The sequence below is a fragment of the Carettochelys insculpta genome, chromosome 19 (genome assembly GCF_033958435.1).
Source record: "Carettochelys insculpta isolate YL-2023 chromosome 19, ASM3395843v1, whole genome shotgun sequence".
Lineage (NCBI taxonomy): Eukaryota > Metazoa > Chordata > Testudines > Carettochelyidae > Carettochelys > Carettochelys insculpta.
The window spans coordinates 14,487,014-14,547,961 of NC_134155.1; the positions used below are offsets into that span (position 1 = coordinate 14,487,014).

The following is a 60,948-nucleotide window of genomic DNA, read 5'->3' on the forward strand; positions in this document are numbered from 1 at the left end:
CTAATGCATGTGACTACACAGAACAACATGGGCAGGGACAGCCAGGGAGAAGAGGAAATGAGTTTGGACATCCTTTAGATTTCATATTGCAATGGCTTGCTAATTTGGGGACAGACTTGCTTGTGAGCTAAACCACTAGAGGGTGACCTGGGGCCTTGAGGGCTGAGGGAAGGGGAAGAACACTTCTTAACATTCAGTTCATGGAGTTTCCCCTCAAGCCATTACATAGGAAAGAAGGATGGTCTGTGGCTAAAGCACTGGAATGCAGCAACACTGCATATTTGAGTTCAGTCCCAGCTCTGCTTGTACTGCCAATGAGACCTTAGCAGCCCTACAGCTGCATGGATAAATGAACTGTTGGTGAGGCATTTGGGTGCTACAGTGATTAGGGGGTCTGAAGCACAGATGTCCTTAGACAGGTGAGGTGAAGTAGAGGGGTCGGTAGAGGTTGTTTCCCAGTCGGCAGAGGTTATACTCCAAATCCCTTTGATCTTGAGGGATGTTTGGGGTTCTGTTTGTGTTCAGCCTTGGCGCTGGCTGGATAGTCACCTTGGATGCAGGTAGGTCTGCTGCTCTTCCTTATTCCTGCTTAGTGGCTTTCCCTGCACCAAAAGGGCTGTAGAAAACTTCATGGAGCATCAATCTTCAATGCAGAGGCTGTGAGGGAGAGTCCCACATCTGAAGCATTCTCTTTAGGTAACAGATCTGAAGATCTGGCCCAGACTGAAATGTCAGTGCAAACACCCATGGGCAGGCTTGAATGTGAGACCTCAGTGCAGGAGCCTCTACAATTTGAGCTAAAGCCATTCGTTCTTTCTGTGCGAGTGGTCTGTGTGCCTCTATGTGGGACAGTGAACTACATCCAGGAGACGTGCGGGTTACATCAGCAGAGGAGGTTTTGGAACAAACTGATAAATTAAATTGTACATAAATTAAATTTACATATCTGGCACCTCATTTGCATATTCTTCTTTCAAAAGAAGAAAAGCAGTGTAGATGCAGCTCTTTCAAAAATAAACCCCATATTTGAAAGAACCCTTCTTCCCTGTTTTCTTCCAAAAGAAGAATAGGCAAATCCAGTGCCAGATATGTAAATCTGCACCTCATTTACATTTTCAATTTCCCTCATTTGCATGCCTCTTTCAAAAGAGGAATTCAAGTGTAGACACAGCCAATATGTTGGGGGACAGTCAACATTGTGCCTGTAAAAGGAAATTGTAACTTACAATCCACTAGAATTATTTGAGGATACAAACAAACATGGCTGAGGTGACCCTGTGGACATAGTGTAGCTGGGCTTTCAGAAAGTCCTAATAAGGTTCCTCACCAAAGGCTGTTAAGCAAAGAAAGCTGCCATGGGATAAAAGGGAAGGTTCTCTCATGGATCAGTAGCTGGTTAAAACATAGGAAATAAAAGTCAGGAATAAATGGCCATTTTCACATTGAAGAGAAGTGAAAAATGGGGTCCACCCTGGATTTGTACTGGACCAATGCTGTTCCATAAATGATTCTGAAAAAGGGGTTAAACAGAGGTGGCAAAGTTTGTGGATGATACAAAATCAAGACCCGTAGGTCCAAAGCTGACTCTGTAGAGTTACAAAAGATGGTTACTGAGGAACAAAGTGGCAGATGAAATTAAGTGTGGATAAATGCAAAATACTATACATTACAAAACAATCCCAACTGTCTATATGGAATTATGGAGTTCAAATTAGCTATAGCCATTCAAGAAAGAGATCTGAGTCATTGTGGATAATTTTCTGAAAACATCTGCTCAGTGTGCAGTGGCTGTCAAAAAAGTGAAGAGAATGTAAGGAGCTATTAGGGAAGGAAGCAGTCCTGTAGCACCTTAAAACTAACAATATTATTTATTACGTGATGTGTGTTCGTGGGAAAGACCCACTTCTTCAGATCTGGAGCATTACTGGGAGAAAAATTACTCTCAGTAATACTCCAGATTTGAAGAAGTAGGTCTTTCCCACAATAGCTCATCACCTAATAAATTATATTGTTAGTTTTAAAGTACTACAGGACTGCTTTCTTTATTTTGTGAAGATACAGACTAACATGACTACCTCTCTGAGACTATTAGGGAAGGGTTAGATAATAGAGAAGAAAAGAAATAATAAAAATAAATAAAAGATCATAATGACACCATAAATCCATGTGTGCTCAAATCTTGGATATATTGTACAGTTCTGCTCTCCCCCTCTGAAAAGTACAGAGAAAAGCAACAAAAATGTCATAGATATAGAACATCCATAGGAGAAAAGATTTAAAAATTTAGACTGTCCAATGAGGAGTAAGGGAGAAACTCTCCTGTTGAGCTTCCTCAGTGAGGTCAGCCAGGTAAGGCGATTGCAGATAAGTCTATTCTAGCTATGCAATTGTCATAGCTAGAATTGCATAACTGCAATCAACTTACCTGCCCAGTCAATGGAACTCTTTACCAGGGGAAGTTGTGAAGGACAAAAGTACAACTGGGTTCAAAAAAGAACTAGACAAGTTCCTGGAGGCTAGCTCCAGTGATGACTGTTAGCCATGATGGTCAGGGACACAGACCCATGCACTGGGTTCTCTCTGCCAGAAGCTGGGACTGGGCAGCTGAAGATGGATCATTAGAAATTGCTCTGTTCTGTTAATTCCCTCTGAAGCATCTGGCCCTGGCCACTCTTGGGAACCCCAGTACTGAGCTAGGTGGTCTGATACATTGTGGCATTTCTTGCCTTCTTATGGCTTCTTTGTTTTCAGGTCATAATGCAATGACTCTGGACTATTGAACTGTATAAGCATTAATATATGACAAGGTTCTATCTATAGATGATTACACATAACCATACTCCTTCATGGGATTCTTGACCCAGCAGATACTTTTTACACAGCTTGATTTTGCTTGTGGACTTAGAAATTGGGTCTCCAGGCTTCTCAGGCTCATCTCTTCATTAGAAGATCTACCATAGAATCATAGGGCTGGAAGAAACCTCAGGAGGTCATGAAGTTCAACCTCCTGCTCAAAGCAGGACCAATCCCAAATAAATTATCTCTCTTAGGGCTTTGTCAAGCCAAAACTTTAAAACCTCAAGGGTTGGAGATTCCACCATCTCTCTAGGTAACCTGTTCCAGTGCTTTACCACCCTCCTGGTTAATTAGTTTTTTTCTTAGTGTCCAACCTATGCCTCTGCCACTCCAATTTGAGACCGTTGCTCTTCATTCTGTCATCTGTCACCACTGAGAACAGCCTCTCTCCATCCTTTTTGTAATCCCCCTTCAAGTAGTTGAAGGCTGCTTCCAAATCCTCCCTCACTCTTCTCTTCTTGGACTAAATAAGCCTAAATCCCTCAGCCTCTCATCATAAGTTAGATGAGGGAATAATGCCCCTGAAGTTAGTGGTTATACTGGAGTGAAAGAAGAACAGGACTACCTATTTGGGTCATTTTAGGATAAGGGCATGTGGGTGAGATAAATCTGGAACAAAAGCACTCTGAAATGTACCCACTCTCTCAATTACTCTAGGTTTACACAAGTGTAGCTACACTTAAAATCATGTGTGTCGTGCATGCCTAATGATGGAGTTCATTAGTCTTGCAATAACCACACTTGATGCTGTCTTGCAGCACTTATTCACATAAGCCATCTTCATGATGTTGAGAATGTCGTGAGTAGGGTGGCTACCTCTGGGATGGGCAGGGGCTCTTACAAAAATAAACCCAAATTCCGCCTAGTCTGTAAAGAGATTCTGACCACTTTAAACTCTTCTCCAGACAACAGGATTATTCCTTTCAGCTGGGTTTGTGCATTTTTGTGGTCTTAGCACTGTAACCTGTTTGATCCCTGAACACAATAGGATGAAATCCCCTGCAAGACAGAAGAAAGACATATCTCAAATGTTTCCAGGACATACACATCTGTCATTTATGTGTAGTGTCTACTGCAGAGAGGATTACAATAAATACATTCTTTGTAGATGCCATTTTGATCTTTCAAGCTAAACTTAGATCTGGGACACCTGTCTCTGTAGCAGTCTGTCTCCTGAGCTCATGAATTTTGTTCACAGCTGTCTATGCTGTATGAGGGGTTCTTTCAGCTGGCTCCATTCCCTGTGGGCTGAAAAAAGTCTTAGAGAATTTCCACTTCTGCATACTTGGATGGAAACAAGAAGATATGAAAAAAAGATTTAATGACCCAGAGTGTTTTGCGGGGAGTGGAATTGAACCGTTTATGAGCTGTTTTGTATATAGGCAGTCTCCAGGGAACTAAGTTACATATTATGATAAGTATAGAGTGCCTGATCCCCAGGGAATTTGTTTAATTATTTATGTGGCTAAAACAAAGTATATGACCAAGTAAATTACCTAGGAAGGTTTACTTTGAAATAGGACCCAGGGAAGTGGTACCAGGTGCAGAGGTGCTGGAACAATTTGTATAGAGGAGGTACTGAGAGCTATTGAATCAAACTGTAAACCCTGGATGTAATTCAAACCACCTCAAACCCCAGGGGGGCACAGCTCCCCTGGTTCTAGCACCTATGACCAGGTGGCCTGATGAGTATCTGACCTGAATTGGCAAGGGTAAAATGAGAGGATCCTATTGTCTCTAGACCAGGGATTGAAGATTCTGAAGATGCAAGAGGAGAGCTACTATGAAAATCATCCTCAGATACCTATTCTCCACTCCTTTGGGGCTACAAAATGGGGGAAAATGTGTCAGAAAAAAGGCTAACCAAAGTGCAGCTGCTAGACACCAATGAAGCTTGTGGTGTTTGGCAATGCAGTTGCCATTCAGCCCTGTCTCTGAGTTCAGAGCCCAGCATTCCAGGCTCTACCTTATTCTCTGACCCAGGTGAAGCATTGCATGCTGGGATGTGTAGTCTTTGTAGGTCATCCCTCTATATACATTTAGGTGGGCTCAGTCTACCATGTTTTGGAAAATTGGATGTAGTCCTTGGGCTCCTGGCATATTGCCAAGAATAGCTTTCTCAGAGGGCAGAAACTGGGTGTACCACTTCCTGAAGAAACCACCCAACCACAAATCATTTGTGTGAAATTTGATGACTGTCTAAATGGGACATAACAGCAAATTCTTGGCCTTCGTGGCTGTGAAGGGGGATGCATTTTCAGTAGAATTTATGCCCTTTTCCAGGTGTAGTTCTCAGTACAGAATAGCACATGCAAATCAGGTACATGGAAGTATAAAAATTCAACCATCAGTGCTTGTTTGTTCCATTAGTGGCAAAGTCCAGGAGCAGATTTGCTCACAAAGTGGGATTTTGGGGGTTTTACCCCAAGTGAAAACACACTCCCCAAATTCCCCTGGCATTCTTCACTTGTTACTTTTGAATTCAGGTCAAATTCCAGTTTGGGTTGTTTTTGCATATTCTCAGCACTTTCAGTTGACTATAGGCCTGTTGTATTGTGTCCTAAACTGATGTGCAATGTTGATGTAAACCATTAAATTTCCTTCTCAGATTTAGCAACAGTATGGTGGTGGGCAAAGCGATTCCTGTGTGTGGCAAAGATCCTCCCGAAATAAAGACACGGATGAATATAAGTCATTAGCTTCCATCTGATAAAAAAGGTTATCATAGCCAGCAATGCTATCTTTGTTTTCTTCAGAAAAAGGAAGAGGACATTCAAAGAATTTGGCTCTTTTTAGGCATTACACCTAAACTACTAGGTAATTATTTGATCAATCAACAAGCTTGTCAGATCAGGCACTAGATATGATGGCAGGCTGCCAGTTGCTGGATCACAGAGAATTTGTTTGATGTTATCAGAGCGCAATTAGGAGATGTGTCGTGCTTTGCAGTCTCGGCCAACTGCACATGAACGTGAGGAGTGCCCACTGGAAATCCCAAGACCTGCTTTCTATTGCGATAGTGGGTCTCTTGCTGCAGCAGCCAGAAGAAGAAAGGAGGGGAGTTGGTCAGAATGTATGAAGATGGTCTTCAGTCTGTGCATGTGTTTTGGTTCTTCTGCCACCTCTGTCAGCAGCAGCTGTGGCAACTAGTCGAGAGTCAGTTTCTGGAGACCTTGGGGCTTAGTGAAAGGAAAGCTCAAAGGGAATTACTGTAGAGAAGAGTAAAATACCAGGTGTAACACGCAACTAATTATGCCACTGATTTACAGGAGGGATTTTAAATGTTTCTTTCTGAAAAGCCTGAAAGGAAAAAAAAAATCAAAGGGGAAAGATTGAAAAACAAGTATGAGAAGATACAAAACAAGATTTATATCTAAATAATTTCCTCTAATTGCTGTTTGAAGACATTAATTTTCCTTTTGATGCTCTACTTTGTGCCTTAGGCTTTGCTATACCTGCCAGCATGGCATGGAGTCAGAGGATTATCTGAGCAACACTTTAGCACAAGCACTGCAAAAGATTTAGCAATAGATAAATGGATAGAGTGTGAAGGGTCTGGGTTTTTTTTTTTTAAAGAGGGGAGGATACTGATTTATATGAGCTAAATTCTGACCTCTTTTACCTGTCCTGATGACTTCACTGAGATGGAGTGGGTACAAAAGGGGTGAGAATTTGGCTAGAGAGAGATAGAGAGAGAAGAAATGCAATGCAAGTATGGAAGGCTATGGCTGATTGTAGTGGCATCAAAATCATTACTTGCAAAATTAATGCCTGTGCAAAGAGCCAGCTCAAGACATGAACACAAATCAAGTCCCTTTTCTAAGCTACCTTCTCCACCCCCACACTTCCTTGTTAAGTGTGATAGAATTGGTGCACAGAACAGGCCTTTATGTAGCACTGATTGGTCCATGTCTTTCGCTGTCTGCTTGCATAGGGGTGAATTTCACTCAAAGGGATTCCAGAGAGCTGGGTAACTTCACTTTTGCCCAACACTCTGACAAGGTACTTTTCTGTCCCTTCGTCCTGTCTAATGTGCATATGAGACACCTGCAATGGACAGTAAAGGTGTCTGGGCTGTGATTTCATTGATATGCAGATGACACAAACTTCTGTGTCTCTTTTTCTCCATGTCTCTATTCTCCCAGTTCCACTGCAGCAGTGATATTAATTGGTTTGGGAATGCAATCAGAATTTGAGGAGGGCCTTGCAGCTCTTCTCAATATTTACAGGGTTTTCTTCCTTTGTCAGGAAGGTTTTCATCTTAATTTAAGGGGACTTCACAGAATCTGCTCCCTCACAATTCTAGGTTGATTTGGTGGTTGAGGCTGAGTTTTCAAGTTGCATGATGAGGACATATGGATATAGAAGCTAGATAAAACATACATTCTCTTGCTGGAAGGCTGCAATATAGCACTATTTCATTTCTTAAAGTTCTGAATGATAACACACATGAAACCAGAAACATGGAGAGAAGCAGGCAGTGTGGTACAGCTTACCCGACCTTACTCTAGTTTGGCTGGCTGGCTGACAGCTGCAACATCCAGATTGCAGGCTTCTGTACAATAAAGCCCCTTAGCTTGCAAGCAGAGCCAAAGGAAGAAACCCTAAAATTTACAGTGACAGCTTACAATTTAATACAGTTTTCAATATGGCACAGCTAAGCGATATGGCTGTCTCTTCTGATGAAAGCCAATAGGAATGGAGCATCCAAGTCTGTTGGCAGTTTTGACTATATTAGCCAAGAAATGTGGGTTTGCCTCCTCCATTTCTTGCAGTGAGTGCTGGATGGGGTTATCTTTGAAAACTGGTTGGAAGCCTCAGACAAAGTAAAATGAAGAGTTCTTGACCGTAAAGAGCCCACTATACCAATAGCAGACTGAATCCCTCTTACTTGGCCACTGCACTCTGTCTGTTCTGTGATGCTATCCAGAATAAGAACTAGCATAACAAGGCATGAACATCAATCCTTTCTATTTCTAGTCTGCATGTAATTATATGGTGTAGCAATGGACAGTGGGTCATAGTCCTCCTGTGGTCTGTATTTGCTTTCCTTATGACTGATTAAACTGATAGAGGCATAGTGAGGCTATGTCTAGATTGCAAGCTTCTGTCGGGAGCCGGAAGGGAGCCTTCTGCCAACATCGTGGTGCTCTGCATTCCACGAGGAAGAAGGGATGTGTTGGCAGAGGGGGTTTCCCTGACATTTGGCCCTATGTGGATGAGCCAAATGTTGGGAAAGCCTATTTCGACAGAACTGTAGGCAGGAGATACGCAAATTCATTGCACAATGTGCTTATTTTTTGGTGGCAATTCTCAGCAATTTAGACATAGTCTGAGAAACGAAAGCCTCTTTTGAATCAGATGCGAAAAAATCCCAATGGATAACACTATAAGCCAAAGAAGTTAAGTGCTTATTAACTGTCCAGGTCAGTCAGTACTGTCAGATTTTTCAAAAGTTTTCAGTTAGCACCCACACCTGAGATGGATTTTTAGTGGGAGTAAATTCCCATATAGGCACCAAAATAAACAAGCAGCCTTTTCAAAAAAGGTTAATGTACTGGAGGGGCACTTTGGGTGATGAGCTCTTTTGCAAATCTAGTCCCATTAAAGCATGAGCCAACTGTCTTGCTTAATCATCTCCTGTCTGCTGTTGATTAAACAAACACTTAAGAGTCTGAGGAATATTAAAATTCTGGAGGCTCTATAAATGTCTTTGATTTCAGGCTGAATGACAAGATGTTGCAGTCAAACCCAAACCACTGCAGAACCAGCCAGCTCTCTGAATTCAGGAAAACAGTGTGAATTTCTTCAGAAACAAAAGTGGAAGTTAATAACATGAAGCATCTGACCACGAACCAGATGTTTCAAACAGATAACAAGGAGCTCAGGAAGCCCTCTAGCATTTGGCTTCGCTGAGAACTTTAAGATCTATATGTATTGCTTCAGGGATAAATTGGGTTAAACTACACTGTTTAATGTAATGCTTGTGATACAAAGTCATGGACAGCTATTCAGAGGCTTGAAAGTGAATTAACAATCAGGAATGGAATGAGAGATTTTCCTGAGAAAGGCCTGTGAAGTCATGAATGAGATTCCTATATATAGATGAAAACAAAAAGCAGTCAAGTAGCACTTTAAAGACTAGCAAACTAGGGCTACGTCTACACGTGAAGCCTACATCGAAATAGCTTATTTCTATGTAGCAACATCGAAATAGGCTATTTCGATGAATAACGTCTACACGTCCTCCAGGGCTCGCAACGTTGATGTTCAACTTCGACGTTGCGCGGCACCACATCGAAATAGGCGCTGCGAGGGAATGTCTACATGCCAAAGTAGCACACATCGAAATAAGGGTGCCAGGCACAGCTGCAGACAGGGTCACAGGGCGGACTCAACAGCAAGCCGCTCCCTTAAAGGGCCCCTCCCAGACACAGTTGCACTAAACAACACAAGATACACAGAGCTGACAACTGGTTGCAGACCCTGTGCCTGCAGCATGGATTCCCAGCTGCCGCAGCAGCAGCCAGAAGCCCTGGGCTAAGGGCTGCTGCCCACGGTGACCATAGAGCCCCGCAGGGGCTCGAGAGAGAGCATCTCTCAACCCCTCAGCTGATGGTCGCCATGGCGGACCCCGCTATTTCGAAGTTGCGGGACGCGCAACAACTACACGGTCCCTACTTCGACGTTGAACGTCGAAGTAGGGCGCTATTCCTATCCCCTCATGGGGTTAGCGACTTCAACGTCTCGCCGCCTAACGTCGAAGTTAACTTCGAAATAGCTCCCAGCGCGTGTAGCCATGACGGGCGCTATTTCGAAGTTAGTGCCACTACTTCGAAGTAGCGTGCACGTGTAGACATGGCTTAGTTTATTAGGTGAGCTTTCGTGGGATAGACCCACTTCTTCAGACCATAGCCAGACCAGAACAGACTCAATATTTAAGGCACAGAGAACCAAATGGAATTTTTAATCAGCATTCAGTTTTTGATATGCTTGATTTTCGAGTACTTTATAAATATCCACATTTGATAATCACAAGAATTGATACTAGCAATTCTAAATAAATAAATTGCAACTGCAAATAGTATGTGTTTTCTAGAAATTTTAACATGAATCTCCCCATTTATCTCCCTCATGTACTAGGTCCAATGAGCTAGGCTCTGATCTCTGTTATACCAGTGGAAATCCCGAGTTATGCCTCTGACTTCATTGGCAATGGAATGATTTACATCAGTGTAGCAGAGCAAAGATACTTACTTTATAAAAGTGTAGAAAGCCAGTGAAGTTAATAGAAGAGAAAGGAAGATTTATGGAGAATGGAGTAGTTATTTGAGGCAGGGATGAAAGACTAAATACTTTTGAGTAGACCTTCACAACACTAGTATGAATTTTTTCCTCTGAGTTGCTGACATGTGAGGGCATTTTGCTGAGGACATTCTGTTTCGCTGTTAGATATTTCATTGGACAAAACAATAGATGTGTGTTTGGAAAAGGGAGAAACAAATGAGCCCCCTGCAGAAGATAAGATCTGATTCAAAGGTATAAAAACAGAAATTAGGGGGAAATTTATGGTTGGTCAAATGGCAGCTCAGTATCATATTTGTTGTTCTTGATTCTCCTTGGACTGCATGTTTATTACACCTCATTCAATGTTGTGTCAAAAAGAAAATTAGGTCTAAAGAGCTTGAGGAATAGTTATATGTTATAAGAAACAATCCAAAGAAAGTGACAAAGTCTCAAGTAGCCTCCTAGCTGAAGTTTTACATCTGGAGAGTAAGATTTTTAAAGGCATCCAGGGGAAAAAAGGATGGTCCAAACTTTTCAGTCATTGGACTGCATTCATAGTATGTGTCATCTCTGCAGGCAACATACAGAAACAAAATGACATCCTCCATGTGGCATGACCGTGCAGATACAAGGACATGATGTAATGGGGGAGCAGAATCGTGTCCTCAGTGTCACAGGGCTCCCCCCACACTTTATGCAAATTGGTTTATGGATATGAATATGCAAAAGTGCTCATGTAACATACCCATTTTTATTACAGTCTGCTGAATCTGTACCCCATTTTTGTGCTAGTATCATTCTTGTATGTGACACTAGACTTACAAAGTGTGAATCTGGTTTTAATTCTAAACATGCTGATGAGGGCCATTAGGGATACTTCAGGAACTTAATCACTCAGTATTCAAACCAAGATCCTGTGAATAGTCATGTTTGCCCTGTAAGCCCGAACAGTGGCTGGTCCTAGAAAGACAAGTGACAAGCCACCTAGTAGTGGAATCCATCTTGAACCTTGTATTTTTCCATGGGGCTAAGGGGTACTGGATAAAGGGTTCCCACCCTATGGGAAAGTCTGTTTAAGCAATGGAAGCAATCAGTCCTTTGTCTTCAGCTAGCCTTAGAAACTGTCTGACCCACCCTAAGAGGATACCTTACAACAAAGAATTGTGAAGAAAGTTGAAGACCAGGGCCAGAGTAAAGATCAATTCTGACTTGAAGCATATTATGTGAGAGAAGTTCAACTGTTTAGGGCAAGAATTTGTACGTGACAAGTTTCTTATTATGTTAGAGTTAGGTGGGTTTTTTGTTTATTTTAACTTGGCTACATACTCTGATCTGACTGTTTTGACTTGCAGCCACTTAAATTCTACTTTCTGTAATTAACCAAAAGCTTTTGTTTATTATTAAGCCCTGTAAATAATTGTTACTGGGATGGGTGGGGGCGGGGGGAAGAAAGGGAGCAGCCACTGTGCATATCTCCCTTTCATTAACAAAGAGGGTGAACTTATAAACTTTTTCTGTCTAAAACTATTACACACATTAAGAAGGAGTTACTCGGTGTTTTGGTTCCTTTAGGTCCCTTTCGGGGGTTGGTTTCCTGTTTGCTGAGCCATTATAGCTGAAGTGTCCCAGAGCTGAACTAATTCAGCATGTGTTACTCTGCAGGGGGGCAGTAAACCCAATGCTGTGCCTTGGCTGGGGCAGACCAAAGCTTCTGGCCCAGCAGGCCAGGGTGGTGGGGAGCCCCAGAGGGCAGGTGTCAGTGGCATGGTCAGTGCACCAGGAGACAAAACCCTAAGGGGATTGCTATGATTCAACACATCACACTCAGCATACCATGACCTTGCATGCACTATACATGTGAGGTCATGTCATATGGAGGATGCCATTTTTCAAAGCAAAATGGCATGAGGACTGATGCACGTGGAGTCAGTCAGATCCAACCTGTGGGCCACCAGTTGGACAACAGCCATTACCATGCCATGTATTAGCTGCATTTTGGTAAAATGTAGAAGTCCAGATCAGAGGCCAAGACATGTACACAATAAAAAATGGTCTGGGCACCTCCTAGGTACTTATGGCTCTGTCCTTATAACACATTTTTTTGCTAGGAAGTATTATTCCCATTTTACAGAGAAATGGCATGACATGTCCACAGTCACCTAGGGACTCTGGGGCAGCATTAGGTATTAACTGCTGATTTCAGGAGACACCACCCAGTGCCTGCACCACAAGAAAATCCAATAGGAATGGGCTTCTTATGTGTAAGGGAGAAACAGAAAGTTGCCACCTGCTGCCTCAATAGAATGTATAACTAAATAGTAGGTTGTATTGCTGAACTAGATTAGACGACGGATGTTCATTTGGGATGGAAACACAAGAAGGAAGACATTAGCTGAGTTCATGTTACAAGCTTCTGGTGTCAAAAACCAACCCAAGGAAGGGAGAATTGTTATTGTTCAGCAAGTGTTCCTTTTCATTAGCTTTATTTGCTTAGTAGTCCTTTTGTAGGCAAAACTGTGTGTAGCCATTAGTGAGAGCATTGGCCACTTGAGAACTGATTTAAATCTGTTTGCCTTATTGTTCAGAATATTGTACCAATTGCTATAGTATTTGGGAGTGAGACAGAGGAACTGTTGATTATCCTGGAGGAGAATTACTTCCTCTTTCAACAGTCTGCTTTCAAGACTGCACAAACTTCCCCACTAACATTCTTTATGGGTGCTCGCTATTTCTGAAAATGAGGCCCTAGCTGCCCCACTCTGGGGATTCAGAAACGAGGCTCCTAAAATTAGTGGGCACATTTGGAAATAGGGGCCTAAGTAAGTTGCCCAATGGTACAGAATAACCTTGTATGTGGCGCCTCCAAAATTGGAACTGAAGGGAATTAGGAACACTCATCCCAGCCCAATTCTCATTGCAAGGCCAGCTCTAATTAAAGAGATTAAATGATTAAAACAAAACACTTTTGAACAAACTCGTTAAATAAGGGGCAATCCATGTGGAGTCATAAAAGACAGATTATGGGTGATTAAAATTGCATGAATTAAGTGCATTCTTCAGTTTTTAGACTAAAGCAAAAGATCTGACCTGATTTATCCTAGAATGCAGCGATAGATAAGAAATATGACCTCATCTAGACTCTTTGCATGCAAGTGAGGAATTGTATGTTGACTAGTGTTTGTCCAGCTTAGTTTTAAATGTGCCGAGAGAAGATGTTTCCACTATTTGCTTTCTTTGGAAGATTATTTCACATAATAATTGATTTCACTGTCTGGACATACTATTTTTTCCCTGCCTCTCATCCTTGTATCAAACTCCTTAGTAACGTTCTAAACAATTTGTTTCTCTTTCTTGTTTACACACCTCCAGCCTTTATAAATGGTGCTCATTTTCCTCTGGCCTGTTGCTTAACCAGACTATTGAAAGTTCAGAAAGATTTAATAGCAAACAGACTCAGCTTGTAAAAACAGGGTAAAGACTGGTTAAAACCTAGCTTTGAGATGAGAAATGATGTCACAGAGAGGAAACTCTTCAGAATAGAGAGGTGCAGCAATGGTCAATATAAGCCAACCTTTTGTTTCCATCATAAATAGAATACCCTTGAAAAAGGTGGGATTGAAATACATTTGCTAGTGAGACAAAATGGGGCATAAAATGGTGCTCATCTATGCCTACAAGAAGACAACCAAGCAGAAGTTGGCTTATGGTGAATTGAGCAGACAGGGTCATACCTTTTCTGTTTGACTTTCCCTAGCATCTGTTTTCTCGTCTGCCAGCACTCTGCTTGTGGATTTAGTGGGACAGGGGAAAAGAGAGGTGCAGTCTTCTCTGGGGATGCTGGGGGATAGTCCCTGATACATAGGGTAACGTAGAGTGATTCTAGTTTAAGGGGATGAGCAGGAGACTGGGAATCAATGCTTTGCATTTTAGTCCCAGCTCTGTAAAGGACGGTGATTTGGGAGTTGGGGGAGAGTTGGAGGTGTAATCCTGGCCCATGAAAACACCCACTGACATCACTGGAGCAGGATTTCACCTGGCTGGCTTATCAGAATGTTAGAGTGAGATTCCTTTATTGAGCAGATGGGTCCAACTCTTTCATTAAAGCAAAACACTTGGGACGCAGGGATTAGTTACTTACCAATGGGAAACTGATCAGGACAAGCTCATCAGCCACTTCTAGCACTAGACAGCCCTTCCTTTTGTATTTATAATTTTTATCTGTCTTTTCTTATATATTAGTCATTCTCCTCTCCTCCCTGTCAATGAAAGTTTAGTGTCTGGTCAAACCAGGTTTTACTATCTCTTTTGTTACTTCATCTTTTCTTTTTCTCCCAAACATGGTTACTTTGCGACTTCTTAAAGGCAGTTCTGCTGCTCCTGGATAAATGTTATGAGAACAGACTCTTACAATTCACTGCAGACCTGTCGGGCCTATTCGCACCCAGCACCAAGGAATTTTACAACCCCTCAGCTGCCACTGGCTTGTGAGGCCTTGAGCAAGTTATGTGACCTAAATTTTTCCAAAAAGCTCCCACTCTGATACTGCTGGTCTGATTTTTGGAGAGAACTCAAGTCTGTTGGGTTGCTGAGCTCTTGTGAAAAGCTGTCTGGGTTATGGGTACTCAGTACTTGTGACCTTGAGAGATGTTCCATTGGCATCATTATCAGTCAAATTGGGGCCTTAAAAGCCCTTTCTTGGTTTACCCACCTGTAAAATGGGGTAGTAAAAGGCCTACACTATCTCACAGGAGGGATTTGTGGCTTAGTTAGTATCTGTAAAGAATTTTCAGATCCCCTGATTAAAGGCCAATTTACTGTAAAACTCCATCCCTTATTATTCTGTTTGCACAGCTGACCAGTGGTGGAGTGATATAGATGCCAGAGCTACTCCACTGAAGTAGGGCAGATATATGAATGCTCGTGCCGCTCCAGAGAACAGATTGCAGTAACGTTGACTAGTGCTGCTCCAGTACTCATCTGGCAGAGACACAGACTGGGAGTGCTGCTGCATCGATCAGCTACTCGCCGCAAAGACTCTAGTGATGCTCTATTGGTCACTTGGCACCAGTGCAGATTCCAGGGGTGTTTTACAGACAAAGCAGTGATGGACCCCTTGTTCCACTGGCCATGGTACAATTGGTGTTCAGCCGCGAAAGCACTATTTACATGGGTCATTGCTCAGTCAGGGCCTAAATGATTTCCTCGGTTTCCAAAGTGTGATTTTCATTGCAGCAGCAACTATCCCACAGTGCTGCCTGGTTTATAGGACAGCCCTAGGATCAAAACCTGTTGTTCTCAATAATTACCACTGCTCCCTGCTCCTCCCTTACCCCGCTAGAGAGTGGGTAGCAATAGGAACAGCCCCTTTACTGAGTAACGCCTGTAATGCTTAGAACATGTAAGGCAGCAATTCTAGAGGGGTAGGAATATGACTTTCATGGACATCCTAGAGACTGCAAATGAATCACTTTAGTGTTTCAAGGCAGGGGTGGGGAAAAGAGTCCATCTGAAATGCTGCTGTGATTTTAATGGGGTCTTCCAAAAATACGGGTGTGTATAGCCAATGAGAGCCCATGCTAGGAGTGGGAGGCAGACCGCAGAGAGAAAAACAGTGGATACATCAACCGAGAATACAAGTTTTTGATGGCACAGGCCTGTAAGCTAGTTATATCAGCTGAACAGGTATGTGGAAGGGGTGTTAGAACGGCCACTGCATGATGTCCTGGACCCTCACAATATACCCTGAACAATCTCCCCTCTCTCTCTCCCTCTCTCTCTCTCTCATATTTACTTCTTGGCATATAGTCCAATTTGTTCTTCAAAGTCTTTTTATTAGCCCCAGGGGTAAATAATCTCTGGCAGAATGATGTAGCTGGAAACACAGAGGGTATGTAAAAGCAGGGAAAACTGTGATTTACCCCAGCTTCCCCTTCTGTCAAGATGGAAGGTTAACATGAGGCCCCCTAGGCCATCAGTATACATTGCTCATAAATACAGCTTGGGTTTACCTATTGTTCTGCAAGTGAAAGGTCACATCATATTCCATCTTAGGAGCCAGATTCATATAGAAGTAAAGTGAAACCACGTTCCTCTTGTCATTTAAATAAAAGCAGGACAATTGATAGGCTGGAACACACAGTGCTAAATGGGAATGTGCCATGTGGCTGAATCCTTACCATCATTTTATACATATGGAGATATACATATCTCATAGACCTAGAAGGGACCTCAACAGGTCGTTGAGTCCAGTCCCGTCCTCTCAGCAGGATCAAGCACCAACCCTGACAGATTTTATATATATTTTATATATATTTATAAAATATACATATATATATTTTCAGAAGAGAGAGAGAGAGAGAGAGAGAGAGAGAGAGAGAGAGAGATCGATCTATATATAGATATAATATAAATTTGCCTAAGACTCCTAAATTGGCCTCCTCTAGGATTGATCTTTACAGATAAAATCTTTTGCTGGCTTGGAAACATGATGGATGAGTCTAAAGTATACGAAGGGACACTGGCACTGAAGTCTTGGACAAACTACAGGTTGATCCTCTCTAATGTGGAACTCTTTCATCCAGCAAAATCTGTAATCTAGCGTGATTTTAGTTAGCCAGATGACCACTTATTATGGGTGTGGCCAAGTTTCCCACAGTCCCAAAAATTTGTTTCCCACCACCAGTCCTGGGTCTTAGTGTTCTGTGCTGTTATTTAACTGTGATTTACCCCTAAATGTCTTCAAAGAGCCCAATAAGCAGTGAAAGTGTTGGTAATATGCTAGATGATATTGACCTTCCATAGTCCATCAAATTCTCTCATGTGGCACAGTCAGGCCCCAAGGGTCCTGGATGAGAGAGGTTCAACATGTACAGACTAGCTGGTTAAAAGACAAATCAATTTCACAGAAGTTTTGTGGGCCCAATACAAATTAAAATACTAAATTTTTTATATGAAGCACTTACATTCATTACTAGTGTTGGGGTTTTTCTCTGTGGAAAATTTCAACAAAATCTTTTTTTTTTCCCTAGAAAGTTTCAGGTTGGGAGAAGGAATTCAAATACTGTAAAATTCTGAGGTTTGGCCAGAAATGGTAGGTTTTCATGCACAAGGTATTTTTGATGAAAAAGCTGAAATTCTATATAAAAACAGATTCTTTTCATGGATTCTATTTTCTCCCAAAATACTTTTGATGGAAAAATTGCAGCAGTTAGTGGTCACTGAATAAACAATGCGCCAAACTTCAGCTCTCAAAAGCAGGTTAAAGTAAAATTAAGCAATCTAACAGCCTCTTTCCCCCAACCCATTTTATCTTTCTCCATTATAACTACCAACACCACAAAGCATACCCTGCAATCAGAACTCTGCCCCCATCAGCCTCCTGTTCTGCACTTCACCACCATGCTCTGTCAACTGCTGTTGGTTTGTGAATGTTTAAGCCTCAGGAATGTGGTGGGGTGGACTAAACCCTGACGCCCTCTAGAGGAGGCCAGAGGCATTGCCACATCCAGTGAGGAGCAGACAAGAGGTCCTCCTTGGAGGATAGAGCGGCTGCGCCCGTGCCAGCCACTCAGGGCCTGGCAGGCCAATATAAAAGAAGCTTCTGGGCTCAGGTCAGGCAGCTCCTTGCAGGAGCTTGACCTAGGTGGGTGCTGATGTTGCCTGGGAGCCCAGCAATATTTGGACAGCCAATGTGAGCACTGAGCTTTGACCTGGGCAAGACCTGGGCAGGGTGTGTTGGATCCCGCATGCAGGACTGGGAAGACAGTGGTCAGGATCACATGGAATGCCCTTATCTGCAGAGGGACAGCTGAGAGCAAGCCAGCTCTGTTACAGGGGGGTATTTGTTACAGGTCTCCTTTTTGCCAGTTCACAGAGAGTGATGGTGTGATAGCCCCAGCAAGCAGGCAGCAATTCAAACTGTCGCAGCTCATGCTCTTTGCCCTGGCAATCCTTGTTTTAGTTTCTGGTTTGTTGGGCACAATGGCAGCTATCAGATCAGTGTGTGGAGTTTGATGGGGGCTGGGAGGGGGAGTCATGTGATAATGGGGCTCATGCATGATTGCCTTCCCTGGAGAGCTGGAGGAAACATAGGATCCAGGGACTGGTATAGGGTAGGGGTTCTCTACTTTTTTTCCTGTTCCCCTCCCCCATGTTATGAAAACTCCATGGCCCAACTGTGCTCCAATAACAACTTTTCTGCATATAAAAGCCAGGGCTGGTGATAGGGATTAGAAAAGAGGGCAACTGCCTGCAGCTCCATGCCACTGGGTCACAGCAAAGCTAAGTTGTTCAGACTTTGGCTTCAGCCCTGGCTTATGATGCTTGGGTCCCTGGGCTGCAATCTCAAGTGGCAGGCCTGCAGCTTGCTGTCCTGGACCCTAGAGATTCTAATGGCTGCTGTGCTTGGAGGACCCCCAGAAGTCTGCTTGCAGTCCTCTGATTGACAACTACTGGTATAAAAGACCCCTCCTCCAAAGAAAAGATGTTTGAGACTGGTGAAAAGGGGTCTAGGAAAAGTATTGGCCAAACATCACCGTTTTTGCAAGCAATGACCAAGCTCTCAAACTTCAACAAAAATCTAAATCTGTCAAGATGCAATAGGAGCTAGAATTGCAAGAGACTCCTGCTTTTCCCTTCAACAGATGGACTGGAGTAACCTGTATAAAGGCAAAAGACCTCAGTCATCCCTGGTGTCATTCCAGTCTCTGAAGTTCAGTTCCATTAGGGCTGGATTTAGTCTATAAAGGATAAGACTGGGATGGAATTTGGCTGCCTAATTCCCTTAATTTCCTTTATCTGGAGAGGCTCGGTTTTTGAATGCATACCTGGGCTACGTCTACACTAGCCCGAGAATTTCGAAAGGGGCATGATAATGAACCAAATTGAAATATGCTAATGAGGTGCTGCGATGACTATGCAGCACCTCATTAGCATAATGGCGGACACAGCACGTTGAAAGTGCTGCTTTCAATTGTGCATGCCTCATCTATGTGGGGTCCTTTTGAAATCCCCTTATTCCTATAACCAAATAAGAATAAGGGGATTTCAAAGTGTGCAGGGTCCTTTCGAAAAGGACCCTGTGTAGACAAGCCAAGCGCAATAGAAAGTGGCACTTTCGAAGTGCTGCAGCTGCTATTATGCTAATGAGGCACTGCATATTCATGGCAGTGCCTCATTAGCATCTTTCAATTAGATTTGTTGTTATGCCCCTTTCGAAGTGCTGGGGCTAGTGTAAACATAGCCCTGGGGTCATTTACACAGACAAAATCACAGTTAGATGCCCACTCCTGTAGAAAGTCAATAGGATTTGGAAGCTGATGCTTCCTTTGAAATACCCTTGTAAATAGAAGACCAAACAGCCAGGGTGAATGAGGATGGAACCTCTTTCCCACAACCCTGCTGTCCATATGGTTAGAACCAGGAAGTCAAAAAGAATGTGCGGGCAAGTCTAAAAAATGATCAACTGCACTTGCAGGTGTAAATAATCATCGTCAAACTGTGATCTCCACAGAGAAATATTCTCCCTGGCTTAAAACATTATTCTCACAAAGCAAATGTGACGCAGAAGCCAAACACTCAGCCTGTTACAGTCTTACATAATTCAGAACCACTTTATTTTCCCTTTTTATTAATGACTTACCTTTAAAAATGTTATGCTGATGACAGAGTCATGTAATTTAATGGAAAATGTATTATTCAGCTACTTGCTGCCTCACAGAAAGAGTTTTGTCAGATGGGCTGTGCAGCATTTGGTTTTGAGACAATAACATTTTTTTCAAATATGTTGGGGGTAGGAATCAAAGGCTTTAGAGGGGTCTTTTAACAATTCTGAAGTTCTGAGGTTTTTTCATGAAAATTTAATTAAAGATAAAATAAAACAAATGACATCACATAATTAACAAGATCAAAGTGCAGCAAAGACAAATTAATTACAGTGGCCTCAATTCAGAGAACGCATTTAAGCATATGCTTAAGTCCACCAGTTTCAGGCAAGTACTTCAGTACATGCTTATATTTAAGTTACAATGAATTCATATCTTAGCTACATACATGCTTTCCTGAATGTGTATGTACGGACTTGGGTATAGGGCTAACGGCTGGAAAGCATGTAAACATACCTTATTTGAGTTAACATCAACTGAGATCAATGGGACTTAAGCCCTTGCCTAAATTAAGCACGTGCTTAAGGGTCAAAGATAGCAAAAGAGTCTGGCTGTCAGAGGCAGTGATAATAGTGTTAGCCTATACTCACAGATGCCTAGACATGTAGCCCACACATGGACATATGTCAGTAAAAGTGGTAACCTGAATACTACTTGTGTGTTTGCTGAAATCTGGACATTATGCCTACGTCTACACTAGGGGAAAACTTCAAAATGGCCATACTAATGAGGCACTGAAATACATATTCAGCACCTCATGAGTATGCTGCTGGCTGCGGCACTTCGAAAGTGCTGCGTTTCACTCACGCGCGGCTCATCTACACAGGGCTCCTGTTCGAAAGGACTCTGCAAAGGTTGCAATCCCCTTATGCCTATCAGCTGATAGGCATAAGGGGATTTTGACATTTGCAGGGTCCTAGAATAAGGGGATTGCAACCTTTGCATAGTCCTTTTGAAAAGGAGCCCCATGTACATGAGCCATGCATGAGCAAAACATGGCACTTTAGAAATGCTGTGGCCAGCAGCATGTTAATGCGGCACTGAATATTCATTTCAGTGCCTCATTAGTATTCTCCAATTTGGCCAGTAGCATGGCCATTTTGAAGGTTTCCCCTAGTGTAGACACAGCCTATATGAAGCAAAAGGAAAAATACAAGAAACAGGAAAAAAAAAAAAGGTAATTGCAGAAACGGAAGGAAGAATTGATTCCTCCAAGCACGTAAAAACACAGAGGAAGCCGTGCTAGTCTATACACTATCAAAACAAAAAGCAGTCAAGTAGCACTTTAAAGACTAGCAAAATAGTTTATTAGGTGAGCTTTCGTGGGACACTATAGGGACAAGCGTGCATACTTGGCTCAATCTAATTCTTGACCTTCCCTCCCACCCCTCCACTCTCTGATTTGCTCACCTTGATTATCTTTTTTCTGATTTGTCCTCCTTGCTTACTGTTTTTGGTCCTCTGTGCCTTAAATATTGAGTCTGTTCTGGTCTGGTTATGGTCTGAAGAAGTGGGTCTGTCCCACATAAGCTCACCTAATAAGCTATTTTGCTAGTCTTTAAAGTGCTACTTGACTGCTTTTTGTTTTGATAAAAACACAGGAAATGCTTTTCTGTAAAACTGGAGGTTAGCCTGACTCCCACTTTTTCATGCACACTTGTTGTGCACTGTTACCCAAATGATCACATGTATGAATGAGAGGCAAAATTTATCATTCCCCAACCCATGGTTTTCACAGGAAAGTTCCCCCTCTGAACACCAGTGACTGCACACACAAGGATTGCCTGTAGTTTGTCATGTCATGTATGCTCACAAGTAATATTGTAGTGGGGGAGGGATAGCCCAGTGGTTTGAGCATTAGCCTGCTAAACCCAGGTTTGTGAGCGTAATCCTTGAGGAGGCCATTTAAGGGTTGGGGCAAATAGATGTCAGGGATAGTGCTTGGTCCTGCGAAGAGGGCAGGGGACTAGACTAGATGACCTCCCAAGGTCCCTTCCAGCTCTAAGAGATGTGTATCTCCAATTATTTGTTCACGTAGAATGCAGATTCATAGACAAACCAAGGTAAAGCAATTCCCAGTCTACAACCTCCTTTTCTTGCTGCATCCCAGTGCAGAGAAACTCAACTGCAGTGGCCCACTAGGTCCATAACAGGCACATGGAGAAACTCTGGAGAAGAGTTCTTTGTCCAATAAAGCTGCTACATTAAGGAACAGTGATGTTCTTGAGTTATGACATTGCAATTAAAAACTTTATTAAAAATCTTCTACTCCTGCAGTAGAAAGACTTAGCAAATCAGATAGCTACATGGAGGGTTTTAGACAAGTTACAAATTATTCATAACCAATTATGTAGATTCGTTTAGAGCTGTAATAATAAAGAACCTTCCAGTGAGATGTTCAAAAAAGTGGGTTGAAGTTGGTACCCCTAGAGAAGAGGAAGCACTACTATTGTTGAAGTCTAATATATAAACATGTTAATGGATCCACTTGGAAGCATTTGAGGGAGAGAAAAATGGTGCAACCTATTAACTGTCCATGTCCTTGTGATTGCAGAATAAATTGACTTTTATTGTATCCACACGTAAGAAATCTTATGGGATAAAACCCTTTTGCTACATGGGCTGCTTGGTAATTGGAATCAACAACTCAATGAATTAAGGAGCTTAGGTCAGTACATGCTCTTAAAATGATTTGTAGATGATATATCCCCAGTGATGCACTCAGTGGACTAATCTCTAATTGCATTTTCTTGTATGGTTCTGGAACAAATGGGTGATTTACCTGACAGATTCTGACCCGCCCATCCCCAGGCCTTTTACACATAGGAACAAAGCCCCTTCCAGCCCTATGTTTCTATGTTTCTCTTTGCCCTGGAAATCCAATATCATGCCCCTGGCAATAGCCAAAACTACACCTCCAAGAAAGAACCAAAAAAGATACTGATGATGATGCTTCTAAGACTTTTCTAGGATAATGTTGCATTTTGGGGAACCAGTGTGGTCTATGGGACACAATACTGGACTGCAAGTCTAATGACCTACTCCCAACTCTTCACCCTTGTGCCATTGGGCTGGCAATTTTCCCACTGCAAACCTGCTTCCCACACTTTGCTTGGTTGGTGTACCTAGGCTGGAGGTCTTCAGAGCCAGGGCAGTGTCTCATTATGCATTTATGCAGCACTCAGCCTAATGGGAGGCCAATCTCTTTAGGGCCTCTAGCCATTTCTGCAATAAGAATAATAATGATTTTTGTTACTATTTGGGGCATTATGCTGAAAATTTGCCAAGAATGAAGAAACTCCTAAGATCAAGGCATAAGCACCTGCTTTCCTACTGTCCAAACATACTGCAGATGTTGTGGCACTGACAGCAAAAGCATCGACAGAAACTTAAGCTTGAGGAATGTGTGTCTGATTAAATAAGAAAAAACATCCTGGACCTTTACTACAAAGTCAAACTGAAGGCAAGTCACAGCAACGGTCCCTGCCTCAGTTTCTCCATATGTAAAAGGAGGATAATTCTACTGACCTTCATTTGCAAAGTGCCTTCAGATCAATGGTTTACAAGCACCATGTGTGATTAGTAGGGAGTAGTATTTATAGAGCTACAGAAATCAGGTATGGCAAAGACCTGGGTCATCCTATTCATAATCCTCCTGCAGATAAAAGAATGCTCCTTACAGTCCTTTAATCACATATCTCTATGTGCCCTGAGAGATAAAGAGCAATGGACTCATAAAGTACCAGGTTCTTGGTGTTGGATGATTTGGGGGACCATTGCTGTGAAGACTGTTTTCCATAGTCATTCCTTCCCCCTCTGTGTCTGTTTCAAGACCATAACATTTTATTTTGAGCTCAGTGTTTTTCACCTAAAACTAAAGCCTTCAAAGCTGGATTCATGGGTGGAATTAGTGCAGTTCAGCTACACAAAAACTGGTTGCTACTTCTAGCCCAGCTGAATGTGGAAACGAGTGTGGTGAAAGCTACTCAACAGCATAAACCAAGACACCCTTGAGCAAGAGTTGGTGAAATAAAGGCAAGAACATTTGCCTGAATATGGTATTTTTGAAAGGTTTGTTGCAGAGTGCTGCAAACCTTTCTAAGCTCAGTTCAAAAGGGATTTGCAAGTCTGCGAGAGACTCACTTGCTCTGCAAAGATTTGCAAGCTCAGAAGTTCTCCAAGGCAATCAGTTGAACTGACAGGGCTTGTGCATGGTGAGATATTGATATGAACTATGCAAGGTGTAAGTCCAATAGTTTGCATCAGTTTCTTGGAACTAGAATGAGGAGTAGGCCTCAATTTCAATGCAGCCATGGAACACCGACCACAGGGAAACCAATTTCCCCTTATAATCTGATCTAGCAGAGGCATGTGTAAAATGAAATTACGAGAATAATGAGAGATTCTAGTGATGGTGGATTGCAGCAGTTAGCATTGAAAGTTTTGCAAAGGATTCTCAAAATAGAAGGTGTCATTTCCCAAGCACAAAGAGAACCCAGAATGTGGACAACGGTCTCCTCTTGACCTGAGGTATAACTGTCAACCAGCACACAAAATCACAGGGATGCAGTGTTAGAGTGGCCACCCAATCTGCATTTAAACAATATTCTTTATTTGTTGCTTCATGCTTCACAACTGGTATCCACTCAAGAAGTGTTGCTCAACTGGCTAAAGGGTTTGAACAGATAAAAGGTATATTTTTCAAGGAATTATCATGTAAAGGATCATACCCAGTAACACACTATTTTACGCCAGAAATACAACCACTGGGGAAAGATGTCTCTTTAAAACAAAGCTCTTTCCTGTATTTTTCTTAGCATCCTCCTTAGTTTCCATGAAGTCCTGTCCTAGACCATTCCCAAAAGCTGGGAGAATTGCAGAATACGCAAAATGCAGGAATACACAAAAACTTGTTCAGCTCTGATGCAACAACAGAGCCCGGGAAATAAGATAAGAAAAAATAATTTCCCCTTGTAAAACTGGAGCTGTAATTATGATGGAAGCCAAGATATCAAGCTAATAAGGAGACAGTCCTAAATAATTTAGGGAATTATAGAAGGTAATAATGTACTCAACCCCTGCCAGCTGGAATTAGACAGACATAGTGGCTCAGAAGAAGAGAGTCTTGGCCCAGGTTCTTGCCTATATTCAGATTGCACTACTAACACAATGCAGCCTTAAAATCCAGCATAGGTGGCCGCAGGAGGATCCATAGAGATAGTTATTGAATGCTTTCCCTGCCCACCTGAGTTGTGCTGTACCCTTCTCAGCTGCAGCCATGAATCTGGGATTCGGTTTTGTTTTCCTGACTTTTCCACACAGACAGAAGACGTCAGCCTCTCTTCTTAAAAGGCACATGAAAATGGCCTCTGCTGAATTGGCTAAATCCCAGTTTGAGCTTAGTGGTCAGCTTATTTTACCCATCCTTGGTCAGGCACAACTTACTCCATGGGACCAATAAACCTGGTGTAAGGTCAGAGAGCATGTGTGACCCATAGCTCATGACTGGGACTCCATACAGGCCAAAATAGTTTTCATGAGGCTTCCAGGCAACAGATTTTCCAAAGAGCTCAGCTCCCAGACAGACACAAACCTGCCAAACATTCAGAGGTATGCAGCAACCCCCAAATGCAGAGCTCATTCAAAAATCTGCCCCATTACCTAGATTTTCAATCCTTAAAAGGGACTTTACTCCCTCTGCATGACATCTCTATTTAAAGAGAGAGAGACACGTGCATTCCACGTGCAGCTTCTTTCTTGAAAGCATGCCCTGCCTCTAATCAGGGCAGAGATTTACGGCTGCTGTCCCAATACAGACTGACTCCAGTCCTTAAAGCTAAGTAAAACAACAATCTCTGCCCCCATCATCCTGGTGACAGAATAAAATTCCCAGAGCCTCAGGATCCAAAATGGAATTTGCCGAAATGTGTTGGGCATGCTAATAATTGTGCTCAAGCATCAAGGTCAATAACACTAATGAGCAAGTATCAAGGTGAATAGCACTATACTATTTCCAGCACAATAACATGTACACTATTTCCATGAGTTCTACCAGTCTCCTAACACACAGGTACTCAGTTGCTGTTGTAGGAGCCATGTCTGCAACTGCTAATGTTATTAGATTAGGACCTTAAATCATCTGTAGTAGTTACCCCTGTTTGATTTTGCATCTGGTTGTTTTTCCTACCAAGACTGTGTTTTGGCGCCAGCACCCTCCATCAGTTGTAATTACTGTGCCCTTTTACATGGAAAATGTGATCAAGTTCAGCTTGTCTGAGCTGCAGCAGCCATCTGCACCTGTGGCTATGGGTTGGCTCATGCTGGAAATTCTGACTTTATCAGAACAGTAATGTATGAGTCCTATGAACTCCATTTAAAAATATCTCCCTTACTCAAAAGGGTCTGGTGTTTGATGACCTGCAAATCAGCCAGCATATTAATACCAGTGTCAAATACTTCAGCTCCTGTATACCCTGATTCCAAGATGTACATTACATTAGTGTGTCTATATAGACAGACGTAGATTTGTCTTTGGTGGATTGAGAGTGAAAATTATCTAATTACATATCTTTGCTCCCTGCTTTCTTTGAACCCTGCTTAATGGATGTGTGTGCACACACTGATACACTATTGCTTTGTGTGTGTGCACATGCACACACGGAGGCACTATTGCTATAAAGTGCCCCTGTGTTGTGGGAGATTTTGCTGGACCTTATGATTGTTTTTGTAATCCAGGACAGCCTCTGAACCTCAAGAGATTGTCTGGTTTCCTAGAGAGAATTCAGGCACTAGCACTGCCTTTATCAGATGGTGGAGTCTTGCCTCCAGCAACTAGATTTTTGCGTTCTCTCTTTGCTGAGGTTTGAAACCTAGATACTGTTGTGATGCTGGCACATTGTCATCCTAGCAAATGTATTCCCTGAGGCCACGCCAAGAGGGCTAGTTCAGGGGTCTGCGGCATGTGGCTCTTCAAGGACTTCGTTGTGGCTCCTGTTGCTATAATTGTAAAGTTTAAAAAAAAAACACACACACCACAACAAAAAACTCCTCCTGATTATTTTTGACAAGAGGTGAACATCTAAAAGCCCAACAATGAACTCATATGTAAACAGCAGATGACAAGCGATCTCGTAATGTGGAATAACTCCCACTTTAGCATGTACAGTGCATTTTGGAAAATGATAATGTATCTGTGTTTTGATCACGTTGCTAATCGTCTTGATTTTGAAAAGGAAAAGGAAGCTTGCAGCATTGCTGCTGTGCAGGGCAACGTGCATTTTAAGCAAGAAAACCGAAATTAAACCCTAAAGTAAAATTGGCGTAATAGAAATAGGTCAGAGTAAAAGTCAGAAAGCTAGTGTTACAAACACACACAGGCAAAGTGTGAGGAACTAGAATATGTAAAAAGTTTGTGAATATCCTGTAGTAAACACATATTGCGTTACAAATCATTGTGCTTGGTGCTGTTCTTAAAACGGGTTACAAATAGTATGGTTTGACGCTATTTATTAAGGACCGTCTCATATTCACAAGCATTGAGGCACTTGAATGAATCTGAAAAAAAGTGTCTCTTCTTGCTCTTTTGATTGCTGACCCCTGTGCTAAGGTCTTCTCGCCAGAGGGGGGACACTCTGCATCTTTGCATTTCAGAGGCTAGATTGTTGAGTGGAGAATGGAGTATGGGAGGAGCTGGCAGCTATAAGAGCCGCCTGCTACAAGTGAACCTAACACAATCACATGGGGAGAGAGAATGTTGGCAAGTGGCAGGCTCAGTGCCTGAGTCTAGCTCTGCATTGAAGGAAAATCAGGAAGGGAAGGAAATATCCCTCTCCTTCCCGGCAACAGCTACTCCTATGGCCTAACACTCTTGCCCTTGTTTAACACCCCCTTGGTATTTACAAGGAGCTCAGACGGTTATACAGGCCAGACACAAAAACATTTCCCTGACATTTTTAGAATCCTAATTTTCCCACCACCTTCATACTATCCTCCTTGCACCCTCTCAGCCAGCTGTGTGAGAGATTGCCTTCCAAACAGGGGCCTCCCAAACCCTCTCGCATGAGGAGAGGGATGGTCTCTCATAGAATCCTTTTGCAATAATTAATTTGCTCTCCTGCTAGTTTTGCCTGGGTGGATCGTAGGCTCCAATCACGGGGAACAATCAGGGGGTCCTACATTTAGCTGCAAACCCTCTCTCTTCCACAGATGGTCCCTAGCTTTAAAAAGTGACGTATTTTTATCCTGGTAGCTAGCTCCAGTCACTAATTTCAGGGCTGGCAAGAGGGCGGAGGGGTGGGGGGTACAGGGATCGGGATGGGGAAGGGAGAAGAGAAAGCAATGGCATAGATTGAAAGGGAAAGGCTCCAAATACACACAGAGGCAGGACAGAGACACATGAAGTGACATCAGTTGTGCTGGCTGTATTGTAATGTAATTCTCCACAGCAGGTTGTCAAAAGAAACCTTGGCTCCAACTGACCATTTCTTGACTTCCACATGATTTTCCCTTTCTATGGGATAGGCCATTGCTAAGGATTGTATTAATTCTCTTTCTCATTCTGTTCAAGACGGGTTCATTTGGCTTGTTTTCCCTCTCTGGTTTTTCACACTTTTCCATCACCCCATCTCCTCCTCCTCCTCCTCTGGTTCTCTGTTCTGGACACCAAACTGCTCTAGTTTCTTTGCTTTCTCCTCTTGTCTTTTCTTTTCCTCTGCTGCTCACAATCTCTTGACCTTATTACAAATGCCCAAAAAAGCCGTTGTTTGCAACATAGGCATAAAATACTGTGAAGTGGTGCACATTTTGTACACAGATAAGCCAAACATAAATGTAGCAATTTGTTCTAATGTGTGCAATAACAATATTAAGGTAGATCTGTTGCAAATCATAAACAAATACAGATTTGCCGACGTATGTATTACATAAATACTGACAGGTGCTGACATGAAGCACACTTAAGTGCATGGATAAGCATTACTGCATTTATAGGACAGCCCATTGCTATTAGCATATGTTAGAATTCTTTTGTTTTATTGTTGCTGTACAGGCAGTTGTTTGCCCATCATCCTCCAGGATGGCTCATCTACAGTGGTTTCCCTGAAAAAGCATCTCTTGGGAGGACAAATGGCCTGATGGCTAGCCCAATAGATTGGGATTCAAACCAGTTCTTAGTTCTTCTGGATGCCCAGGAATAAGTCCTCTCCTCTCTGTGCTCCAGTTCCTTGACTGTGACATAGAGGTGGTAATAATCTCTTTGGGTCTCTGCTTTGCCTTTCATTTTTTACCAGCTTTTTAGACTGTAAGGCTGGGTCTACTTTTGCCCCCAACATAGAAGGGGGCATGTTAATGTTAATCAGGGTGATGGGAGATTACTAATGAAGTGCTGCGGTGAATATGCAGCACTTCATTAGGCTAATTCTCCCTCATGGCAATTTCAAAGCTTCAAATTTCGAAGTGCCAGCCTGCGTGTAGCCGAAATTTTGAGACTTAAAGGGACTTCGCAGTAGCATGGGCACTTTGCCAGCCCTTCAAAGTTTGACGCTTCGAAGTTGCCGCAGGGGAGAATTAGCCTAATTAAGTGCTGCATATTCACTGTAGCACTTCATTAGTAATCTCCCGTCATCCTGATTAACATGCCCCCTTCGAAGTTGGGGGCAAGTGTGGACAAGCCCTAAGGGTAGAAACCTGGGTCCCACTGAAGTGAATGGAAAAATTCCCATTGACGTCCATAAAGTGAAGATGTCACCTGAAATTGTGGGGGGCGGGGCAAGGATGGGCTCAGATCTGTTTTTTGTACATTATCTCATGCTATGGTGGAGGAGGAGGGCACCAAATTACAACTGATTCCTCTAGGAACCTACGGTGTAACCCATAATTATAGCTGGTGAGAAAACAAGTGTTTTCCCAGGAGAACCTGTGGGAGATACAAAAGAAGTTCACAATCCTTTTTTTTTTTTTCCTCAGACATGTTGTTTTTTCCCAATGAAAATATAAAACTGTGTTTAATTTTCATTGAAAATTTTAAAAAGAAATGGAAAATTTTCATTCCCAGGAAAGAAATTCTTTCCACCCTTACTAATATCTTCACAAAGTTCCAGTTACCAGTAAATAGTCTCTGCTTCATGATGAAGAGGGAGGTAATCCTGATGAAGATCTCAGAGACAGCCACAAAGGCTGGATAAAGGAATGTATTTATTAATGCAACCCCTGGCTGGTTCGCCCAGGTTTGGAGGATGCTGCCCAGATTCAAAGTATTGTAGTCTGAATAGGGAGGTCCTTTGGAATATGGTTACCCTTCAAAGCTGCTCTCCATTTTGCTGCTCTCCATGCTCCAAGTTTAAGGAATTCAGCCTCCCTTCTGTGCTGGCTGGCCTTTGGGAAACTGCCTCACTATCTCCACATTGTGTTTAGGGAGTGGCAAACCATGGACAACAGAGGGAATTACAATCCGACCATCCTCAGCTGCTGACAGGGCTGCAACTTATCAGTTTCAGTTCAGGGGCTCAGCCACATGTGGGCATGAGTGGTCCACGGCCTGCACATCCAGGAGCCCCGTGAATCCACTGGCTGGGACTCCCGAACATGTCTCACAATCTGTCAGCCTGGCTGCATCCCTCTCTGATCGGTATCTTGTGCTGCTGCCCCAGTGTGAGCTCAGTGGGGGTTTCAGTTACCCAAGAGTAGCACAAGATACTAAGGTACCTCTATTAGGCCAGACAGATGTTGACGTGAGAAGGGCAAGAAAGATGGCTGGTTGTCTTGATCAGTGTTTGCCACATGGTAAAGGACAAAACTGGGAAGAAAATTAAAATATTATTTTCATGATTCTAAGAGATCAGTGTAAGCTCAGTTCATGGGTGGCCACCCCATAGAGATTCAGTTGCTTCCCAGCTGATAGAAGAGCTCCCATAGCCACCTGCAGCTGGCAGCATGTGTTTCTATTCTACAAAATTTATTCAACACATAGAAGGCAAAAATAGAGGGAATGCTGTAAGAGAATAGTTGAAACAATGAAAAGTGAAAATACATAGGCCAGACTTCTACTGGCATAAATCTATATAGTCACCAATGCCAATGATTTACACCAGCTAAGGATCTGGACCAGTATATATTAGCAACAAAGGGTCCTGTGGCACCTTATAGACTAACAGAAAAGTTTTGAGCATGAGCTTTCGTGAGCACAGCATCTGATGCAGCATCTGATGAAGTGAGTCTGTGCTCACGAAAGCTCATGCTCAAAACTTTTCTGTTAGTCTATAAGGTGCCACAGGACCCTTCGTTGCTGTTACAGATCCAGACTAACATGGCTACCCCTCCGATACTCGACAGTATATATTAAACACTCTATATTTGGCTGAGCTTGTAACCCTGAGGTTACAGAATGTAAAAACCTTCCAGTAAACCAGGAGCGTCAGAAGCAGAGATTCACTCTGAAAAAACAAAAACAAAAGTCCAGTAAGGAATTGCTTGACACTCGCATCTGAAAGAAAAGTGGCTGAAGTAAGGTTTTTCTCTCCTACTGCCACAAATATCAGACTAAGGAGGCTGGCCATTGCTTTTCCTCTATTGCATCATTAGCATTTGACATGGCTTACAAAATGTATGAACTGAGGCTGGCTTTGATTTAACATGGTTTATAAACCTTACCATGATGACATTTTACTGCCATACTTATACAATTCAAGGCTTTTTCTTAAACTCAGGCAATGAGGTTATGTGACATTGTTCCAAAATGGAGGGGTGTATTTTAGGTTTCAGTATAAGCATGAGGATATATCTGGCTTTATGGACACACACACATACACACACGCATGTTTTCTGTGTATCTAAAAGACAACTTCATTTCTTCATTTTGTGGTGGAAAAGAAGCTAATAAAAACAATTGTAATTCACTGAGGCTGTGAGAAAATTGAAACGATGTTTTGTGCATCAAAAGCATACCTCTGCTGAGTGGGTTAGAGCAATTAAATCTTACTGAGTTAAGCCCTTGTAACATTGCTGCTATGTGCATAAAAGTCATTATCCTTTAATTTTACAGGTGGAGCAACTGAGGCAAAGAAAGGCAAGGTGATTTGCCCAAGTCACACAGCGATTTCAGTGGCAGAAACAAAATTAGGGCATGTAGTCCAGCCTTCCTTATTACCTACTGTATTCAGTGTGGCCCAAAATGACATTAACAGGCATACTAAAAAAGCTGTGCAGTATATTAATATGAATTTGTGGCTTGTGTGTGATTAAGGAACAAGGTGGATCTGCGAGGAAATTAGAAGTGATTATTAATTAGATGCGTAACTTGGACCTGCACTGACTTAGCTGTATTTTCATGTACTTTGCAAGTGTCTTGGCTGAGAAGATAGCTTTCGCATCACTAACCTGCTTACTGTTAAACTGTGGGTATTGTTATTGGTTTGTGTCCAGTAACATGAGGATATGTGCAAAGTCATCAAATTGCTTTATTCTGCTGCTTATCTTGGTTTTGTGATAGCAGCTATAAAAGTCAGCCACAGCCCCTCAGCTGCTTCATTTTTCAGAGCAGCCCTTATGCGATAGCAGATCTGGGGAACTTATTACTCCCCTCTACTGGTGAGGCCACATCTGGAGTATTGCATCCAGTTCTGGGCCCCACCCCTCAAGCTCCCCCTGCATATAGAAAGGATGTGGACCCATTGGAGCAGGCTCAGCGGTGTGCAAAGAAAATGATTTAGGGGCTAAAGCACGTGACCTATGAGGAGAGGCTGGGCGTATTTATTTTGCAGAAGAGAGAGAGGCAATTTGATAGCAGCCTTCAGCTTCCTGAAAGTGGTCTCTAAAGAGGATGGAGAGAGACTGTTCTCAATGGTGACAGATGACAGAGCAAGGGGCAATGGTCTGAAGTTACAGAGGGAGACGTGTATGTTGGATATTAGGAAAAAACTATTTCACCAGGAGGGTGGTGAAGCACTGGAATGTGTTACTGAGAGAGGTGGTGGAGTCTCCATCCTTAGTGGTTTTTAAGTCCTATATTGACATAGTCATGGCTGAGATGATTTAGTTGGGGTTGATCCTTCTTTAGGCAGGGCATTGGACTGAGGTCCCTTCCAGCCCTAGAATTCTATGATTCTAGGAACGTTCATTTGTCTGATAATCAGCGTGCAAAATGTGATTGTCATCATAAATAGCTCCCCAGCATGGCAACAGGTCTGTGCACGTGATTACATCCCTTAGAAAGGTCAAGTTAAAATGCTATACATCAGTTTTGAAATTGCTATATGGGTTCACACACAAAGCTGCATCAGACTATCCTGCAGGCCAAACTCATCTCTCTCTTCTTAGCCCTCTCTCTCTTAGCTTTCTGTTCTTCCCATACGTCTTCCTTTCTGAACTCTGCTGGATCACACAGTCTGTGCTTAGATGTCCTTTGGCTGTACTTCACTGGTGTCTCTGAACACCATCTCCTGGGAACTGATAGAAGTTTGCTGAGTGTTCTGTCCCTGGGGAACGGTCGCTATGACACGAGCTGCTCAATTCACAATCTCTCCAGACTCCTTCCAGCTGAATGCCGTTCTCAGTATTGTCAAACTGGTGTCACCAGTTGGAGAGAGATCATCTTGCTTGTCTCAATAGCTGTCATTTGTTTGGTGGGCTTATACTTTGCTTCTAGGGAGCTTGCTTACTTGAAACATCAATACATAACATGGTAACGAAGGGGGTCCTCTGAAGCAGGATACCTTATATGTTGTCTCCCCATTTTTTCCTTCCCAATCAGCTGCACTCATCTGTCTTCCCTAGACCTAGGCTCTCAGTAAGTTCTGTCACTTCTTGTTAATATCACTATTATCTATCCTTAGTTTACTATCCTGGGGCTACATGGTGTCTGTTTCTTACCTTGATTACAGTAACTTCTTCCCGCCTGGCTTCTCTGCATTGCCACCTTTTCTCCTCCCTTCTGGCACAAATTCTGCTCTTCCCCTGCCCACCCCCTATCCTGCTTCACCCCTTCTCTGCATCCTCTCACTGGCTTCCTGGGTGTCTTGTCATTGTTCTCCTCTTCCTCATTCACAAGGTACTTTCTCTGCCTCTCTGTGTGCTTCCCTGTCTCCTTTCCTGATGTGTCCCTTCATTTCTCTTCTGCTTTTAGTTCCCATCCCTGTAGTGCAGTACTAGAGCAGACTCCCTCTGTGCTTTTTTCCTGCTACAAATTCCTCTTTAAACCCTGTTCCTCATAGTCAAAGGAGGACACGTCCTCCCTCCTGCTCTGACTATACTCTGTCCCCTCCAGTGTGGGCTCTGCCCCTCTTAGGTTGGATGGTTGGGGTTTTCAAAGGATATGAGATGCCCACAACACCCCGTTTGGGGCACATTTGAAATCTTTTACTCTTCAGGACTGGCAATGGCTGGCGCTCCACATATTTGCCCTTCAGTGCAATAGATGTTGCTAGGTGAATTGTAGTAGTAATCTACAAATAAAACAGTATGAGAGTTATACCCAAATGCTCAGTGAGGGGCTGGGCTGGTTATTGGCAGCTCTTAGAGAGATGTAGTTGCTGAGCAAGGCAGATCTCATAAGCATCATGACTACAGGGCACGGCCACCGTGGTATTGAGTCCTTGAATCAGTCTGGGACAATGGCGGTTGAGTACTAGGTATGGTTTCTCTTTCAGGGCCCCATACTGCCTCTATGGAGGTCAATGGCAGAATTCCCGTTGGTGGCAGGACCCTGCTGCCTCTATTAGTTCCCTGTGTGTTCTAACAGCTGATCTCAGTGGCCTTGATTCTGCCAGGGGCACGAGCTGGCTTCATTCCCATTGAATTTATCACCCTGACAGTTACATACAAAAGTTCGGGGGTTGTGTTGTGTTTATAAGCTATATAAATATCAGTCATTTATAGGCTAGGAATATCCTTGGCAAAAGGGAGCTTTGCCATGGGATTTAAAGGGAGAGGTGCGGTAACATCTCAGAAAAAGGAAGGGTATTCCTGGCATGTGGCAAAGCATGAATGAACATGTGGAGGCCAGTGTGGGAAAGTGGCTTGAGGCGGCCTCTGCATGTTCTTCTGAGATCTGGAGGGACCTGAAGGGGCAGAGCAAGGAGATTGGATTTGAGGTGGGAGACAAGAGGGAGCCAGGGAAGTGTGCATACAAGAGGCTGTATGTTGCTGACTGAAGCTCTGGTAGATGATTTTACAGGTGAGTCGTCAAGTCGTGTGCAACGAGTAGGCCCAAAAAGAAAAGTTCACATTACTAAAGATTAAAACCTGTCTAAGCCAGGGTCCAGGGTGTTTGTGGGGCGGGGGGGGGCAGGACTGAGAAGAGGTAGGCCATTCATACCGCACCCACATTGTAGTGGGGAGGGATAGCTCAGTGGGTTGAGCATTGGCCTGCTAAACCCAGTGTTGTAAACCCAGTCCTTAGGGAGGCCTTTTGAGTATCTGGGGCAAATAGATTAAAAAAAAAATACAAGGGATGGTGCTTGTTCCTCCTAAGAGAGCAGGGGACTGGACTCAATGACTTCCACCATCCTTTCCAGTCCTATGAGATTGGCATCTCCATATATTAAGATTGTATTAGCTATTCAGAGTGGAATACTCATGGTCTTCCAAACTGGCCTCTTTCTGCTTGTTTTAAAGTCTATGGTGCACTGGCATGGAGTTTTATGGGGAGCAGAGTTGAATCAGTGCCAAATCCATTTCCCACTAAAGTACTGCTGTAGGGTGGAATCTTTTAGTTTTACTCTTCTGGCAGAATAAAAAGCTAAATTTGATTTAGCTTTATATCCCAGGAAAAATAAAGCATTTAAAGTATAGTTTGCAAACCAGTTACTGCAGTTAAGTATCACATACCAGATGAAATGTGTTATAGGCCAAATAAGATATATAAACAGCTTAGAAGAAATTGCTTTGGAAGTCAATTAAATGAAAAACCATAAATATAAGTGCAATTTTATTCACATAATACATAAAAGTTGTGAATCAATGGCAATTGATTACTAAACAGCAAGAAATCAACACAAAATATCTGATGACTATCTTGGCACATGATATTCTGGTGCATTTACTCCATATAAATAGCCACTGTTATACTACAGTATCTCTTCCTACAACTCTTTCTAGTATTTGTTTAAGTTTCATATTTAATATGGAATTGTGTTCCTGCCAGTGACTGTCATCATTAAATGCTTTTGAGTTACAGTAGGATGCAAACCGTAGTCACAATAATGAGCACAATGTTCCCATTGACTGCAGTGGGACCAATGACTTGTTTATTGCTGTACTGGGATAACCAGTGCTCCAGCTGTGAATACATGTAGACTTTCAAATCTGCGTCTGTATTCAAATGTGCATCTTGGCTACTGCTCTGCTTTAGGGAGTGGCTTTCAAAAGCATCTCAACCCACATCCCCTGGGAAGCCACAAGAACATAGGAATGGTCATACTGGGTCAGACCAAAGGTCCATCTAGTTCAGTATCCTGTCTGCTGACAGTGGCCAATTCCAGATGCCCCAGAGGGAGTGAACAGAACAGGTAATCATTGAGTGATCCCACTCCTGTCATGCATTTCCAGCCTCTGACAAACAGAGGTTAGACGTGCTATTCCTACCTATCCTAGCTAATAGCCATTGGTGAGCCTAACCTCCATGAATTTATCCAGTTCTTTCTTGAACTGTGTTAAGGGTCCTGGTTTTCACAACATCCCTTGGTAAGCAGTTCTACAGCTGTACCATGCGCTGCAAGAAGAAAAACTTCCTTTTGGTAGTTTTAAACCTGCTATTCATTAATTTCATTTGGTGACCTCTAATTCTAGTGTTATGGGAACGAATAAATAACTTTTTCTTATTCACTTTTTCCATGCCAATCATAAGTTTTTATAGACCTCTTTCATACCCCTCTTTCGTCTCCTCTTTTCTAAGCAGGAAAGTCACAGTAGTTTTAGTCCTCTTAAAATGGAACCTATTCCAAACCCCTAAACGTTTTTATTGCCCTTTTCTGAACCTTTTCTAATACCAATATATCTTTTTTTGAAATGAGGTGACCACATCTGTATGCAGTATTCAGGGGGAGGGGTGTATCATGGATTTATAGAGAGGCCATAAAATATTCTTTGTCTTATTCCCTATCCATTTTTGAATGATTCCTAATTTTCTTTTTGTTTTTTTTGACTGCTGCAGCACACTGAGTGGATGTTTTTGGAGAGCTTTCCACAGTCACAAAATAATAGGGCTGGAAGGGACCTCAGGAAGGTCATTGAGTCCAGCCCGCTGCGTACAGCAGGATGATTCCAAGATCTCTCGCTCAAGTGGACAAAATTAGTTCCCATCATTTTGTATGAATAGTTGGGATTATTTTTTTTGAAGTGTATTCCTTTGCATTAAATGTCATTTGCCATTTTCTTGCCCAATAACTTGGATTTGTGAGATCCTTTTGAAGACCTTCTCAGTATGCTTTGTTCTTAACTATTATGAGTAGTTTGGTATTATCAGCAAATTTTGCCATCTCACTGTTTGCCCCTTTCTCCAGCTCATTTGTAAATGTATTGAATAGGAGTGGTCCGACTACAGACCCTTTGGGGATACCAATTGCCAATTTCCAGTCTGAAAACATACTATTTATTCCAAACCTTTGTTTCCTGTCTTTTCACCAGTTACCAGTTCATGAGAGAACCTCTCCTCTTAACCCATGACAATTTATTTACTTAAGAGCCTTTGGTGAGGGACCTTGTTAAAGCCTTCCTGGAAATCTAAGTGCACTATATCCACTGAATCCCTCTTGTCCACATGCTTGCTGACTCTACTAAGAACTCTAGGGCTGTGGCCACACTTGGCCAAAACTTCAAAATGGCCATGCTAGTGGCCAAATCAAAGAATACTAGTGAGATGCTGAAATGACTATTCAGAGCCTCACTAGTATGCTGCCAGCCATGGTGCTTTGAAAGTGCCAATTTTGAATGCGCGTGGCTCGACAACATGGGGGTCTTTTTCGAAAGGAGGCCGCACATTTCAAAATCCCCTTATTCCTGTCATCTGACAAGAATAAGAGGATTTTGAAATACGTAGGGTCCTTTCGAAAACGACTCCCATGTAGCCAAGCCATGTGTGTCTGGGAGGGGCCCTTTAAGGGAGCGGCTTGGGACTTTGCTGGCTCCTTATTTCGATGGGGAGCACTTGTGTGTGTGGACGCTCCACATTTCCATCCGGGGCAGCTCCTTTCGATGTTCCCTGTTGCTACTTCGACGTTGAACATCGATGGCATCAGCCCTGGAGGACGTGTAGATGATACGCGTCGAAGTAGCCTATTTCAATGTCCTAACTTCGAAATAAGCTACTTCGACATAGTGTGCTAGTGTAGACGTAGCCAGAATGTTTCAGGGAACCAGCAAGTGATCTGCAAACTCACACACTACAGGCAGCCACTTACCTCAAGGGTCCCATAATCACTTCTCCTTCACCTGGAGAACTCCCATGCAAAACTCCCTTGTAGGTGCTGCTGTTTGCTAAGCCAATGAGAAGCATACACCTAATTCCTTGGGGAGCAGGGAGAAATACAAAATCTTCTGGAAGATGAGGTGGTATCATTCTTCTCAATAACGGTGTGGTGATGGTGGATGTTTTGTCTGACAGCAGTTTACCGAGCAGCATCCTAATGTGGCTGAGAAGAGTGGTGTAGCCTGACACATAGAGCATCTCTCCAGTGTGTCTGGCTGACTGGGGACCAGAGTCATGCTATTCTTTTCCTGTATATCCTGGCTTAAATGAGACGGTTCCAAACTTGGCACCTTCTGCCCTGTTCAATTTCAGTCATATGATGATTAGCTATTTTCTTGTGATGTTATTGTTATGAAGGAATACAGGAAGCTTCCCGCCTGAAAAAGCACACCAAATAAAGACAGAATGCACTGGGGAACACAGAAGTGGGATAAACTAATGTGGTTAACTCACTACTCATAGGCATTGCTGAAGATTGTCTTTCATGGGAACTTGACTGAGGATAGGCCTATTATTCAGTGAAGTGGCAGAAGTATATACCCTGTATCAGTGGCAGCATGCGACAGCGTGTGAGGGGAGAGAACAAGCAAGATGGAGTGAGCCTTTAAGACCAAAGAAATTAATTCATCAAACAGACCCCAGGGGCTGGTATTGGTAGTTTTGGCAGCTCCCATGGCAGAAAAGATGGCAAATATCCCTGGGTCTTCTCTCCGTTTGATTGTGCAGTTCATTGCTCTGCAGGAGATGCCTTTGCTTTGCTTTCTATATATCTTTATTTCTTTTTGCAATAGCTGTCAGGGATATTAGCCTTAAATACTAACTGCTTGGCTTAACTAAGGGGTAAAGATTGGATTTAATTTGTGTGGCTGAAATCCAATTATACAATGGAGCCCCCAGGGGGAGCAGTTATACCTGCTGAATCTTTTGGATGAATAATTACACACAAAGGCTCTTCTCCAGAAGGAGAAACACTTTTTTTTTTTAATATGCATTACATAATAGGGTTGGGACCCTGGAAGAAAAAGAGAGTGTAGCCCAATGCAGGGCAGGAATTAAAGGATTGCCAAGAGAAAACAAGTTATAAGCTGATAAATCAAATATCTAACAGGAAATCTGCAGTAGCGTCAGCTCAGAGGAGCCAAAATGCAAATCGCTTGCAGCACAGCCAAAGGAAGCTTACTCATCCCTTTGGAAAACGGCAGTGAGACTTTGCTGAATGCTTTTTTCCCATATCATGATCAGAGAAGCAGAATCTTCCACTCCCGTCAGTCAAAGCTGGAAAGGTGCAACGCATGTGTGTGTAGGTGGGGAAGAGGGAGTACAAATTACAGATTCCAAGACCAAGAGGGACCATTGTGATCATCTGGTCTGACCTCATGTATAACAGATCAGAAATCTCCCTGCCCCCCCACAAAAAATTAATTCCTAGAGCAGATCTCTAAGAAAAACCTCCAATCTTATTTTAAAAATGGCCAGTGATGGAGAATACACTATGACCCTTGCCAAGTTGTTACAATGGTCAGTTCTCTCACACAGCCGGGCTGACCGTCACTACAGCCTGGGGCCAAGGTGGGAAGGGGACCTGTCTCTCTGCTCCGGGAAAGGGCAGGGCCAAAGGCATAAGGAGCGGGGCTTAGGACAGTCAGCCTTGGGTTCTCTCTCCAGGCTCCCTCAGGACCACAGTATTTCAAAGGGGCCTGGAGCTCCAGCTGCTGCCGTTGCTACTTCAACCCGCATTCCTGTTCCCCCACGTCAGTGGACCTTCCCTTGCAGTCATAACTGCATGCCTTGTTTCTGACCTGAATTTCTCTAGTTTCAGCTTCCAGCTGTCAGATTGTGTTTCATCTTTCTGTGTTCGACTTAAGAGCTCATTGTTAAATAATTGTTTCCCCATTGACATAGACTGTAATCTGTGAGACTGCTTAGTCTTTTTTTTTAATGATAGAGTGAGATCTTTGAGTCTGTCACTGTAAGAGAGGTTTTCTACCCCTTTACTGAGTCTCCGGGTTCTTCTCTGACCCTTCTCCAATTTACGAGCACCAAACCTAAACTCAGTATGCCAACAGTGGTCACACCAGTGCCAAATATGGAGGTTAAAATAACCTCTTCATGTCTACATGAGATTCCCTTCTTTATATCCAGGATCGCATTCTGTCCTTTGGCCATGGCATTGCACTGGGAGCTCCGTTCAACTGATTCTCCACCACGACCCTGGTATCTTAGGTGACTACTTCCTGGGATGGTCAATGTTCTTTTTTGCTAGAGAGGTCCATAGCACCTAGCCATATAACAAAGCATTGGCTTGTTTGCATCCATTTTGTCAGGCAGTTCGGATCACTTGGAATCAGTGATTTGTCCACTCCAGGAGCTGGGCACCTACCCTGTGAAGGAACTCCAGAAAATCCTACTTGGCCCCTAGCTGCATCTTTAGGCAAGTAAATATCTTTGAAAACCGGGTCTGCATTACGACATATCACCTGATGTTAATGGGAGCTCAGATCCTTCCACCATTTCTCCTGTGGCCCAGCATGCACGCTGAGTGGGAGGAGAGCCAGAAAAGAATCATGTGACTCTTTTGCATGAGGGAAACCAGACAGCAGATAAGCAATTGGCTGGCATCAATCACATTCTGGCCGTGTGTACACTAGCCCCAAACTTCGAAATGGCCATGCAAATGGCCATTTCGAAGTTTACTAATGAAGTGCTGAAATACATATTCAGCGCCTCATTAGCATGCGGGCGGCCGCAGCACTTTGAAATTGACGTGGCTCACCGCCACGTGGCTCATCCCGACAGGGATCCTTTTCAAAAGGACCCCACCTACTTCGAAGTCCCCTTATTCCCATCTGCTCACAGGAATAAGGGGACTTCGAAGTAGGTGAGGTCCTTTCGAAAAGGAGCCCCGTTGGGATGAGCCATGTGGCGGCAAGCTGCATCAATTTCGAAGTGCCGTGGCCGCCCACATGCTAATGAGGCACTGAATATGTATTTCAGCGCTTCATTAGTAAACTTCGAAATGGCCATTTACGTGTCCATTTCGAAGTTTGGGGCTAGTGTAGACATAGCCTCTGAGATAAGAGAATGTGGCTTGACAAAAACAATTGCGTTTCCCCCAACTTTTATCTTCACAAGCTCAAAATCCCCCCAGTGAGCTGTATTTAAAAGCATCTGAAATCATTACCATATATACCCAGGCAGAGCCCTTCAAAGCTGCCAATGGGATCTGAAGGCCCAATTCCCACTTAAAAAAATGGGTTTTCAAATTTCCCTTTAGATGGCTTTGAATAAAGCAGTATAAATAAATGAAAAGGTTGCTGTAGCAAGGCAGCCTAGAGAAACACATTGTAATTTTACTGATTTCAAAAATATCACAATGCCAAGGGCTGGGACTCTTAAAAACTTAGATGGTGCCTAAGCCAATGCATCACCGTGAACAGCAAGAGAAGACTTCAAAAGCCAGCTAAAGCAGAAGTTATTACCACAGGCTTGAATCAGGAGGAAAACTTCCTTACAACTGGACTTGCAGCACCACTTAGTGGTTCTTCAGACTACATAACACTAAGCTCTTCCAAAGCTTTAAAAAAAACACTGCTGGTCAATATGGCTAGAAATCTGGGGGTGTTTCAACAAAGTATATTTTTTCTTTGTGATAATGGTAGCAAGCTGTCATCTACTTCTGAGTGAAAAACCTCAATATCTGCAAAAAGAGGAACATTGTGAACTGAAAGAGGCTATAGACACAGTAGAGCTGAGTGGAAAAAAAATCTGCAACTGATAATTTATTCAGTGAATTTCACCTTTGCATATTGTGTGAACAGATTGCAAATTTCTCCAGACCTATTTGTTGTGTGAAATTCTCTACATATTTCTTTAGCAAACAATTCTGTTTAGACAAATATTTTGCAAAGAGGTGATTGAGGAAATGGCTGCTAACTTGATTGAAGTAAATCGTGTGGTATTGCTTCTGTTTCCTACATTGATGATTAGCATGACGAACTGAGTAAAGGTGAATGCTGACGATCTTACTCAAATGTACCGCACCAACAAAATTGGCTTTTTGTGAATATCTGATTGTTGGAAAGTAATATTAGCCTTCTATGAAGGCCTAGACTAGAGTAAAGCTTGCAAGTTCACAGACCACAGAAGTATCATGAAGTAGACTAGTGGTTTTCACCCAGTGTTCTGTGGCGCACACATTTGCCATGAGAACTGTCCAAGTGTGCCATGAAATGTGGTCAATTTCCCCTTGCTGTGGCTCTTTGCAGAGCTACCCTGGGAAGGGGGAGTGAGAGGAAATTGATGACCTGGTGCCAAAAGGGGCTCAAGCAGCTGGTGCAGGGCTTACTCTTTCCCCATGCTCCTTGTAGAGCCACGGTGAGGGGAAATGCCAACCCCAAAGGACCCCATTCCTGATGGGAGGCAGCTGGAATGCTGCTTCCTGGCCTGAACAAGCTGGCGGGGAGCCTGTTGAAGCTGGGACGCAGCTTAAATTACATGTCCCAGCTCCGATGGACAGGTGGGGAGAGGTTATAGTGGTTACTCGTTTACTCAGCAACCCTAGCATGGCACTGAGCAGACTTTGAAAATGTGTCTGTGCTCGCTGTCTAAGACAGCATATTTATCGTGTTGTAGATTTGAAACATAAATGTATTTGATCATTGTTCACCTTGTAAGCACGACGATATTGCAAACCTTTCTAGTAAGTAAATTTGCTATTTATGGGCAATCAGTTCAGCTGAAAAGAGTGGGTGTGCCATGGAATTGTCTGTCTCATTGAAGTGTGCCGTGTTACTGAAAAGGTTGGGAACCACTGAAGTAGACAAGTAACTGAGCTATGGCCATGTTAGGCTGTATTCTAACAAAACAAAACAGCAGAAAAGTAGCGCTTTAAAGACTAACAAAATGATTTATTCAGTGATGCTCTTTCGTAGGACAGACCCACTTCATCAAATCCCATTATTTGAATAACTTATTTTGTTAGTCTTTGAAGTGCTACATTTCTGCTGTGAAGTTGACCAATACTACTCGAAATTAATTTGTACTCTAGTATTTATAGGAAATTTCCTGCGGCTCACTCAGTTAAAACACAAAATATGTTGAGGGTTTAGTACACCAACACAAAGCACAAGCTATTCAGTTTCAACTCCAAATTCCAGATGTCTGCCTGCCCCGTCATCGCAGGAATTTTCAAGCAGAAGATCATGTTATTTTCCTAGATGTCCTACATAGTCAAACACAGTCAGATGGGATAAAATTGCCCCTTCCCTCTATGAACTCTGCATGTAAGGGCATTATTTAATGTAAGCCAGACCCTTTAGGGCCTTATTCTTATTTACACCCAGGATCCTTTACACCACTCTTTAACAGGAGCCTTTATATGGGACTAAATTACAAGTGCACCCATTCTAAGGTGGTATTATACTGCCAGAGAAGTGCAAAATAACCTGTAATTTTTAGTCAAGTTGCAAAAGACATCCAACACAGTCTATAAGCACCAATATCAAACCATATACATTAGACAGCAATGAAACTGACAGATCGTCACTTCAAGACATATTGTAAGGTAACTTTTGTGTTTATTATAATGTTAGGGGTTTTTTTGTTTGTTTGTTTGTTTTAAGATTTAATGTTGTACAAGCTCAGAGTGGCAGGCAGGGTCTTGGGGAAGGCATATATGAAAGCTGTAAGGCTAGTAATGAAAAACCTATATATCATTTTATATATTAACCCTAAAATTCAGAGTTCTCCTCATCCACCTAAGAATTATCCACTAAAAACATATTGAGTGTGTAACTAAAAGAAAGACAGTCCCATAACTAAAGAAGGGTTATTCAAGATCACTTTAAATTCTGCTGTTGAAAAGGATGTACTGTATTCATGACATGGAATTAAATTGGTTACTGAAAATAATTTTGCACAAAGATTCAATTCAGCCTTACAAAACTCAGCTCTCACCTTGGATTCCTTGCACCAGTGAAATGCCAGAATGGCAATGGGGCTACTGCACTGAGTAGCGACTGTGGGACAAGGCACATGTCTGCAGCTGCAGCTGCAGCTGGTTATTGTCAAACAGAAAATGGTTATTCAACATATGCGGAAGGGGAGTGGAGAAGCGATACAGCATAGTAGCTGGAAAGTCAGTGTTCTGTGTTTGTCTAGGTGTAGTGAGTTGATGGTCCCCACTGGGTTTCTAGTGGGAGAGTTATGCAGATGGAACTCACTCAAGGGGGTATGATCTCTTTATGTTAAAAGTGCCACCTAGGTCTCCTTCCCATGGGGATGATGGGAACCTGAGTGTTCACTGTAGCTTACTTAACCACTCAGTAGTATGGTGTTTACTCTCTTCCCAGCTATAGAAGGGTTTGTACCCAAAATGCCTGAAGGCTTTGTCTGTCTCAGTGGAGAAAGTGATGTTCATTACATTAAGCACAGGGAAATTTAGGATGGGACGTGTTTTCCAAAGGGGATATAAAAGGATCTTCATTAGCCTATAAAAGTGTATTTGTAACCACAGCTTCCAGTAAGGTATGCGTGAGCCCAGCCTTATTGATGGGTCTGCCCCTGATAACAGCTGATAGACCACCAGGAAGCCTTTCCTAAACGGGGTGTCATCATAGCAATAATACACTTGCCCAGCAAGTACATCTGGTTTCAGCTGCAGGTTCCGGGCTGCAAGCACATGCATCCATGCAACATTCCCTGGAGAAGAAGAAGGAAGAGGAGGTGTGGATGAGGGGCAAGCTCAGTCCACTGCTTACAAGAGCTTTCTACATTAGATTGAATCCATGCCCCACATCCTCAGGTTTCATAATTTGAACATCCTTTCCCATCTTGCCTCACTTTTGTCACCCAAACTTACTTTGACCAGACTTGGTAATTATCTGATATTTCCAAAGTGCTTTCAATTTCTGGTCCTCATTTTTAGATGGGCAAGGAGTGTCCATTGTGATATTGTGGTTCATGGGGAATCAAAGGGCTATATTTTTGAAGTCAGAGATAGGTGAGTATGAATCAGGACATGGTGGCTGTATTCCAGACTCTGCTGTCCTTGAAAAAGTCACCTCACCTATTTGGCCTGACTCTTCCAGCAGTGGTTTCAAACCACTGCAATTCCATCCATATGGGAAAAAAATTCCTATGGGCATGTAAGAAGGTTTCATAGAGATTACTCTACTCTAAAAATCTGGAAGACTTACTCAAGAATTATATCTCTGATATTGACTGGATCAACATACCATTATGAGGGAACTCTTTCCTAGTAAATTCCATTGGCTTTTGTACAGAATCTTTTCAAACTTCCATAGGATCCTATTGCTTCAATCCCTGTTAAATCCGTCCAGCCTCTTCCTTGCACAAGGAAAATGTCCAAACTTTATAAATACATCTGGTTGTTTTCTCCCCTTCCCCCCCGCCCCTGCCAGCTAAATGCAGTTGGTAAAAAGAAGTGGGGAGAACTTTTCAAACTAAACAAATACAGGTTCAACCTCTTAAATCCAGAATTCTCTCATCTGGCAACATCTATTATCCAGCATAACCATGGATGTTGCAGGATCAGAGATCCCCAGGGGTAGGGCCTAACCTGCATCAGCGGGGCAGGGGCTAGAGCAATAGCAGTGGCCTGGGCAGAATCAGAGTTACGCCTGGGTTGTGTAAAAGTCCTATAGCTAAAAAGCAAACTAGCCCTTTAAAAATAGTCTGATAAAAGCATGTAAAGGAATCAAAGAAACCTACTCACCTACATAGCTGTTATTACGCTCTGTATCTTCAGGTTCTATGTAGTCCATCACACCTTTGGCTTTGGCAATGGTATATGAATGCTTTAGACTATGTGACTTCTCCCCATAAACTGTATTTGGACGGATGATGCATGTTGCAAGTTTGCCACCATTGCTTAGCTGTAAAATCAACACAACGTTTGATAGCAAAGGCAGGCGAGGTAATGCTTTTATTGGACCAAATTCTGATCAGGTATATTTATACTGCCCAGCTTATAGTGACATGGCTACTTCAAGGCTGACAAAATACTTTTGTCCCCTGTGAAGGGGCGCTCTCTGTCAGCAGGAGAGCCCTCCTGTCAACACAGCACTGGTCGCATTTTCACTAGCTGGGGTAAAACTTTGTTGTTCGTGGTAGGGGGGAGGAGTATTTTGAGTACCTGCAAACAACAAAGGCTTTGTCGACTAAGTGCTCAGGTAGACATGTCCCAGTTGGTGAGAGAGACGAGCTTTCATGTCTGTACAGAGTTCTTCTTCCTGCAGCATGTTAGCAGGCTGTGAATCTGAAGGTGAGCTCTTCCAAAGTATTTTTGTGATTTTGAAATACAAACCAGTGACTTGTGGACATAGAGACTACTCAACAGCTCAGACACTTTTGACAACATGTATTATGAAGTTCCGTTTTCAACAATAATTTGGGCACTTGGTTTGCAAAGGGCATGAGGTGCCTAAGGATACATCCCGTAGGATTTTCAAAAGTCCCCAGGTGCCTCACGCCCACTAAAACACCCAAGTCTCTGAAAGTCAATTGGACTTAGGTTCCACAGTAACTAAGGGATGTGCACACAGCACCCTAAGCCCAGGTCATCTGCAAGATTACAACTGCTGGACTGAGTCTCTCAGCCATGCTATAAGACATCCACATTGTGCTGGGCAGACCTTCTGATTTGGGTCTGTGACTGGAATGACCCCAGTCACAGCAGGACTCTGGCTCTGACCCAACTCTCTGTGAACCTCGGTCCTCAGTACTTGCTGACCCAAGTCAGACCAATTTGTGTGTGGACAGAAGAGGGGCATGGGCTCAAACCTGAGTTAGAGCATAGGCACGATGTGCGGTGTGGACAGACCTCTAGAAACAGGTCTTAGCTCCCGTCTCACTTAGGTACTTCTGAATATCCACTAAGGCTACATCTACACTAGCCTGGAGGATTGACCTGCTCGGGGGTGATCTTCTGAGGTTCAGTTTCGTGCATCTAGAATGGACACATGAAATCAGCCTTCCAGAGGTTGCAATTAACTCCTGTAATCTTTGCTAGACGTGAGGTGTAAGGGAGGTCAACAGGAGAAACTCTCCCATCAACCTTCCCCCGTGTGGACAGCCAAGTAAGCCGAGCGCAGATACGATTTTAGCTATGCAATTGCCCTAGCTAGAATTGCCTGTCTGTGGTTGGCTTAGTTTGTCTAGTGTATATGTAGCCTTAGATGGGGTAGTTAGGTAAACATGGTCTCTTGGGCCCTGATTCAACAAAGCACTTATGCGTATACTTATCTAATGTTCTCTTCCTATGAGACATCTCTGTTACTGGAGACTTGCAACCATGCCCATTCTGTACAAGCCCCTGCTTATTTCTTTGTGAATAAATAGTTCTGATGATCCATTTAGGGAACCACATTGTTTAGCCAAGATCTTTTTTCTGTTGCATATTATTCTGCCATCAGCTTTCCCTTCCAGTGCTTGTAAACATGAATCACTCACTAAGCCTCTTAAAATATGCCTTATAAATCAATTATTTCTTTTCATAACATCTCTACCTAGCATTTTGTGAGTTCCAGTTAGCTCCAGTACTCATTCACTACTTACGTGGTCCATACATGATAGGCTCAGAATTTTTCTAACAGGCCATAATTTGAAGGACTGTTGTTTCTTTATAACTGATTGCTTGACTGTTCATGCTTCAATGTTCATAATTTAACACAGACCACATGTAAGTTTTTAAGTCATATGTGGCATTCATTAGCATGGGATTTATGCATCTGCTTAAAGTGCTTTGAGAAATCTGGACCTTGGAGCTTTACAATGCTGTAGGAGCACCCAACAGAAATCAGTGCAGGGCTCTTGTATGTGAAAAGAAAGCTGCAGCTGTTTATAGTTGGTCAGTTACAAGCAGAATGATTGCATTATGAGAATCATAGGCTCTCTTATTCTATAAAGGTTGTGGTATGGTACTAAGGCTGACGGGCAACTTTTGTACCTCTTTTCCATTGGCTTCAAGTACTAATTTTTCTGCCTTGGCTTTAGTCTTCCCATAAGGCAGTTCCACTTCCCCACTGTACATGGTGTCTTCCGTTCCTCTGAGATAAAGGAAAAGAAGCAGTAAGCGATCAGGGTATTACAAAACTTCAAGGTCCAACACGCTAAGCACTAGCCACATGTGGTCATTTGGCTGTTTCAGTGCAGCTAGTGGTTTTGAATAACAAATATATTTTCAGAATAACGTGGTTAATTCACTACAGGACTGGTTGGACCCCATGGTTCTAGGTAACATGTTGCCCCTGGCTATAAATGACATGACTGCCTGCAGTGTGGGAGAATGAGGGCCTGATAAGTACTGGGGAACCATGAGGTCCCAAACAGCCCAGACTGTTAACTATTTTTTAACACTACACAGCTCATTCATGGGGCTGTATTATTCCCGATTTGTTCTCATTTTTCCTTAGATATGGTTTGCCCATGTCTAATTAATCTGTGTATCTCCCTGCCACAACACAAAATGACTGAAGCAAATAATATTTCTACAGAACTAGACACCTCTGCAAACAATAGATTTGGCTTTTCTACCAACCCACAAATGGCTATATATAGCCAATGAAAATAAAAGGCAGAAAAATCAAGCCATTCTAGCTCACCCCTTGCTAAAAGAGAAAGACGAGTCTATTACTTGACGTAAATTAGAAGGAATCATTGCTGTTTAATTTTCTGATACTGTTAATTGTAACTATATGGCATTTGCAAGCATAATAGGCATCTGAGGGGGATGTGGATGGTATTAGATGGCTGCATGGAAGAGTTAGTATCAAATTGGTTTATACAGGAGTTACTCTTAAGTTTATCATTGGCAAATCCTTTTCTTCAGAGGAGAGCAAAGAAGTTCCAGCTGTCTGCCTGTAGCAAGGACCTTTCTGTAGTTGCAGGGAACAGGCCCAGATGGATGCAGACTGTAGTTTTAAAAGGAGAAGCACATGCCCCAGGCTTACTGTGGCTCTTAACTTACTACTGAGTGAAGGAGGGGGAGACCCACAGCTTGCTGGGATGAAAGAACCATAGAATAATCAGCAACATGACCTCCTGCAGTAACCAGAACTTTGGAGTGTTGTACACAATCACCTGGCTTAGCTAGTGACAGATGCTAGCAATGAGGCTTAGCATTGTGATGGCCGGAAAGAATTTTAGCGAGGGAGAGATCTTAAGAGGTGGAAGAGTGGAGAAATTTTGCTTTCATCTGGAGCACTAAGTGGGTATCATCCATTAGGATTTAGTGTATATGGACATGCTGTTTTTGCTGTGTTTACTGGGAAGCTAGACATTGGTCCTTCCTGCTGCATGTCTGTTGCCTTTAGCAGAGGGCAAATGCTGCAGAACATGACAGTGAATTGATAAAACACAGAGTTAGTAAATTGATTTTAATGAATTCGATTTTAGCTCATAGTAAGATGCAGCCTCAGTCTGTCCATCAGTACAGAAACACTTGCAGTGACTTTTTTCCCCATAAGACACTAGCACAAAATCCCAAAATGCAATGGGGGCAAAATGCACTAAATTGGCTTTCTTAGTTGGTCAGGACACTCAACCTCGATCAGTGTTAAAAATTTGACTTTATTAAATTCAACTTTATACCTGAGTGTCCATCTGAAAATCTGGCCTTTAGAATCCTGCCCAGTACTGAGGGCTCTCTTCTCCCCCAGGGTTCTGTGGGTGAGGAGGATACTCAGCACCTCACAGAACTGAACCCATATCAGATTTCTCAGTTATCCAGTTCTATGGCACGTGCTGTCAATTATAGAACCCCAAAGGCCTCTGAGGCCTAAAATGCAGGCTCTGGGTGGCCTCTGTCTTTCTCTAGCTACAGACTTTTCAAAGTTGCTTTTCAAAGCTGCTGGAATTTAACCCCGTGACCCAAACTGGCCTCAGAGTCAGTGAAGTAGGAACAGTGTCTCTGGACACAGGTGCAATGTTTAGTATAGGGCAGGGTATTTAGAAATGAAAATAAAACCCAAGAGTCACATCGGCTTCTGCTCCCAACAGGTAACAAAAAGAGAGGAGACAAGACCTTCTCAGTGGCCTAAAAAAATGCAAAAAACTCAGGCCACGTCTACTGTACCTGGAAGATCAACCTGCTCAGGGCCAATCTTCCGGAGTTTGATTTTGCACACCTGGTGGAGACGCATGAAATCAACCTATCAGGAGTCGGCACTGTACTCCTCCCATTGCGAGTAAAGGAGGTCAACAGGAGAAACTCTCCCATCAACCTTGCTTAGTGAGGATGGCCATGTAAGTCGATTGCAGATAAGTCGATTCCAGCTATGCAATTGCTGTAGCTAGAATTGTCTATCTGCAATTGACTTACCTGCCTAGTATATATCAAGCCTCACGCGTATGTGAGCAAAGGGGCCGGGGAGAGAATTCCAACACTGCAGGTTGGTAAACAAGTGTCACAAATTAAGGCTCAGCTCCAATAATAGCATCTAGTGATCTTAAAGCACAGTAGCCTAAGAATGCACTAAGTATCAGCATTTCCCTTCCTAGTACAGTATTAGTGTGCCTACTTCACAGATGGGGAAAGCAAGACCCTGAAGTTAAGGGCTTGCCACAAGATCTCTCACTAAATGTCTGGCCATAGGAAGGTGATCTGATCAAGGCAGTGGATTGGATTTCAGGATATTGGGGTTCAGGATATAGCTCTGCACAGACGTTGTGTGACCTGGGGCAAATTACTTGCTCTTTTCATGCCCCAGCTCTCCACCTATCAAATGGAATAGCAATACTGCCTGGCTTGCCCCTTTCCTTTGTTATGTCACACAGCAGGGTCAGTTGGGACCACCAGATGCTGCCATAGCACAAATAAACAATAAGAGTCAGAAATAAAAACTCAGTTCTCCCTGCTCAGACCTTTTATCGCAAGTCGATCCTCTCTATCCCATCTATGTGTGATGCACAGGACAAGTGAACTAGAAAACGCACAGAGCAAAAATTTGTAGGGCATAATTCATCCCCGCTCATAGGTGCCTCTGAAGGCCAGGACAATTAGGAGGTTTATCTGGAAGTTCAAATTTTAATTACTTCCTGTCCATATCTGCAAATCTTTTTCACTGTACAAGAAACCGCTCCACCAAGGGTAATGGGCTTGTGGTTCTTGAACTGCAGTGCACTGCTTGGCGTTCTTCCCTTCCCCCTACTCAGAGCTTGCTCCTAACAAAGAGCTCAGAGTAATGTTCTTGCTTTTCACAATGATCACAGATAACTGAACACTAATGAGATTGGAGCGGCATTGTCAGAAGGTATCTCCGTGGTAGCTGTCTCAGAGGCATTGAGACTGACAGAGGCATTTTCTATTATTGTCGGATGCTGAGGTGTTAGCATTATCCCCACACCCATCACACTCTCCAGAGAATAATCAGGCTTTGTCTGTGTCAGTTCACCTGGATGTAGGAGGGAGTTGGATATAATTACATCCTGAATGATGGGGGAAGAGGGCAGAGAAGAGCAAAGCAGGGCTGGGCTGCTGCCTGAGCTGGGAGAGAGAAGTGCAGAGAGGGGGATAAGAAGGAGAAGACAGAGATGCAGGGACGCTGCATTGCATGTGTTTTCCGTGTGAAGACCGTGGCCCTACTCCACAGCTTTCCAGTCCCCCCTGCTGGACTCTATGAAGAGACACCTGGTCCATTTTCAGATCATGGGCCTTATTCTTCTCTCCCTTTACACACGTCTTGCTTTTATTGAATTACTCTGGGGTTTTACCAGCGATAGGAGACTTTCCTATTTGCGCTGACCCATGGTACGTGACTCAGAAGGTACCAAGTTAAATTAATTAGGGTCTCTGGCTGCTGGGATAGTTTTTTTTACTCTGTTTGGATTGGGGTGGGGAAGCATTGTGTGTTTATTTTAAGGCAAACCGCCTTTCAAGTTTACAGGATACCAGGCAAGATGGAGTTTTGCTCTGTTCCATTTGGGCATTATTACATGTCACTGAGCCACCCCCTTAAAGAAGGTTTGGAGTAACATTTGCAAAAGCACCTAAGACCTACTGAAAGTCAATGAATGGGACTTGAGCTCCTAAGTCACTTGGGTGCATATGGAAATTGTTAGCCTGTCATTAAAAGTGAGTGGAACATGGGAACCTAAGGGCCTATCACTGCTGAAAATGTAGTCTAGGGCTCTTTACTAACTTTGGCACATTTGCAAATTTTTCCATTTGCCCTGATCCAAAACTACTATTGATTTCAATAGAAGTAGAATCAAGTCCTAGCAATGGCACAGGTGTAGTCATAAGGTCAAGGAGAACAGGTCCATAAAGTTGATGGAAAGAGCAGATAGTCATACTTATTCATAGCTCAAACTCCACTTGGCGAACTTTTTATTCTGCTGTTTTATCCATTGGTGTCATGCTTAGGCCATGTTTGAGTCTGTAATTGCTCAAGGAGAAGCCCCTGGCAGAAAGGGAATCACCGTGGACAGAAAACCCCTTTCCCACTTGTGTCCCAGAAAAAATCCCCATACTGGCTGCGGCTCTATAGCTCTTCTCTTAGTCATTGGACATACCAGAGAGATGCAACCAGCCTGCGCACTGCTCACCTGACCAAGGGGTCTCCTCGAGTATTGGGCCCCACAGCACTGATGGAGCCGGTATAGACAACATATGGGATGCTCAGGGTGCAGCAGGCCTTCAGAACATTTTCAGTACCTGGGGAGCATGTCAGGAATGATGAATAATTAATAACCTTTATTGGATTGGCCCGTGATGTATTAGCAAAGCCAAATATTCAGAATTATGGTCCAGAAGGTTTCTCATGGATGGGCCTCATTGCAAAGCCACAACAAGGTCTAGGGTCACCATGCTCAGATATTCAGGCACAATCACTCAGTCTTGGCCAGCTCACCAGATATGGGGCTGGTGGCTACCAGTGTTCCCGGTAAGAGGAGAGCTTGGGTAACTGCCCAGAGGACATTCAGGTGCCACCCAGCTGATTAGCAGAGCACCCACTGCCACCCACAACTGCCAGCATGTGTTTCTACTGGTGGTGCACATTTGCACACAACTTGGTGTACATAACACAATTTATTCTACCTATAGCTGGCAAAAATCAGAGGGAACAAGGGTGGGTACCCTTGAAAATTTTAATGTGACTTGACCTGAGTGTCTACCAACATTGGGGCAGAGTGGAAACTTGAAATTTACCAGTGAACGGGAGCCTCAGTTGGTTTTCAGATATTTGGAAAGAGCAAAAACTTTCTTATTAGATACTGTGTATTTAAAACTTTGTCTCCACTACTTTGGTAGTTTGCAAACTCATACTGAATACTCACCATGGTTGACTTTGTGTACGCTGGTAGGGTGGGGTAAAACAAACAAACAAACAAAATCTACTTGTTTAGGGTTGCCACCTGTCCAGGTTTTCCCAGGATCATTCCTTTTGGAGATACCTATCCCAGGAATCTGTAAGGATGCTCAATTCATATTCACCCTACCAGTTGTCAGGTTTTATAGGTTTTGGACCATCCTGGATGTGCTGGGAAGGAGAGTGGGGATGGAGTTATAACTCAGAGGTAGCAACTCTACCCATGGTTCTAACCCTGTTGCAAAGAGTCCTCAGCAATATGAAAAACATAAACAATGATCCAAACACAAGGTCAGATTTTGCCACCCTATTTGACACTGAATATTGCCCTCTAAATTAGCAAGATCTTTCAGAAAATCAGGCCCTTTTTCAAAAGAACTCACAGAGCGTCCATACACAAAATGGGTTCTTTTGATCTGAAATTGAAAGAAGTCAGATCTTTTTCTGGAAGCCCTCTTCTGCTCCCGGATCAGGAAGAGCACCTCCTTTCAAAAGCTTTTGAAAAAACGTGGGCCCTTTCTTTGAAAGAGCAGTCCTATGAGCAGCGCCAGATTTTTCCAGCCTGGCCCTTTCTCTTGAAAGAGTGGATCAATATTTCAATCTGCTTTTTTGTGTGTGGACGCACACTTTTGAACGAAGTTTTTTCAGAAGAGATCTTCTGGAAGAACTTCTTTCGAAAGCTCTCTGCAGTGTAGATGTGGCCAGGGAGAACACACTAAGAACAGTCTCACATGTAGGTAAGGCTTTGTCTATACATGAGATTGTACCCTTTAACTAGACTGGTATAACTAAAGAGGTACCATTATGAATACAGTTATACTGGCATAAATGTACATATACCAGAATAGCTTTTTTCCAGTGTCCAAGGCCAGGAGGAACCATTGTGATTATCTTAGTCTGACCTAAGCAGGACCATCAGGTTCAGCCATCAGGCAAGGCAAGCAAGATGGCTGCCATGGGCCCCACACTTTCAGAGCCTTTTGCTCCCACCAGCAGGGCCCCTCTGTCAATGTGTTGCCTTGGGCCCCACAAAACCTTTGGCTGGGCCTACAGTCCAGACAACCGCTCCAAAATAATTCCTAGAGCAAATCTGTTAGACAAATATTCAACCTTGATTTTAAAATTGTCAAGGATGGTGAATCCTCCACAACCCTTGGAAATTGTTCCATTGTTTTTTTGAAAGAGTATTCTTTGTCTCCAGTCTGAATTTATCTCACTTCAATTTCCAGCCATTGAATTGTGTTGAATCTTTCTCTGCTAGATTAAGGAGCCCATTATCTACCATAAATCTGAGAGAGTTTGTCTGTTACTGTGTCTGTCTGTTTGTTCAAGAACTCCTCCTGTTTAAACAAGAGGAGCTAGAACTACCAAATTTGGTATGCAGCTTCTTCCGATCATAACTTAAAGCAAGGCAAGGGTTTGATTGTGCCAGGGCAATGAGATGTGCCTGGAATCTGATTGTTTTTCATTAAACAGAAAGGGAGGGCTCTGCTAGCAGGGACAGTTATACTCCAGAATAACGACAGGACTAGGGTGCCAGAGGAAGGCCGGGAGACATTTACCTGGGTGACTCCCAGTCAGCAGCTCAGAAGGTTCCCTGTCTTCTATGTCTCAGCAGGCAGCTGAGTGCAGCTGCTGTGGGGCCATGTGCATCTGTGAGCAGCTCTGAGCCCTAGAGAAGGGGTATGCTGTGTGCTGCCTGCTCTTCAAAACGGCCACTCCCGTTGCCTGGAAACTGGCCAATGGGAGCTGCAAGATTTTGTTGGGAGCAGGGGCAGCGTGGGAAGCTTCTCTTCCTTTTCCCACAGGCTGGCAGCTCATTACAGATAAATAGGGCACCACAGAGAGCTGCTCTGAACTGCATTCAGGGACAGGGCAGGCAGGGAACCTCAGTAAAGCCCCTGCTGTGCCCATAAATCAAATCCAGCATTTTGGCAGGCCAGATCTGGCCCAGGGGTTGTATTTTGCCTGGTTCTGTTACAGACTGTGATCAAAAGCCACCCCTTAACCATCCCTTTGTTAAATTAAATAGAATGAGCTTTTTGAGTCTATCACACTAGGGCAGGTTTTCTAACACTTTAGTCATTCTCATTGCTCTTCTGTGAACCGACACCAATTTATCAACATTCTTCTTGAACAATGGGCAGGAGAACTGGTTGCAGGATTCCAGAAGTGGGTGGTACTAGTGCCAAATACGGAGTCAAATACTTTTTCTACAGCTACTCAAGGGTCCCTTGGTCCTGCATATGAGGATTATATTAGCTTTCTTCCCTTGTCTTCTTAATTCTAGTAACTGTAAACTGCTGGGAGCAGGGGCCATCTTTTTGTACAGGACCTAACTCCATGTTGTCATAGGCCATGAATGGGCTTCTAGATGCTATTACAGTATAACTAATAAAGCATAACATAGGAATATAACTACATCTGCTGTAGATGTTTATAGCCCTGTAACTATATTGGTTTACAAAAAAAATCACATGCACTCCCAACCAACATAATTATCCCAGTGCAAAATCTGTGTGTAACTCAGGCCTTAATCTGTGTATAACTCAGGCCCTCTACATTAACTCGGTATTGCACATGTAAAAGCTTTGTACTATTGGCAGAAAACAGCTCTGTCTGGTCTGAACTAAGGCAAGAGGACCAAAAGAGACACTTTCTTACTATGAAGAAAAGGTCACTTTTTAGGTCGCTTTTCTGATTTACCGTCTGGGTGGTGCTTGTTAGCCCCAGCCAAACAGGTCCACATTGAAGGGGATACGCGTCATATTCTCTTACACAACACTGCATGCAGATGATGTGTGAATATCACTTAATTCCTTCCTTTAAAGCGCTTACCAGCAACATTGACTTCCTCCATCATCTGAAAGGGCACAGACTCAGTGTAGTCCACCACAGCAGCTGTGTGAATCACCACATGGACGCCCCGCATGGCAGAAAGGAGTCCAGTATAGTTTCGGATGTCACCTTTCATCACTGTCACGTGGGTGGTATCTGGAAGGAGTATTTAACTCTAGTTGCAGACACAAAAAGGAGCATCTTCTCGCAGAAGGGGAATCCTGCACATAAAACTCTGATCTGTATGGGCGAATTAAATCGTTGCCATTGGCTTCCACTGAATCTGTCATGTGAGGGCAGCCTGTTGTCCCACGTCTTCTATACCCAGAAACCTGAGACCTCAGCATGTGTAAGTCCTTGACTCCTGTACAACTATGCTGGCTTGCATGCACTGTGGGCTGAGACAAAGGTCTGGCATTACAAACACCTACTACTCATGCATAGCATAGTACTAAACAAACCTGAACTAATTAATTGATGCAACAGAGCTACAGAGCTAGAAGTGAGCAGCTAATTGGCCCCATTGCTGGCAAGTTGGGGGAAGCAGAGCTCCTTGATGGCAGAAGCTCTATAGAACGTAGCAGGGATGAAGCAACTAGAGTCCTGTAGAAAGGAAATATTATTCTATACAAATAGTTTAAAAACATACAGAATAAAACAGGTTGGTTTAAAATGATCTAGGGAAATCTCCTTCCCTGTTACAATTCAGAAGATTTTTTTTTCTGGCTCACTGTATTTCTTGGACTGTCTCTAACATGGGTGAAAGGTATTAACAGGTGAAGTTTCACATGGAAAGGTTCTACCTCCTTAGCTTGGGGATATGGGCCTCAGAGGGCACCATAGTTAGGGTAGTCATATTTGACCTTTCAAAAAAGACGACACCCCCGAGAGGGAGATGAATTCTCATATATTGCACCAGCGGAGGGACCTTTTTCTCTGCTTAGCATAGCTGGGGGAGTGAGGTCTTAAAATGCAGGAGCTCTCCCCCATTGTCTTTCCCTTTTGCCACTGCAGACGTGTGTGTGTTTGTGTTGGCAAGTGCTGCAGGGCAATGAAGCTGCTTGTGTCATTAGAGCCTTAATGCTGAGGCTCCAGAACACCCACAGCTCCAGGGACCTAATGGAAATTGTAGGTGCTCTGAGCTGTCAGGATCAGGCCCCAAGTAAGTCCACTCTATAAGGATAGGGGAGGAAGTGACTGTGCTAGAGAACCTGTGGTGCTGAGATTTATTTTCCTTAGTGCCCCAGAATTACTTCTAACCATGCTACTTCTCGCTGAGCTGTTTTGGTCAGACTCTGACACACAGTGTAGGAATCGCCTGAGCTGGGACTCAGTACTTCAACGGGATCTCTGATCTCTGCTAACATAAGCAACTTTGGCAGGGCCACTGACAGGGCAGGGAGGCAGTTCCCCCTCCCCCTCCCGGTCGGGGCAATTTAAAAGAGTGCAGGGCACCAGGGTGCAACTGCAGCCCCTGCCAGAGCCCCAGGCTCTTTAAATCACTGAGGGAGCCCTGAGTGGCATAGTCCGGGTGGTGCTGAGGGCTGGCTGGGGGAGGTTAGCCACACCCCTTACATCTAAGGCCCCGCCCCTTCTGGGGGCCCAGAGCTGAGCCCTCCTCACATTGCTCAGGCGGCAGTGAAGTCTGTTGACAGCCCTGAACATTGATGACATGCCGGTGAGAGCCGAAAATCTGGGCTGATGAGCTGCCAAAAGGAGTCAAGGCCAACACAAGGTGGGGGCCAGGGGATGAGGGGCACCAAGGCCTACTAGCTCTGGAGAGCCGTGGCCAGGCCCAGGCCGTTTCCTGCCCATGCTGACGTAACTCCATGGATTGCTGCTCTCTATCAGCCTTGGGCCAGGCTTACAATATGGCTGCCACAGTGCCATACCTATGTTGACGTAAGCCCATTGTGTACAATACTGGAAGGGGTTTTCTTTTATTGTAGGAACTCAACTTCCCTAAATGATACCTGGACTTACACAGGGTGGCTAGATCAGCATAGCTGGGGTACGCCAGCATGTGGCTTCCCCCCCGCAACCCCCCTGAGCACTGCAGCCATGGGGATTTCAGTGTTAAATGTACACAGGCCATCAACTCCTGCTTCCTGGGGGGATGTGCGCTGTAGTCCCAGTAACCCTGTCTTGTTGTAGTCATGACTGCTAGCAGATGCCCACATGCTGCTAACAAACACACTCCTGTCCCCATAGCCATGCCTGGCTATCCTTTTGGGTGCCCCCAGAGTCTTCTCTTGGTCATAGAGTCATAGAATCCTCAGGAGGTCATCACGTCCAGCCCCCTGCCCAAAGCAGACCCAACCCTAACTAAAGCATCCCAGCCAGGCCTTTGTCTGAGCATTCAATCTGTCTGTCTCTCACCAAAGCAACAAGACCACCCACTGCCCTCAAACTTAAAAAAAAACCACTAAGCTTCTAATCAAATTATACAAATTAATAAAGGGCATGATTCTGCTAGGTACTAAGCAAACACTCCCAGCTGCTACTGAGCAAAAAGCGTGTGGGGCATAAGCAGAAGCTCCCAGGGTTAAGCCCAATACAGACGGATGCAAAGCACTGTGTGCTGGGCATGTTGCACTGCATGGGTATGCTCATGAGTCCAGTAAAAGGTGCTGTATTCTCCATGTGTCCTATTGTAGTTGAAAAGAAATGGCAGCCATGCAGCAATACCTGGGGTGGATCGGTTTAATTAAACGTCATCTCTAGCTCCTCAGGAAAAGCACAGGGTGTTGCTGATAGAAGGCTGCTTCCAATTGCTTCATTCACTTATTTAATGGTCTTGGTACCTGTCTATTATTGGTACCTAAGGGGAGAACTTTGCTTGGGATGGGGCCGTGGTGCAGGAACATTTTTCAGAGTGGGGGTACTGATGTCTCTCCCTCTTATCCCTATTTGCACCCTGCCCCCAGCTGAGGTTGGGAGCAAAGTTCTGGAGTGCAGCTGGGACCTGGAACATGCCCCCCTCCCCACCCTGCCGTGCATAGAGCCAGCAGCCCAGATCCCAGGCCTAGAACCAACAGCAGAGCCCCTGGCATTCAGGGGAACAGCCAGGACCTTGGGCACAGGCCATCAGCATAGCCCCAGGCACACATGCCAGCAGCTGAGACACTGGCTGCAGGGCCAGCTGCAGAGCTCCCTGTATGTGGGGAGGCAGCCGGGACCCTGGGCGCAAGGCTGGGAGCCTGGGTGGGGGGACACTCCAACAATTCTCGCAACCCTTGTCCCTGCACCTCTTGGATGCAGCTGTTGGATAGGATGTTTGTCTTGCTGTTGTGCAGCCCAGCTGGTAACCAGACTATTGCAGCAGACTTAACCTGTTAGGTGACTCCTCCATTGGTGACTGGGCTCAGGGGATGCGCATCTTACATATCGCAATGGACGCTTTATCCAGAATGCTCTCACTTCCCTGGGCCAGTCGTTCTCAACCAGGGGCTTGTGCACCCTGGGTTACGGAGCAATCTTCCAAAGGGCTACATCAACTCATCTAGCTCTTCTCCTAGTTTTGCAACAAGCTATGTGAAAAGCACTAACAAAATCATTACAAACTAAAAGACCATTTGGAAGTGACTTGTTTATTCCACTCCCTACACTGTTCACTGCAATGGGAGTACTGTATAATCTTTCTATTCTAATTAATTGATTTTATAATGACAAAGGAAGAATTAAAGCAAGATGTCAATAACTGTGCTTTCACACAGTTTGTATTTTTCATGGCTGATTTTGTAAGGAAGTCATTTTTAACTGAGGTGAAACTGGTGGGTATGTAAGACACTTTAAGGGGGAACCATAGGCTGGATCGGTGAAAAGCCAATGTCCTAGGCAACATGGCTAGGAGATGAGGCAAAACAGGTCCGTTGTTTGGTATAGCTTCTGGCCTGTGCTAAACTTTGCTTCACTGGAAGTTACTCTAGTTGTAGTCAGTTCTGATCAGATTCTTACACCATGCCTGTATTTGATACTATGCCCCACATCTAGGTGTCCCCAGCATAAGTGGAAAGGAAGAGAGGGTATTACCAGAACAGGATATTTCCTTACCCCTCGCAAATTTCTTCACTTCCTCGGTTGTCGCGGAATCAAAGATCCGGACTTCGCTGACATAGTCTTGCTTACACAGCAGCTCCACAATGTGCTCCCCAATGAAACCACATCCTCCTGTCACCAGGTAGACCAGCGCTTCCTCCATCTTAACAGCGTCTGTGGTGGTGAGGTGCTTATCAAATGCTTGCCAGGCTGTCTCTTGGCACATTTCTTTTAGAGGACAAATTCTAAGGTTTAATGAGTAGCTAGAGTTTAACTGAACAGTGACCTCAAAGTTTGGACTATGTCACTGAACCCCAAAAGCTGTTGGGCCGGGCCAATGACTATCTGTCCCTCTCCCAGGGATACCCCAAGATGTGCTCTTGTGTGGTTTCCCTGCTCTGTTGAAATGAGACAGGTTTTCTGTGCGCACAAACTACCATAAATTCCAAATGCTTTCACAGGGTTTTTTCCAGCAGAGACA

At 43.5% G+C, this 60,948-nt stretch overlaps 1 protein-coding gene across 1 annotated transcript; it reads right to left on the minus strand.

Annotated features, from left to right (window-relative positions):
* Positions 1–43,818: 43,818 nt before the first annotated feature.
* On the minus strand, positions 43,819–60,634 carry LOC142023280 (3 beta-hydroxysteroid dehydrogenase type 7-like). The gene is made up of 6 exons (XM_075014068.1): positions 60,483–60,634; positions 56,430–56,585; positions 52,828–52,936; positions 48,230–48,329; positions 45,998–46,157; positions 43,819–44,961 (listed from the first exon to the last, which is right to left on the minus strand). The coding sequence occupies exons 1-6, from the start codon at positions 60,628–60,630 to the stop codon at positions 44,561–44,563; spliced, it is 1,074 nt and encodes a 357-aa protein (XP_074870169.1). The 5' UTR covers positions 60,631–60,634; the 3' UTR covers positions 43,819–44,560.
* Between the last annotated feature and the right edge of the window lie 314 nt (positions 60,635–60,948).

What these genes read in the sequence shown, in the direction of transcription:
- LOC142023280 (XM_075014068.1), bottom strand. Translation starts at nt 60,630, where the DNA reads ATGGAGGAAGCGCTGGTCTACCTGGTGACAGGAGGATGTGGTTTCATT. An exon ending in CGAGGAGACCCCTTGGTCAG is followed by an intron (nt 48,330 to 52,827) that starts GTGAGCAGTGCG and finishes CCTTTATCTCAG; the next exon opens with AGGAACGGAAGACACCATGT. An exon ending in TTGAAGCCAATGGAAAAGAG is followed by an intron (nt 46,158 to 48,229) that starts GTACAAAAGTTG and finishes TTGATTTTACAG; the next exon opens with CTAAGCAATGGTGGCAAACT.